Source organism: Typha latifolia, chromosome 5 (assembly GCF_019914945.1).
Source record: "Typha latifolia isolate L0001 chromosome 5, TyphaL0001v2, whole genome shotgun sequence".
NCBI classification, from domain to species: Eukaryota; Viridiplantae; Streptophyta; class Magnoliopsida; order Poales; family Typhaceae; genus Typha; species Typha latifolia.
This window is the reverse complement of record NC_133090.1, coordinates 7,628,682-7,700,770: the sequence shown is the minus strand read 5'-3', so window position 1 is coordinate 7,700,770 and position 72,089 is coordinate 7,628,682. Positions and strand designations below refer to the sequence as shown.

The window sequence follows — 72,089 nt, the reverse complement described above, 5'->3', positions numbered from 1 at the left end:
TTACTGCATAGAGTTGATGCAATACAAAATGGTCATAATACTTTAAAGTAATATGTCATGAACTGATTGGCTTCGTTATCTCCTAGACGAAGATTGGTGTCTCAAGAAGGACCAATGGTGGGACCACACCGAATCGATACCCCACAGGTCCAGGTGCGGCATATTAGTGTTAATGATCCTCTTTTACCCATGCCTACACATCATCCCCTACCTACGATACAAAACACAACACCGACGGTGGTGGAACCCGAGAGGCGTGCGACACCGTTGCGCTTCATCGATGAGGAGAATTGGCACTTTGAGGATGAGGTTGATCCCTTCGGAGATGGTGATGGGCATGCTCGAGGATTTAGAGAAGGAGATTGATAAGGCAACGGAACAATTCCCTTAAGATCAGAATTAATTGTAGGAAGCAGTCCATGCAACCGAGGGAAAATATTCACCAAATATTCTACCGTAGTCAGACAATTACGAAACAAAGTGGAATCGATCCGTAACTCCCTGGTCTACTATTATGCTCTTCACAGATTCGAACTGTAACTATGACGAAAACATAATATAATGCGGATGATGGTGGTGCTGACGGGTGGAGTGGAAGTTAGGGTTATGGATGAAAATGGAGATGAGGGCGGATGGGTTATGTTGTTTAAGGGATAAAGATGAATGAGAAGAAGTGGTCGAGATCCTAAAGAAGAGGGGAGAATCGATAAATGACGGAGATTAGAAGTTTGAAGAGACCTTACAAACGGTAGAGGTGCTACGTTGGTGAAGAGGGAGGAGGGAGATTAGGGTAGAGAAAAGATAAAGAGGCAAGAAATCAATATTCTAATAGCATAATGGATTTGGCTGCCACCCACATATTTATAGAGCCTAGCCAACATGTCCTAATAACAATAAGTAACCCTAATTCTAAAGGATTCCCGTCAATCGCGTTCAAAAGTGCAAAATGCATTCTCTCTATGTGCGAACGCGATGCAGGTGTTCGAACGCGCCCCACCGCGTTCGAACGCGCCCCACCGCATTCTCTGTATTTGCGAACCTAATGTAGGCGCTCGCAAGGGTGTTCGAACGCGACCTACAAGAATTTTATTTTAACAAAAATAAATAACTAATGCAATAAGAAAAGACTCTAACAAGGTGTATCAGCCCACCATGCTTCCCCCGCCTTGCCCTCAAGGAATCATCACTCCAGGCACCCCTAACCCTGATGCCTACTCGGGTATCGTCATGCTTTCTATCAACTATCATATCGATCACATTTCATGCTTTCCTTCTAAATGCAGATCACATGTATATATCAAGTAAGATAACGAGTCAATGCATAACAGGAATTTATGTGGTCAGGAAGTCAAGAGAAAAATAATGTAATGCAGTCTCCGACCATATATCTAACACATGCATACCCTTGCTAGTCTGTCACATGCACACTCATACTAGAAGATCATCTTCATATAAAATTACAACAATATAATCATCTCTAATCATCTGTATTTATCATAATCATACTCATATCCAAAGATCAGCCTAATTCTTTGTATGATAAAAAATATGCTCGACTGTAATCATCTCTAGATAAAGTCATATAATCATGCTGGAGGCCAAAACATGCATGTACATAATATATGATATAATATAATTTGAGAAATGCGTCTAGGGGATAAGACTACTCACTGTCTGTTCGGAAGACACAAACCACATATCTCTCACGTCCGTCAGTCACATCTCCTCATCGTCAAGGTCCACAGAGTCTCACATAACGGGGTTTGGGATCTGAAAATATTTAAGTAGTATGATGTTAGCCGTTTATCTAATTAGAATTAATTCAATTAGAATATAAATGTTTATTAGGTTTAGAATCACTTCTTTTTATTTTTTATTACATAACTAGGTCTATATTATAGATACGATTCAAATACTATAATTATATTATTATCATAAAATGTTAGTTATAACGTAAGGAGAAGAGGTATGTTTCCTTTTATATGAGAGTATTTCTAAATATATAATTATAAACTAAAATAAAAGGCTAAATAACTATAAGTATAGACAATGTCTAATTATAGTTAATTTTATAATTCATACACTATCTTGATTAATTAGGGACAATGCAGTTTTTACTCGATAAAATAATAAATAAATAACTAAATAAGCTTAGTATTTTATTTGTTGCAGGATAATCATAAAATTAATAGAAATACTTAATATATATATATGATGAATGTATTAGAATATAAATCTAATAATTATAATTTGCAAATCTATCTATTAATCTAATAGATATATAAATAAATAAATAAATATAAGTATTACCTATATTTATACCTAATTAATCATTAATTATAAAAATTATCATTAATAAAATTATATTGAAGAATATATAATATTATTAAAATAGTTAATGTCTAAATACTCTATTTGCATTAATTAAGAAGAAAAATACCTAAATAAATAACATAAATAAATAAATAAATAATTAATTAAATCTGCCATCAGCGCTGGGCCGAGCAGAGCATTGTGCAGAAAGAAGGAGAAGGAGCTAAGAAAGAAGGAGAAAAAGAAAGAAAGAAAGAAAGAAAGAAGAAGAAGAAGAAGAAGAAGAAGAAAAAGAAGAAGAAGAAAAAGAAGAAGAAGAAGAGGAGAAAAGGAAGAGAAGAAAGAGAGAAGGTGAGGGAGGAGGTTGTGGACCTGGGCCGACAGGGAGGCTCGGCTCCGACAAGCCCGAGCTCGGGCAAGAGAGAAAGAGAGAGAGAGAGAGAGAGAGAGAGAGAGAGAGGAAATAAGGGATCTCACTAGCGGTGGCGGCTTCGGGAATGTGGCGGCGGGTCGACGTCGGCAACGAGCAGTGCGAAAGAGAGTGGAGAGAGAGAGTGGAGTGAGAGAGAGATCGAGAGAGAGATCGAGAGAGAGAGAGATTTAAAGAGAGAGAGGGGGGAGGCGGTGGAGGAGGGTAGCGGCGGCCCTAGGGCCCGTCGCGGCCAGCTGGCCGCAGCTAGTTGGCTGCGGCTGCGGCAGTGGGCGCGTGGTGCCCCCACCACGCAAGTTGCATGAGCGACTTGCATGGGCACGAGGCCGGCCAAAGTGTGGCTGGCCACGTCGTGCCCAAAATTAAATAATTTTTTTTTGGTTTGGATTGTTACATTTTCCTTCCCCCTTTATAAAAATTTCAACCCCGAAATTTAAATCACACTTGTATTGTAAGAAAATTCACATATCTAGTTCCAGTACCTTCTAATCAAATCGACAACTGCATAATCTTACTTTTTCTAATCTATAACTTATACCACCACAAGTAACTCCCTTACAAAATTAAATTTTCTAGATCTAGGTTAGTCAGGTAATCATACTTTGTCTATACACATCAATAATACCACTGGTCTACAAGAAAGAGTACATTCATTCTATTAATTGAATCATATTCTGCTCTAAAATACCTCAAGCTATCCTAATTTATCACTTTTCCTGCTAACTACAACAATACACATCTTAATGCCATAATCACTTATGATAATATGATACAACTTATTTAAGTAAATTATCTCCAATCTATTAAATATATACTCCAATCTCAAACATACTCAATAGATTATCCCTCAATACTATCACTAATACCAAGTAGAATGATAAATACAAGTTATTTCAAGAATATCCGAAAGACTTAACTCATACTTCTCTTTCTAATAAATAATGTCACTAATCTAAACATACTCAGCATCATCCGATATCCTCATAAAATTTAGGCAATAGTACAAAGTCTCTTATTTAAAGTGCACTGCTCATATGCTTAAACCATTATACAAATTACTAGATAAATCAATATAAAAGATCACACCTATCCATATAAGACTATAATATCAACATGTATTTTAATACATTCTTCATAATAACATGCAGTGCATCAACTCTAACCTATCAATGTAAATCCTAATGCAACCTCAAATGAATTTATACACCCGTCTGATTCTCCACATTATCTTCCTTCTTAATGAGCAATATCTGAAAGGTTAAAATTCAAACTATTTCAAGAAACATACATGATAAACTTTATATTAATCTTTCTATCAATCACTTTTATATCCAAACTATTCATTCCTCGATTCACATAATTCCAGTTTGATCATTATCTATTTAAATACTATCACTACTAGTATATCCACCAAAATATCACTTAATGATATGGATATTTAGATTCAAAGACTATCCACGGAGTTCTATTAAGTAATCCGATAATCTCTTCAATATCTCTACAGATATAATATTCAGTTCATAATATTAATCCATTACCACACAAATATATACTAATTCATCATACTTGATCTTTAAAAATACATAAACACATCTTAAACAAATCCACAGAATCATTAAACATGAACTAAAACTACTAAGATTAATCTCCCGAATTGATAATGCTATTATGATCTGCTAATAAACTAACTAACACTAACTGATTCCTATAGGTTAGAAGACATCCAAAAATATATATAACAACCTTCTCGCAATCTTAACTTTGCAATTCATTAAAAGATTAAATTTTTACAAACTATATTAGAACTAATCATGAAATCATTATATCCCAATCAAGTATCTTTATCTTAAGACTTAAATGTAAACATGTAAGTCTTTACAATCATTAAGATCAAACTCATCATTCTAAAAGACTCGCTCAATAACCTCCAGTAATAATCGAACATGTAAGCCAACGGTTAAACAAATGCTAATATAATCACTTCCCTATACATCATTATCCATTTATCATCTAGCAGTATAATAAACATCCATCGATACACTGTATATGAAATATCATAGTCCTCTATATTCTTTTCATTGCCGTCCTATGAAGCAATTAGTTCAACTTCCAAATCATCTATCAGTCATAATAAATAATCATATCTATATGCTCTATGAATAACTCTATCAAGTTATCTCTCCAATTAGTATCATCGAAACAACTAACATGTCAAAACACATAATATCTTAATTTAACATCTATACTAACATATCTCATTTCTAATTAAATCACTTAAACCTCATATTTCTTCAATAGTCCCAACTTGATATTCTATCACATCCTCTATAATTCTATATAAAGTCCCCCACCTATACTGAACAATTTAATCTTTTAGCATTATTAAAGAAAAATCATTCTATAACAACATTAATATCACCTAATAATCATGAAAAATAAGTCTGTATATTTGTAGCAAGACTTCATCACCCAAAACACACGATCGTTATGCTATAATATTATTATCCTCTAAATCAAAACCCAAAACTAAACTAATAATCGACATATATTTTCGCTGTCATACAACATATGTCATGGGACTATCAACTTAATAACTATCATCACCCTATATTATTCAGTTCATTATCATTCTTTTCATCTACTCAAATTCACACAATTAGGAACTTCTAAACTAGACCTACTATCATGTCGTCCAAAATTATATACCTTACGTCCCAACTACTAACATCACTCACAATCCAATAATTGTATCCATGTCATATTTTCTATACCCATTATCCTATTTAGTAGTCAACTCAAAGATTTAAACGAGACGTTAATCCTCTAACAATATTGTTAGACACACATATCCCCACTAAATCACCCATCTTATCGATACAATCAAAATTTCATACCTACTAACACAAGTATCTTGCAAACATAATTTATCATACTAGTCATCCGAAAATTCTTTTCCATATACAATCTACAATCATCTATATCACATCACCTAATAAATTTTTTTTACTATACAAAATCATTGTGTCTTACTCGTCCATCCACAATTCATAATTATAATCCTCATAAAAATCAGAATAGTCTCTCTGTACATATATCATTTTGCATTAATCTCCTAATCTCAAATGTATCCATAATAGATCAAAAATCCAAAAATATGCTATATCTGCTCAAAATAACCTCAAATCTACTAATAATAATCCTTCTGCACAAAATACCTATCTCCACATGTTTACAAATTTCTACACTTTATCACAACATATGAACATGTCGACATCTCCAATATTATGCTTCACTGATTATAACACTTCGACCTCAATAACATCAATGCATGATTTAGTACTATCTCTTCCTATTCATTAGTCGCTAAGATAAATTCTCAATATACCAATATCACAAATTATTTCTATCAATATCGTCAAGTATCAAAACTTAATAATCTCAACATCACAACCTAGATTTCTATGTCAACCAATTAATATCAAACTTATCGAGATCGACTATGAGCGTAACCCTAAACCAAATCGACAACTACTATACTTGATAGTTTGCCAGATCATCCTTAAACCTAGGCTCTGATACCACCTGAATTGTAACGCCCCCGCCTGGCACGGGCATGTGCACGCCCACACACACGCGCGGCGCACGTGACACATCGGGCGGGGCCCAACACGCACAGATACTCTCATGTGCACATATAATCATGACATCATCAAATAAAACCTGCTAACCTATCAATGATCACATAATCCATCACTCGATAAATCATACTATTAACCAAATAAACCTGTTAACATATGAATATTTCAGTCAACAATAATATACATTAAACCACTAGATAATCTGGTAGGACCCACATAGGCCACAACAAACCATCAAGATACAACTAAAATAACTAATACAAGAGTATGCCATGATTCGACTTGTATCATACAGATCATCGTCTAATACAAAAGAGTACAAATATCAAATACTGGTACAACTCAATTTCTATATAAACTATCATCTATACCGTCTCGCATCTATAGCTTACCTCATCTTTGCTCTAAAATATCTCATCAGGGTATCTCAATGCGGTATCACGTACCATAATATCTGTGGGGGTTAAAAAAAAGAAATAAAAAGAGTCATGAGCAAAAGACTCAGTGAATAGACCTCACCCCGAATTAGTGATGTCAAACAGAGAGTAAATCATATACTGAATAATATGAATCAGCAAGAGCATTATGTCGTGAATGAGTATATAAATATATCCTCAATAATATATAAATGAAAAGTAGATAATATGTCGTAACTGATAAAAGTATATAATCATCGATAATGAGTAAACAGATTTCCATGTTATACTATCATCACAACTTTCTCTCAAATATGACACATAATGCATGCCGACCATGACCATGTTATGATATCAAATGCAACCATATATGATGCATATTGATCACTCGATAATCAGGTAACCATATAATAATGAAATCATATGCATTTCTCAACATCACAATCATCACCAACATCTCGGTATAATATCATCATACTAGACCATTGTGCAAAGTCAACACGCGGTACCGGTCTCAACATCATGCCCGGAGGCTTAGAGCATACTTTGCCATCTGTAAGAGTATTTCAAATATAATCATACCACGCCACCCGCTAGGGTATCAACATCCATCCAGACCAAGCACCCACATAGTTGATAGAAACCCCGTGAGGATAACTCGCCACATATGCTCTCGCAAACGGCATGTGTCCGATTGTCTGTGCACATTGACTCAACTAACCTCGGACATGGGCCACGAGATATCGCGTATCAGCGACTATAATCATCACTCCAGGCACCCCTGACCTTGGCGCCTACTCGGGTATCCTCACGCTTTCTATCAACTATCCTATCAATCACATTTCATGCTTTCCTTCTAAATGCCAGATCACATATATATATCCAGAAAGATAACGAGTCAATGCATAACAGGAATTTAGGTGGTAAGAAAGTCAAAAGAATAATAATGTAATGCAGTCTCCGACCATATATCTAACATATGCATACCCCTGCTAGTCTGTCACATGCACACTCATACTAGAAGATCATCTTCATATAAAATCACAACAATATAATCATCTCTAATCATCTGTATTTATCATAATCATACGCATATCCAAAGATCAGCCTAATTCTATGCATGATAAAAAATATGCTCGATTGTAATCATCTCTAGATAAAGTCATATAATCATGCTGGAGGCCAAAACATGCATGTACATAATATATGATATAATATAATTTGAGAAATGCGTCTAGGGGATAAGATTACTCACTGTCTGTTCGGAAGACACAAACCACGTATCTCTCACGTCCGTCAGTCAAACATCTACTCATCGTCAGGGTCCACAGAGTCTCACATAACGGGGTTTGGGATCTGAAAATATTTAAGTAGTATGATGTTAGCCGTTTATCTAATTAGAATTAATTCAATTAGAATATAAATGTTTATTAGGTTTAGAATCACTTCGCTTTATTTTTTATTACATAACTAGATCTATATTATAGATACGATTCAAATACTATAATTATATTATTATCATAAAATGTTAGTTATAACATAAGGAGAAGAGGTCTTTTCCTTTTATATGAGAGTATTTCTAAATATATAATTATAAACTAAAATAAAAGGCTAAATAACTATAAGTATAGACAATGTCTAATTATAGTTAATTTTATTATATTATTTTACTCAATAAAATAATAAATAAATAACTAAATAAGCTTAGTATTTTATTTGTTGTAGAATAATCATAAAATTAATAGAAATACTTAAAATATATATATGATGAAGGTATTAGAATATAAATCTAATAATTATAATTTACAAATCTATCTATTAATCTAATAGATATATAAATAAATAAATAAATATAAGTATTACCTATATTTATACCTAATTAATCATTAATTATAAAAATTATCATTAATAAAATTATATTGAAGAATATATAATATTATTAAAATCGTTAATGTCTAAATACTCTATTTCCATTAATTAAGAAGAAAAATACCTAAATAAATAACATAAATAAAATAAATAATTAAGTAATTAATTAAATATGCCATCGTGCTCGAGCCCCAAGACTATGTAGAAAGAAGGAGAAGGAGCTGAGGAAGGAGAAAAAGAAAGAAAGAAGAAGAAGAAGAAGAAGAAGAAGAAGAGGAGGAGAAGAGGAAGAGAAGAAAGAGAGAAGGTGAGGGAGGAGGTTGCGAACCCGGGCCGGCGGGGAGGGCATCGGTCGCTACTGCCCAGCCAGCGGCCGGCCTCTCACCGGCGGCTCGGCTTCGACGAGCCTGAGCTCGGGAGAGAGAGAGAGAGAGAGAGAGAGAGAGAGAGAGAGAGAGGGAAAGAGAGGGGGAATGAGGGATCTCACCAATGGCGGCGGGTTCGGGAAGGTGGCGACGAGTCGACGTCGGCAACGAGCAGTGCGAAAGAGAGCGGAGTGAGAGAGAGACCGAGAGAGAGAGAGATAGAGAGAGAGATATAGATAGAGAGAGAGAGATTTAAAGAGAGAGAGAGCGGAGGCGGTGGAGGAGGGGTAGCGACGGCATCGGGGCCCGCCGCGGCCAGCTGGCTGCAGCCTGTTAGCTGTAGTTGCGGCAGTGGGCGCGTGGCAACCCCACTATGCAAGCTGTATGAGCAGCTTGCATGGGCACGAGGCCGGCCATGTCGTCACCAAAATTAAATAATTTTTTTTTTGGTTTGGGTTGTTACACTTAATGTGGCAGCAAAATCTTCATATGTCACTGTCCCAAATCTGTGTGTAATCATTCTACAAAAATTAACCCATCCGGTAAATCCACCACCATGAATAACCAATGTATACCAATGCAATGTCATTCTTTGGAGGTTGAAGCTTGCCATCTAGACTTTTTTATCTTCCGCTGTACCTTGATAATCAAAATATTGTTCAACTTGAAACACCCAATCCGTTGGATCACCGCCTTGAAATTTTAGAAAGTCCAAGCATGCGGTTCTCCCCTGAATAGCATTATCGAGTTCGCGAAAGATCCTTGGTTCCGGTCTAAACCTTTGTTCAAGTTGATCACCTTCTCTAAATCCTCGAGCACGTCTATCACCATCTCCATAAGAATCAACCTCATCCTCATAGTGACAATCCTCCTTATCGTCGAAGCGCACCGATGTTGTATGCCTCTCGGGTTTCACCACCGCCGGTCTTGGGTTTTGCAACGGAGGTGGGAAATGATGTGAGGGCATAGGTAAGAGAGGATCATTGACACTTGCATGATGCACTTGGACCTGTGGGGTATCGGTTCGATGAGGTCCTATCGCTAGTCCTTCTTGAAACTCTGATCATCGTCGAGGAGATAATGAATCAAATCGGTTCATGACATATTCCTTAGATCGTTGTGTTCCTTTTGAATTGAGTTAACTCTATGCATCAATGTATGGAACATGCCCCTAAGTTCATCCATATTTGCACTCATGGAAGTTGGTTGACTCGGTCCTGCTGTGGTCGCTCGAAAGGAATCCACCTCACGGTTAGAGTTATCCTGGATTAAGTCTTCCCTTATCGGTGTGCTCTCCATTGGTCCCCTTGTTGATGTCATCTTCCTTGTTTCAACCATTAATGGAGGTCTGAAGTTCGTCTGCTCTGATACCAATTGTTAAGCTGTGATACCACTTATTAAGTTGTAATACCACTTGTTAAGCTCTGATACCACTTGTTAAGCTCTGATACCAAATTGATAAGCTCTGATACCACTTGATAAGATCTGGAACCAAAGATAGGCTACGCAACGATTCCTTCAAGATCTGGATGTATTATAGAAATCAGTCCGCGCAACCGTGGGAAAATATTTGTCAAATATTATCTGATAGTTTGAAAATTATGAAACCAATTGGATTAGATCCGTAACTTCCTGATCTACAACTTTCAAATTTAAGCCCTTTGCAGATTAGAAATTTAGCAAGGACGAAAACACAGAATAACGTTGGTGATGGTGGTGGTGACGGGTGAAGTGGATGTTAGGGTTATGGATCGATATGGAGATGAAGGTGGATTATGGATGTGATTTAGGGATATAGACAAAGGGAACGAAGTGGTTGAGATCCCAAAGAAGAGGGGTGGCTCGACAGTTAAGGGAGATTAGAAGTTAGAGGAAACCTTGCCAACGGTAGAGGTAGAAGGTTGGTGAAGAGGGAGGAGGGAGATTAGCGTAGATAGATGATAAAGAGGCAAATCAATATTCCAATAGCATAATGAAGTTGGTTGCCATCCACATATTTATTATAGTGGCTAGCCAACAAGTCCTAAACCAATATGAAACCCTAATTCTAGAACTTTTTCGTCGATCGCGTTCGAACGTGCCCGATCACGTTCGAACACACCAAAAGACATTCTCTGTATGTGCGAACGCGATGCAGGCGTTCCAACTCGCCCGACCGTGTTCAAACGCGCAATATGCGTTCTTTGTATTTGCGAACCTGATGCAGGCGTTTGTAAGAGCGTTTGAATGCGACCCCTCCTGCATTCGAACACAACCTACAAGAATTTTATTTTAATAAAAATAAATACCTAATGTAGTAAAAAATGATCCTAACTAACTATATCAAAGAGCTATTAGAAAAGTACGAAACTTCAAAGAATAGCATGCAACATCAATATATCCATATCTCTAAGGAGGATGATGCTCATGTTGAGATCAGCGAAGACCCACAATACAATATGAGGAGAGGGTGTAGAAGATGGCGCAGAAGATGAAATAGGAGGAGATGCAGATGAATAAGGTACAGGGAGAACCCGATGAGAGTACACTTGAGTGATAGGACAAGAAGGGAGCAAATCACTAAGACATCTAATAAAAGGCTCATTAGGAGAATATAGAATGGGTACAATCTCAAGAGGAGGCTAAGGAGAAGATGTTGAAGATAGAGGTTCAAGAAATGTGAGGTCCTGAGACTCTTGAGATTAATAAGGAATATCCTCTAGAAAATAGATATGATGAGAAATTCGCATCGGACGAGTGAAAGGATCATAACATCAATAGCCTTTGTGTTTAGAACTGTATCCAAGAAGAACACATCACATAGATCGAGCTGACAGCTTGTCACACTCATGAGCAGGGAGCAGAACGTACATCCAAAATACAAAGATGATTGTTATTTGGTTTAACAGATAAAAGAACCTCATGAGGAGAGTGATCTTGTAGAAGAGGAGAAGGCATAAGGTTGATAAGGTTAACAGAGGTCAAAAGATTTTCTGCCCAAAAGAAACGAGGACAATATTTTCGTTCTGTTACACCACTTTCCTCATGAGTGTAAAGACAAGACTATTGAAAAATGGTGCCATGAGAATGGAGAATGGAATGCATAGTAGTAGAGGTGTACTCTCGAGCACAATTATACCTAAAACCTTAATGTGTTTGTGAAACTGAGTATGAATCATAGATGTAAAAATTGATAAACATGAGGAATCTCAAAACAAGGACAAATGAGATAAACCCAAATATATCTAAAAAAGTCATCAATGAAACTCACATAAAATAAATATCGACACCTAGAAGATAAAGGTGTAGGTCTCTAAATATCAAAATGAACAAGCTCAAAAGATAATGCTTTTACTATTACTTGAAGAAAAAGGAAGGGCTAATTGAGGGGGCAACTTACAACCCACACAAACCAACATAGAACTAGTCAAAAGAATCTCGTCCTACAGCTCCAGAATGGAAAAGACCTTCAAGACAAGATTTGGACATATGACCTAATCTGCAATGTCACAACTAAGTAGGAGAGAGAGCAACACTAACAAAATGAGATATAGGAGAGACAGGTAGATGAAGAAAAGAGAGTACACCTAAAGGCCGCCAGCTTGACGACCAACTCCAACTGTTAAATTCATAATTGTAATATTTATTATGCCCAAATTATTAAATATTAATATTTTATTTTAACTAATTAATGTATTTTAGTTATATGTAGACCTTTGATCAATTGAATCTCATTTAATCACTAAAAATGATCAAATTTAGGCTCAAACCAGAATTAGGCTTAGTCACTACTAACCAACTGAATCTACCTCTCATCTTTCAAGTCATGCTTAAGTCAAACCATGATCTACTAATCACTTTCTTCCTTATCTAAATCAAAATGAGTCAAAATTTCTTCTTCTTTTTATCAAGCAACAGATTTTCAGCTATCAAATCTCTATCAAGTTGCTGAATTTTAGCAAAAAATCTTCAACTAATACAGCAGATTTTCATCTCCAATTCAGGCAAAAATTTCAGCAATAATTGCAACAGTAAACAAATTTTAAATTCATATTTGAGCAACAATTCCAGCCAAGCAAATTACCTACCTAATGCGGCAGATTTATAACATATTTCATGCAAATTTTTATCAAATTTCATGCACATATTAAGCAGATTTCAAACACAATCACAGCAGCTTTTCAATCGATTTGGAGCAGATTTTCATGCTTCAAGAAGTCTATAAATAGAGAGGTTGAGAGATAGAGAAAAATGTCTTTTCTTGTGTATTTTATGTTAAGTTTTTCTTTTGAGGAGTTGTAGTTTAAAATTCAGCATTCAAACTTGCAATTGTTTCAATTCAATTGGCAACAATAGAGCACATTCAAAAAAATTTTAATCTTTGTAAGTCAGCAAAGTTCATATTCTAATCTTCTTTTAGCGTAATCTCTTATTTTTGGATTTGGATTTTGTTTTTGAAAGAAGTATTCTACAACTCTCTAGTGCTAAATCTCATGTTTATTTTTATTCAAGTTGTATTATTAACTACTAAACTGAATTTCTAATTTTCTTAAGGTTGAGGATGAAGCTTGTTAAGAACATATTTCTTTTATTCTAAATCTCTTATTAACACGGGCGATGAGTAAGAGCTATGACTTGGTAGTATGAGGCCTTGCTTCAATATCTCGGCCACTATCTTGGAGATAACTTCCTTCTGCACATGTGGATACTGATATGGTCTCACATTTGCTGGTGCAGCCCCGGGTACAATCTCTATGTGATGGTCTGCCGTTCGCCTTGGCGGTAACTCCTTTGGCTCCTCAAATAGTCCAGCATATTTATCAAATAAATTAGACAAATCAATTATAGTACCTGGACTCATTTGAAGCTCATCTCCTGCTAGTCCTAACTGAAGAAGATAGTTCCAATCACTCGCACAAGGCAGCTCTACCATCGGCTGCATCGCGAGAATTGGCGGGGATCGAACACCATCAAGCCGCACATCTTTGTTTCCTTGCTTAAATTTTATCCACATACTCCGGAAATCAAATGTGTTACAACCCATCTTGATCAAATTCGTAGCAGTTCTAACTTAGGTCTACAAGGGATTTGGGATCCGTGGGTTGATGGTGGAGGCCGAGTAGTTGATGGAGGTGGCTCAGCAATAAATGATGGTGGTGGTGGGTTGTGGATGCGGATGCGATAGATGGTTGAAGACTATGATTGTGCTACAACTGTGGTAAAAATCATACGGGAGGTAGAAACGGTTAAGATAAAGAGACGAAAGGGGAGAAGTAGGTCTGCCCTACGAGACTAGGGAGATCGGCAGTAGAGGGAGATTAGAGGTTAGGAGAGACATTGCTAACGATAGAGGTGGTAGGTTGGTGAAGAGGGAGAAGGGAGATTTTGGCTGCCATCCACACCTTTATAAAGGCTATCTAACAAACTAAAATAATAATTATTAACCCTAATTCTAGTGGACTCTCGTTGATCGCATTCGAACACACAAAAGGCATTCATTATCGATGTGAACCTGATGTAGACGTTCGAACACAGCATTCGAACGCAGCGTTCGAACCCCTTTCCGCGTTCGAACACGACCTACAAAAAATTAATTTTAACTAATGCAATAAAAAAAGACTCTAACAAGGTGTATCAGCCCACCACGCTTCCCCCACCTTGCCCTCAAGTGTAAAGTCGGAGAAACGCTCCAAGATGTCCATCTCTAACTCCCATGTCGCCTCATCGGATGGCTTGCCAAGCCACTCGACTAGAACCTCCATCTCTAACATGGTACCATGACGTCGTCGGCGCCTAGCAAGTACACGAACTGATTCTACAATCTCTATCTCCTCCAATGGCTCCAGTAGAACTGATCCAACGACCTGATGATCATCAATCCGTTCCCTCAACAATGAAACATGGAAGACAGGATGTACTCTCGACCCCTCAGGCAGCTCCAAACGATATGCAACTGGACCGATATGCTCTAACACTCGAAACGGACCAAAGTAGTGATGTGCTAACTTTTGGTTTAGCATCGGATGCAAGGTCATCTATCGATACAGTTGTACCCTCACAAACACCCAACTATCGATGTCGAACTCCTGCTCCCAATGGCTACGATCATAAACTTGCTTTATATGGTTTTGAGCAAGTTTAAGATAGGCACGCAACCTCCTCAATGTGGCATCTCTACCTATCAAAGCTAAGTCCACCTCTATCCGATCTACAAATGCCATTGGGTCATAAGCGCGTAATGTCAGAGTCGTGTGCCCATATACCACCTCGAATGAAATCATGCCAATGCTGCTGTGGTGGGTAGTGTTGTAAGTCCACTCCGCCCACGATAAGAACTCCAACCATCGTCTAAGAATCTCTCCAGTAAAGCACCACAAGTCTTGCTCAATGCCTCGATTGACCACCTCGGTTTGGCCGTCCGACTGTAGATGGTAGGCTGAACTAAAGTTCAATCGAGTCCCTTATAATCTAAAAAACTCCATCCAATAGTCGTTCATAAATACACGATCACGATTGGAGACAATCATGCGTGGCATGCCATGCAACCGAGCAACATCTCTAACAAAAATTTCAGCCACTGATTTGGCTGAAAATGGATGTGACAATGTAGAAAAGTGCGCATACTTGCTCAATCTGTCAACCACCACAAAAATAATGAAATAACAATGTACCTGTGGAAGACCTTCTATGAAATCCATAGAAATGTCTTCCCAAACACGGTCCGGTATCGGTGGAGGCTGAAGTAATCTGATAGGTTTCAATGTGGTTGTCTTAGCCTTTTGACAGACTTTACAAGCATGGACAAAATTCCTCACATCCCACCTCAGTCCTGACCATGTGTAGCTCTGTGATATCCTCCTATAAGTCCTCAAGACACCCTCATAACCAGCTTCTAGAGTTTGATGAAAGTGCTCTAATAATTTCTACTGCAATCCATCATTTGCGGGCACCCGAATGCACCCGCATTCCAGCAGCAAACCGCCTCGATTCTCCAACTCTGGATGGTGATTCGGATCATCCAATACCTCCAATAACAATCTTATAACATTTGAATCTTCGTGCTTGTTGATCTCCTTCTCTAAATCCTCGAGCACATCCATCACCATCTCCGAAGGGATCAACTTTATCCTCAAAGTGTCAATCCTCTTCATCGACGAAGTGCACTCATGCCGCACACCTCTCGGGTTCCACCACCGTCAGTCTTGGGTTGTGTATCGGAGATGGGGGATGATGTGTAGGCATAGGTAAAAGAGAATCATTAACATTAACATGTCATACCTGGACCTGTGGTGTATCGGTTCGGTGTGATCCCATCGCTGGTCTTCTTGAGGCATCGATCTTCATTGAGGAGATGACGAAGCCGATCAGTTCATGACATATTCCTTTAAAGCATTACGATCATTCTGCATTGCGTCCACCCTATGCAGCAATGTTTGGAGCATGCTCCTAAGTTCATTTTCTAAGCCCATATTCACACCCATGGACGTTGGTTGACTCGGTCCTACCGTGGCCGCCTTAAGGGAATCAGCCTCCCGGTTAGGGTTATCGTGGATTGAGTCTTCCCTTGTCTGTTTTTCTCCATTGATCTCCTTGTTGATGCCATCTTCCTTATTTCTACTATTAATGGAGGTCTAAGGTTCGCCTGGCTCTAACACTAATGATATGCTATGAAACGATCCCTTCAAGGTCTGGATTGATTGTAGATAATAGTCCACGCAATCGAGGGAAAATATTAACCAAATATTCTTCCGTAGTCAAAAAATTATGAAACTATGTTGGATCTATTCGTAACTTCCTGATCTACATTTTTTATATTTAGATCCTTCTTAAATTTGAACTATAATTAGGATGAAAACATGATAAAGTGCGGATGATAATGGTGGCGACGGGTGGAGTGGATGTTAGGGTCATGGATGATAATTTTCGCCGATGTAGCCCCGGGTACAATCTCTATGCGATGATCTGTCATTCACCTTGGCGGCAACTCCTTTAGCTCCTCAAATAGTCTAGCAAATTTATCTAATAAATTAGACAAATCAATTATAGTACCTGGACTCATTTGAAGCTCATCTCCTGCTGGTTCTAACTGAAGAAGATAGGCCCAATCACTCGCACAAGGTAGCCCCACCATCGGCTGCGTCGCTGAAATTGGCAGCGACCGAATGCCATCAAGTCGCACCTCTTTGTTTCCTTGCTTAAATTTCATCCACATATTCTGGAAATCAAATGTGATGGGTCCCAAGCTCTGCAACCACTAAATGCCAAGGACAATGTCCGCTCCTCGTAGCGCCAAATACAAGTCCACAATGATGTTGTGTCCTTACACCCGTATACCGACCCGGCGCTACAAGCTCTCCGCCCAAAGCTTCGTGCCGTCTCCAATAGCGACCTCAAACCCCACGGTCGATTCAGCATCCAAGCCCATCTTCCTCACCAATCTCTTGTCTAGAAAGTTGTGTATACTCCGGGAATCAATAAGGATATGCACACAATACTTTCTAATGAGTCCGTCCACCTGAAATGTCTTTGGCGCATAAGTACCTGAATATGCATGCATAGATATCTCAGCTTGGATATCTTTCTCCGCGCCCTCCTCCACGTCCTCCTCATGGATCTCCTCTGTATACTCTCCATCACCAACAACCTCATCGTACCCCTCGAGACCGTCGATGAGCATCACACTCCCAAATCTGCGTGTAATCCTCGTACAAAATTCTGCCCAACAGGTAAATCATCCACCTCGAATGACCGATCGATACCAATGCAACACCATTCCTTGGAGGTGAAAGCTTGCCATCGGTACCTTTGCGTCCTCCGCTGTCCCTTGAAAATCAAAGTATAGCTCCACTTGAAACACCCAATCCGTTGGATCCCCACCTTAGAATTTTGGAAAGTCCAAGCGTGTAGTTCTCCCCCGAATAGCATTGTCGGGCTCACGAAAGATCTTTGGTTCAGGTCTGAACCGCTGTGCTTATTGCTCTCCTTCTTTGAATCCTTGAACACGCCCAGCACCATCTCCGAAGGGATCGACATCATCATCAAAAGTGCCAATTTTTTCATCGACGAAGCGCATCAGTGCCGTGCGCCTCTCGGGTTCCACCGCCGCCGGCCTTAGGTTGTGTATTAGAGGTGGGGAATGATGTGTAGGAATAGAGGTAAAAGAGGATCATTGACATTAACATGTCGTACCTAGACTTGTGGGGCATCGGTTCGGTGTGGTTCCACCACTAGTCCTTCTTACAACATCGATCTTCGTCGAGGAGATGACAAAGTCGGTCAATTCATGATATATTCCTTCAAGGCATTATGGTCATTCTACATTGCATCTACCCAATGTAGCAATATTTAGAACATGTCCCTATGTTCATCCCCAAAACCCATATTCACACCCTTGGACGTTGGTTGACTCAGTCCTACTATAGCCGCACTAAGGAAATCGGCCTCTCGTTTAGGATTTTCGTGGGTTGAGTCTTCCCTTGTCGGTGTGCCCTCCATTGATCTCCTTGATGATGCCATCTTCCTTGTCTCCACCATTAATGGAGGTCTAAGGTTCGTTGGGCTCTGATACTAATGATATGTTACGAAATGTCCTCTTCAATATCTGGATTGATTGTAGGAAGTAGTCCGCGCAACCGAGGAAAAATATCCACCAAATATTCTCCAATAATTAGAAAATTACGAAACAAAGGGTGGTCGATCCGTAGCTTCCTAATTCAATGTTTTGGTATGCCTTCATAGATTTAGACTATAACTGGGACAAAAATACGCTAGAGTGGGGTGATGGCGGTGGTGATGGGTGGAGGATGATAGGGTTATGGATGATAATGGAGATGAGGGTGGATGGTTGATATAGTTCAAAAATAAGGATGAAAGAAGTGGTGAAGAGAAAGGAGGGAGATTAGGGTAGAGAGACTAGAAAGAGGATAATGATTTTTGCTGCCATCCACACCTTTTAAGAGGCTAGCCAACAAGCCAAAATAACAATTATTAACCTTAATACTAATGGACTCTCGCCGATCGTGTTCGAACAGGGTCAACCGCATTCGAACGTACAAAATACGTTCTTTGTGGATGCGAACTGATACAACCGTTCGCACGCTGGCATTCGAACGCACATTTTGTGTTTTCTATTTTTGCGAAATGATGTTGGTGTTTACAAATCTTTCTATAAAAAAATGGATAGGGCAATCCTAGTATGTTCATAAGCAAAGCAAAGAAAGCAGGGCAGTGCATGGTGCCCGTCAACCCCGGAATACAATACTTTTTCTAAACTAAAGGAATAAGCCAGTGAGGCCCGACCAGCTACTCACCATAATAGGGGTCAAGCAGTAGAGGCAGTAGGACAATGATTCAGAGATCTCGTTCTGGTACTAAAAAGGTTTCTCCGCGGGGTTCACTCTAATCTAAGCCTTAAGCCTTCCTCTTTGTCGATGATTATGGATCGCTCCTGCGCCCCCTTCCACATTTGAACACAACCTATAGAAACTTTATTTTCTTGAAAATAAATAACTAATACAATAAGAAAAGACTCTAGCAAGGTGTATCAGAAACGCGCTTCTCTGTCCCAAGCAGAGCGCGTTACTGTCATTAACTTGGTCCTCAACACCATGCCAGACTACTTTATGTCTTCCTCTTGGACTCCCCTCACAGTCATTGATAGGATAACCAAGCTTTCTAGGAAATTCTTGTGGGATAAATCAAGTCACAACCGTGGCCTCAACCTTGTTGGCTGGGACAAAGTTCCCAGCCAAAAAATAATGGGGGGCTGGCCATTAAAGATCTTCGCACTGTTCGTCTGTCTCTCGTTGCTAAGAAGGTTTTATCGGTGCTTAACCTTGAGCATTCTCCTTGGGTATGCTTGGTTACTACCAAATATGGCCCTTTACATCCTTGGGCTATATCTAGACCCCAACAACTCTACTTGGAGCTGGCAAATTGTCTGGGATACCATGAATGCTATTCGTACTGGTTTGCTTAAAATCATTAGTAATGGCGGGCTGACGAGTGTTACCTAGGACCCCTGGCTCTCGCCCATCGCCTTGAGTCATTGTCCTACCTTCTTCAATGTTAGGGAGATCGACTCGGTTTCCCTTGTCACTGATCTTATTGCCCATGGGAGCTGGGATGATGACCAAATTGTTAACATCTTTGGGCCCACTCTAAGTGAGATAATTTTTGCTATTCACCTTCCCATCATGGAAACCAATTATTACTGGGTTTGGACTGCTCATCCCACTAGGGTAGGCCACTGCCAAAAGTGTTTACTCTTTCTTGACCAAACTGCTTGTTGTTGATCCCTCTTTGGAGGGGATGGAAGAAACTCTAGTCCATTAGCATCCCGACCAAAATCAAAGTGTTTCTGTGGAAAATCTGCTAGGGCCATCTTCCAACCTTTGATCTGCTCTATTCTATGAATACTAGTCTTGCCTCTCTGTGTCCAAATTGTGGCCTGCCTAATGAATCAATTGATCATTTATTCTACACCTGCAATTTTGCCTTTGAGATCTAGTCTTATGTCAAGACAGAATTCCATCTTAACCTCGACCTCACAAATCTTCAATCCTAGGACTATGGCCAATGGATTCACGTTACTAAGGCTATGGTGGGTACCCTAAGAGATCTCCTCACCATTATTGTGGTCGTGGCTCATTGGAAACGTCACAATGAGGTTTGGCTCAACAGCATATCAGAATCGGCTATAAAGGTTTGGGAATGTATATTTATATTATCCAACGAGTATTTCGCTCAGAAAGTCGTTAGGCCAACAAAACCCGATGCCACCACTCCACATCGATCTGATGGGAGCCTCTGCCTCCAAGTTGGATTAAAATCAACTCTGATGGCTCATTCATAGGACCTATGGAATATGGAGGCACGGGATTTGTAGCTCGGCAAGCTAATGGTGGGCCTATCCTTACAGGTAATTGATGTGGCAAATTTACCTCGACACTTGCAGTTGAAGCCTCAGCAATGTTAGATGCTCTATGGGCTCTCTCCTCAACCTCTATAGATCGACTATGGCTTGAATCGGACTCCCTACTTCTCGTCAACATGCTGAATGGTCGGATCACTCCTCCCTAGTCTACTAAAACCATTACGGCAGACATCACCATGCTATTAAAAAAATACCAGCAATTCAAAATTTCTCATGTTTATCGTGAAGCCTATAAGGTATCTGATTGGCTAGAGAACTTAGGTCGCATCCAAGGTTTTAGCTGTACTTGGGTAGGAACCTTTCCCTATTTTCTTTTACAATTTTGTGCCTCTAACCTTTTTGTAACTGTGGAAGCCAACCGTTTGAAATAAACTTTATCTTTTTAAATATATATATATACACATTAACAGCCCTATTTGATTATTCTTTGTTTCCAGGTCCTTACCTTCTTTCTTTATAAAGTTTTGATATCGACCCTGCCAACAAAATCTGTCACTTCATGTTCACTAACAACTTATTTATCATTATGAGGGCCGCTAGTAGTAACTGGTTGTCAATGATATCGATCACAAGTAGGGCTGTCAAAATAATTGAGTCGGCTTGTGCTCAACTCGAAAATAGGTTGAGCTGTCCTTGATCTTGAAACTACGCTCGAAATTAAATTAAAGCCAAGCTTGATCCTAAGTCGGCGCTTATTGTTTTCTGACTCAGTTATCTTTGTTGCTTGTGATTTATATTTTCATTGCTTGTAGTTTCTAACACAATTATCTTATTGCTTGTAATTTATATTTTGGTAATATTTATATCTTTATAATTGAATTAAGTTTTATTTCAAGTTTGCTCAGGCTCAAAATAGCTTGAATTGATAAGGCTTAAAATTGCTAATTGAGCAGCTCGTTTAAGCTTGAGCTCGGCTCAAGTTCGAAATAAGCTCAAAATTAGTTTGAATTGAAATTATTTTAATTCAAGCTTGATCATAGAGCCAGGCTCGAAACTAATTTTAATCCGAGCTTATCACAGCCAAGCTCAATCAAGCCCGGCTTGTTTACTCACAATTATGCTGCAATCACCAATTCTAAGATTAATCCTTCCAAATCCTCCTTTTTATGTTTCTTCTTGGACCTCGGATGGTACGCACCATTGAACAAAACTTCTAAAACATTAACACGATTGTTTCCACTTGCTCATACTTTGGGAGTTAAAAATTAGCAATAGGAAGCCCCAGGTTGGGCTGCGACGACGTTGTGGGCATGGCTAATGCTAGACTGGCCGAGTGGAAGCGTGCCGTTTCACCATGCAAATCTTCTAGTTCGAATGCTATCCATATTTGTAACCTCTTATATTAAAGAGCTTCCTAAGTTGCTGTTGAACAAAAATTTAACATACTTCGACACTATAGTGGGTAAGGATATGGAAGAGTCGTGAACTTTTTAACTCCAATTTATACTTTCCATCTCTTGCCAAATTATGATTTCATAGCCTTTTAATACTTCTGAGGGGGTCAATTCCTAGAATTCCTAAGAGAGCTGATTATATTTTTTTTTAAATTCCAGGTGATCAGTGAGATCAGTTTGATCAGCTTCCTTGATGTTCCTCTTCAGTCTTCCTCAAGAGCATTTTATAGATATTTCTGACTTCAAATTCAAGGGGATAAGATGTCATTGGCATAGATTTGCGAGTTTATTATCAATTCTGGAAAAATTCAAGAGGAAAGCGCCAAGGAGTTTTTCTTTCAATGTACTTATGCTTTGGAGATCATATTCTCATAGAGACATGAATTGAACTTTGCAAATGGTTGTCCTAGTAATCAAATTACTGCACGGTTTAGATACAAACATTAACCCAAAGTTCACAAGGCTTGGTAGATGCTTAATAATGATCTGGGGAAAAGATTTATGAAAAGAAAAAGAAGGAAGAAATTTTTTTTAAGGAAGCACTAATTCCCGCAGTATTCTTTAACAAGATTGCAATCATTTGTCCAAGATGGGATGACATGCAATGTGAAAAATATCCTCTAAATAAAAAACATAACTTGTGATTTTCCTCACTGCCCTCAAAAGCTGAATTGCATATCTCAAATGTAGTAAGCTCATAAAAGCAGTATGTATTGGGATGCTGTACTTCTGCAAAGTGAAGGAATTGAAAATTGCTCCACATTTCGCAGCGATGATGGTAAATATTAATCTTCAACAGCCAAATATATTGTAAAATAATAATAATTTGCATGGGATACAGATGTTTCTGACAATTGGGAAAAAGGAAACAACCTGTCACTATGAACATAGGAAATGAACCAAGAAGTCTTTTTTTTTTGTTAAAAGGACAGCTGCAAAGGCAGCTATGGGTTAATTAAAAGGAGGATACAAATGATCGCAGGGGGAAGCGACTATGATGAGAGGTGCCAATTCTTTCCTGTGCTAGGAGGTTTTGCCATCCTATCATAGTATTCAACCATTCAGGCTGTTTGCCCGCCCCCAGTTTAAAAGAAACACCGAGGTTATGAGCAATGAACTCCCATACCTCTATCACAAAATGGCAAGTATAGAAAAGGTGTTCTACCGTCTCAACCCATAGACCACAAATTGGGCGTAGATGAACGGGCCTAATGTGTAAGTTATGGAGAAGCATTTTGGCAGACAATTTTCCCCAAAGGACTTTCTAAATGACAGCTTTCACTCTTATTGACTTTTAGCTTCCATAACATTTTCTATTCAGGCTCTTTTAACTTATTTTTGGGCCTTAAGTAAGAATAAATAGACTTAGCAGTGGCCACCTCCCTTTCAGGTCTGGCCACCAAATCCACTTATCCTCCAAAGGGATAATCCTTAGGTTCAAGACTTCATGGCTTGGCGTGTGGCCAAAGGCATTCTCCGCCAAGGCCACATACCAGAAACCATTGCTTATCAGGTCAGAGACCAAGGCTTGTAAATGGACCAAGAAGACACTATGAAGATGCATGGACATTTTTCTTGAAAAACTAACCAGTAAAATGGATATTAAAATGCACTAATTACATGGATTCTTGGAATAACTTGGACCATACCAATGCGCCAGAAGCAGCAAGAGATACTCCAATGTAGAGAAACGATCCTGTGGTCATCATTCATCATGCTGGTAATCGTTGAAACATATAGATACCCCAAGGAAAAGAAGAAAAGAAGGTAGGTGATGTAATTTGTGAATCCTAGTGAAGTGAATGTTGTGTAAAACTCTTAGTTCGTTGCAATTATTTATGATCAACAGGACGGCCAAGCAGCCTGAATTGTTTTGGGATGATGGAGCATATAGCTTGTTCATTTACACAAAGAAGTTCCCCATCGATGCCGCACCCATTGTGAGTATTTTCAGTTGGCTTAATCTTTGCAGATTTCACCTGCAACAATGGCACATAATTAACATTGGATCAAGGTTAACTAAAGCTAGCAAACATAAGGAGTAATGGATCTATCAGTAATGTAACTGCTTTAAACAAAAATCATGAGGCTGGTGCAAATTGCATATCACCACCGAGATTTGAACACTGAAAAACCCCCTCTGTCATATTTGCAGATTTGATACTTTCAAGCATATTTGAAAAAACAATCTCCTTTTTAGTTCATATCAGTATATCTTTTTGTCACCCCTTTTTCCATTTTGCAAAAGTACCACATGTAGGGCATTTTAGACACAAATAAAAAAATAAAAATATTCCTAATGAATGATTAACAAGTTGAATTTTGCAAATGTACCAGAAAAAAAAAAAGCTGGTTTGCAATATGAATAGGAGGTTTTCTGAAATAAGACCAAAATATAGGTGGTAATATGTCAACAGCCCAAAACAATTGTTCTGCTATAAACAATATGCTCTACGGGGATATTACATATTCACTGGATGAACTTTCACAGGAAGATCAAAAGCAAGAATAACATAGACTACTGTGCATGTATAACTCAATATACATGATTAAGTGTTCACAACTGGGGATAGAATATTTCAACCATCTCAACCGAAAGAGCCAAGGGATGGAAGATTTCCGGAGTCTGAAATGAGGATAGAAGCACAGAGCCTAGCATGAGAGGAAGTTGTGGATTTAAGAATGCTTGCACAAGGACTACAGCACATATATATCTATGTATATGTGGTTGAATATTTACACGTGAGTGGGGGAAAAAAGAAGCTACTATTATTGAGTTTGTACTACTAGGTGTCAGTCTTTCTTATATCCACACAAATAATACAAGATATGAAGATAACCTAAGTCATCAGCTCCCTTGATTTGTTTGCACCAATACAGATAATATGACTATTATATCTTTTAAAACAGGTAGTTAAAAAGTCTGGACCAGTAATGTGAATGTAAAATATGCAGCTTTGAGGAAAATCCAGATCAAGGGCAGGCATAGAGAAAATTTTTACACCAAATAGAGACAAATAAAAGCAATAAAGAAAAGATTTTAGAATTTAGTGGGAATCTTTTTTGTGATTTGCATCACAGTGATTTGGTAATAGGGTTCAATGTCAGATGAATACTCCCACAACTAAGAGCTGGTGGGGACTGATCTGTTGTAAGTTAATGGGATCTGCTAGGCATCAAGTCTTGGCCTTCAAATAGGGCTGTTTCAGATGAACAGTGATTCCGATGTTTTTTCAAGGTTAGAGATTCCTTTTAGCCACATCTGATCAACAGACTGCATAATAGAACAAAAGATGAGGGTGACAAGGCTTTCATGTGGCAGGATCTTGATTACTAAGTCAAGATTGAGATTCGTCCAAGACTTAACAAAATTGTAGAAAAAGAAGAGTGGAAATTAAAAAAGAATGATAAGATTGAATAACTGAACTAAATCCAGAGGGGGCTTATACTCATTGATCAGTATGCTTGTTCTTCTGAGGAATGAGGGACTTTCATGTTGCTGGTTTAAAGTCATTTGTCAATAAGTCCATTGGGTTTTGTGAAACAACTAGAAAAGAGCATTGCCAACTTGAGAATTAGTTTATTGAAACAAAATTGGTTAATTTTAAAAATTAGGGTTAATTGTATTTTACCCTCTTGTAGTTTATTAGCTCAATTTCACAAAATCTCCATATATTTTCAACTTAAACACTTAACCCTCATATGGTGTTAACTAAGTGTAACCAATATAATTTCCATCGTATTTGACTATAATAGAGATCGAATTTGAGAATCCTTATTCGAGATAAAGTTGTAAAAAATTGAATAAACTTTTCAATGTATATGAAATAATCATGGATCCTAGTTTCGGTGGATCCTAATCCCAGGCCAAAACCAATCTTGATCGGATCGGCCGACATCCGATCCATTTTGGGTCGAGATTGGCTGATAGGCCGATCCCGCCCGAGACAGGTACGGATGAGAGAGATAGAAAGGGGTAAGAGAGAGGGAAAGAGAAAAAGAAAGAAAGAGAGATTTAGAGGGAGAAAGAGAGTTTGTGGGAGTCAGTGAGGGAGAGGGAGAGGGAGAGGATAAGGGAGAGTTTTTTTTTAAGAGAGAGTTCATAAGAGAGAGAGTTAGTTGGAGAGAGAAGTAGTAGGGGAGAGAGTTAGATAAGAGAGAGAGTTAGTAGAAGAGAGTTTGATAAAAGAGAGTTAGTGAGAGAGAATTTAATAAGAGAGAATTAGGAGAGAAAGTAAGAATTTTTTTTATTGGGAGAGGACAAAACTGAGAGCGATATAGAGATTGAGAAAATAGTCTTTATTTTTTTAATTTTTAGGCTTTATATATGAATAATTTATATTTATATTTTATTATTATTTTTTCTAAAACTTTTAGAATTTTTCTGTATTTTAAAAATTATTTTAAATTACAGGCCGATACAAACAGCCGATATTGCCAATACCGCCAATATGGTCGATACATATCGTTTTTTCAAATAGTCGATCCCGATCCCAATTCCAATTTCGATACTTAGAACCTAAAAAATAATCCTTATAGGATATGAGATGACAAAGATATAACAAAAATATACTTTATCATTTGATATATTTGTCAGAGCTTTACCATTTGAAATTCGATCAGTATTATTTTAGATGTGTTATAAAGTTTATCCAACTCTCTACAACTTTATCTTTAACGAAGATCTTCAAATTCAATCTCTGATTTGGTCAAATATGATAAAAAAATAATGATTGTAATTTAGTCAAGACCATATGAGGTTACATGCTTTAAGTTTGAAAGTATATTGTAGTTTTGTGAAATTATGTCAAACCACAAGGGGATAAAGTGTAATTTTTCCTAAAAATTGAAATAGCTACAATGAGTAAAAAATATTCTAATTAACCTTAAGGAAAAGTAAGATGCAGTCAATTGGAAAATACATGCAACACAGTCTTAAAGAATATGCATAACATGCATGGTAAAATTCAAGATTCCAATAACTAGGATTGCACTATTGATTGGTTTTGACACCATCTTCAGAATAAAAGAAGAGGAATAAATGGAGAACAAGAAATACCTTAATATATTCAACATAGGGCAGTTGAAGATGTTGACCAAACTGTAAGGAGATAAAAAATCTCAATAATCTCAATCTCCCACTTCCGTGGACCAACAGCAAGTCCAAACTGCTGTCATCATAATTGGCTTCTGGCACAACATGCTGAGAAGTCAAACTTTGCATAGTTCTACAAGAATGGTTGCAGATCAATATGCCAAGAAATTTCCCTTCCTTAACCACCCACTTCTCTTCTAATTTCTCATTCTCAACTGTACCAACTTCAAGGTCATTAGGTTTCTCTAGCAGATGTGCAGGACTTTCAGCCTCCCAGTTTGGCTTGAAATTACAGTATTGTTCAGTATCCAAGTTTGCCTCAGCATTCCACATGAACGCTGTATCCAGGGATACTGATGAGATGTTTTTATCGTCATTTGATACTGCAGTTTCTGAACACCTAAGATCATTTTCATTCACCTGCGAGCTGTATATTGATGGACTACTAGTGGCAACTGACAAGTGATGGTTGGAGCTGACAACTTCTGAATCAGGCCCAGAATTGCTTTTTCCTGACAATAAGTCTTTAGAATGTAGGCCATGAGTGTGTGTGGTAGACTCCCTCCAGCGCCCGGGGTTATTGCTTTGTCTATTTGACTTCATTATACGTGGATGTGTATCTGGCAAACTAAGTTCATGTTTATCTTCTAAAACATTACCTTCTTTTGACTCTTCTGTTGTAAACGGAAGATATTCCAACTTGAAGCTGTACTCAGGTAAGGAGAGAAATTTTAGAAGACCAGCAATGAAATAACGAAGAGGGCCAAACTGCTGCCTATATTTCTCAGAAAGTTCTAGGACTGCAGAAAAACATTAACAGGAAAGAAGATCTGCATTACAGATCAAAGGAATTAATATATAGCATAAATTAACTTTAGATATCATGTACCAAATGTGATTCACATTCAACTGTGGCAGTGCAGGAAGCATAACATATTACTTAGAAAGCCAAAAAAATGGCATAACATATATATTTGACAATTGTTATTACAGTTTTAATCAATTTAAGAAAACAACCAACCGATTTGCAGAGGTCCTCTTTATCTATATTGAAATTAAGAGAATGAAGTGAAGCAACAATGCTGATGCTAATTTTCTTTTTCAAATTCCCTATCTGCTCCTAGTTTTCTCTCTTTAACCTTTCAGTGCCATGACAAAAAAAAAAGAGCATGCCAACAAAAAGAATCCTCTTAATTAAGATCTTCCTTTATTCATCTACTTGGTTTCTGAACAATTTTTAGGCCCTTGTCTGATGTTTACCATAATGTATGCTTGTCAGCAGAATGACCCAAGAATTATATTCTTGACTTTGTTCATAAATCCATGATTTGCATCAACATCATGTTTCTCTCAAGCAAAGTTAGTAGAAGGCATTGCCTAATTGACTAGCTGCTATAAATAAGATTAATCAAGCAGCAACTAAAGTAAAGCTTGTTCATGATACTCCATGTCCCATTATGGCAGTCTAGCGTTGACAACTTTCTAGAACTTGGTATCCAAATAAAAAGCAAAACTTTATTTGATCATTGTCTTAACATCTTCATGTTAAAGCAAAGCTTCTGAACTTTACTTGCCCGAAGATGTAGGATAACTGACTCATAAATCATTATGTTCTATTATCATCTGCTTTTTCTCTCCTGTAATAGCAACCCTATTACCTAGGTTTTCTGACATGAGAGTATGATACTATATTGACCTCCATACTTCATCTGAGACCATCAACCAGTAGCCCAAGGTTTATTATCTTACACAAGATGAAAATCAAAATTGTCATGGAAGGGAATGGGAAATCAAATATCAAAGTTAGAGGCAAAAAAGGGTATTCAATGCTCAGAGTTCCCACAGGGCCTAGAAAGATGAGTAAACATTAAATCACAAGAGAGGTTGTCTCCATGACTCAAACTCAAACCATAATGGGACATGGGGAAACCCTTGACACAGGTCAAATGACATGCAAAAGCAAGATAATAAGTACCTATGTCAGCAAGATTGGGCTGCACAGAAGAAGTAGAAAGCCAAAACCTCATCCGAAACAGGGAACCTTTCCCTCTTTTTCCCTTTATAAATTTCCATATAGTATACTCACTCTCTTTTCTGACACAATACATACTCAAAGACAAAACAAGCACATAAACTCACTCTTAGATGTTGGCTGCCCTTCTTTTGTCATACTCGACAACCCAAATATTTTTATGGTTTGGTATGTTGCTTTCCAGTTCTATAGATATCTCTCTTTCCAGATTTCAGAAAGATATTCTGCTTGATGGATCATGAGGATAGACATCACAACTAATGATCAGAATATAGAGTAGAGACAACTTGCAAGTCAATAAACTTTTCATGAAGTAAGGTCAACAAAATTCAGCACAAGTCAAATTTACATCAATCTTAATATCCTTGGGCAAAGGAAATCTAGTTACCATCACTTAAGAAACCAAAGTATGAAGCAGTCATGCCAAAGTGAGAAATCCCAGCCTGGATCCATTTGACAGCAAAAACATCTATATCTGTACAACCCCCCTACAGAAACCAACACATAGTATAAGTAAACAGAAAAAATCTTGAACACTGACAACTATGATTAAACATAGTTTAAAGCTACTATTTGTGCAAAACTTTTATGCATAAAAATATTATATAAGTATACAACCATATATTTAGTCACACAACTTGTTATGCCTGTGTAATTCCTGGTCATCAACTACATCTAAGAAGAGGAATGCCTGAACTTAAAATTTCCAGAAAAGGAGAATGAGGGCAGGAGATACAATATGATGTTTAAAAGATGCATAAACAATATCTAAAAAAATCCTAACATTGGTTAAGTCCAAAAGCAATGACAGAGAATCATCATAACCTAGTATCAGTAGATGCAAAATATGGTACACTGTGACTGATATTGATCTAGTATTTCTCTATACATGCCTTTATCTCCATGTATGCATACCTATTAGCAATAGCAATTTGCATGGTTACAAATCATAATATTGCCCACTTATATTTGCTATAGGAAATTTTCCGCATCAACATTTAGAATTTATCATGTTATTCAGAGTTGCCTATCAACTTCAATGATAGCTGTCAAGAGATTTTGGTTGCTAAAGAAAAATGCCCAAAAGTCCCCTATCTTCACCTAAGTGCCCAGCATCCCATCCTTACAGGTTTGATGTACTGTACTGGCTGAGAGCCTTAAATTGCACTAGTGACTCCAAAAATCAGAATAGAAATTCAGAAGAATTAAGTCTTAGATATTATTACAGTGAATATTTGTTTGGTAAAAAGCAATTGTATTGCAAAAGAGTTGATACATCATCCTTGAAATGTACTTTGCATGTATTTTGGGAATTTAGATCCACATCATAATTACCTTAACTATAATCTTTGCAGCAGAAACTGGATCTCTGACACCAAGAACACTCCAAACAAGTGAATTGTCAGAACCAGAAGGAATGATACCAATTGGCGGTGAAATTGCTTTCCCCCAAGCATCTCTACTAAGTAAACCATTAAGCACCTGACCAAAAGTATATTATACATATATAGATATATCAAATCAATATCCGAAAAAAACTTCTCATGCTGAAATTCATAAAATACTTCACATATATCATCTCAAACTAACTTGCTTAGATAACTCATCCAAGCAATTTGAAATGACAAAGGAGCTAATAATAGCGATAGAAAGTACTACATTAAGGATCAACTCTCATATATATAAGCAAGAGGACATAAATAATAGATGATGTAATGTATATTGTATAATTTATTAGACTAGATGTAATATGCCTAATGTTATTCCCAATGAGACAAGGGAGGAAGATAAGATCGTTCCTTTTAGGTACTCTACTTAAAGTAGTCTACTGCATTTCTTTGCATGTTATCTCTTGGAAGATTGCTAAAGTTCAGCGGTTTGATTCTCATGGCCAAGCTTCCTCAAAGTACTTACAACTTTATTTACCTCAATGTCAGATTCTAAAGTATAATAGGAAAGACAAGGACCAAGATAAATGAGGAAAGATAACATGATCCACTCTGTCCACCCAGAATTTACCCAAACGGATAAATTTTTGTTTTATCTGCTTCCTCACTACTCTTCTTAGGATCAAAAGCTAAAAAATTTCTCATAGTTAAGAAAGTAAGTCTCATGATTCTTCCCAAAATGTCATTAATTGCACATGCCCTAAGCCGAAAACATGTTACCCGTTTCAAAATAAATGTCATTCTTCAGATATTTTCCAAACAGTTATACCATCAGAAATTTAAAAATAAAACTCAGTAGAGAACAATCTAACCTCATTAACGACCCCATCACCTCCAACACATATAATTCCTGCATGTTCACTGAAAACAATTCAGTAACAAAACAAAACGGCAGGGTGCTATACTTACTGTTTGAGATTTACCATCACTACATGTGCTAAAGTCAATAGTAGAAGCAAGAACTTTTGCGTGCTCAGCAGATGTGGTTTCAATGACTTCCATCTTGAAACCTGCAAGCTGCAATGACGAACAGCATAAATTAACAAGTTGACTGATGAAAACTGTAAACATTAGAAATTTAACAAAAGCTAAATGTATTAGTGGCCTATAACACTATGGTTCAATATTAAAAGTAAAAGGGAAACATGAGCAAGTTGTATCCCGAAAAATAAAAGAATATAAATTTATAATTTTCAGGTAGTGAAAGAACTTTACAACTAAGGAAATTTACAGGCCCCATGTCACAATTAATGAAAAGTCAACACCAGATGACGTGATTTTTCTTCAAAAAGATTTGCTCATAAGCACAACCTAGTGGAAGAAAGTTACATCCATTTTGGCAGTGACAGTTTTGAAACTGAGAGGAAGAGATTCCCTTTTAAATCCTCCAATTCCAAATCAAGAATGCTATTGCTAGAAAAAGTGAAAAAAAAATTTGTCACAAGAAAAGGAGAGTAAAATAAACTTATTTGACTAACTCAAAGTAAAATAAACTTCTTTGACTAACTCATCCTTTTAAATGGAATTTAATCCAGTAAATTGGTACAGGAAAAAGCTTCTATGATAAAATTATCTGGATCAGCAATATTATAATAACCTAGAATAAAAAAAAGAATGATTATTATTGGGCACGCCTACGAACGTCTGCATCGCATTCACAAATCCAAAGAAGTGCAAAAAATGTGCGTTCGGATGCAATCGGGCGTGTTCGAAAACGGTCGACAAAAATGTACAGTTTAGGGTTATTTTTGAATTGTTTGGTTAGCTTCTAAAAGTGTGGATGGCAACCATGGAGTCATTATTGATGAATTGAGTTTTTGCCTTGTCTTCTTTGTCTTCTTCGCTCCCGTTCTCTTGATCCCCGGCGACACTGCTTCTAGCCTCTCTCAATCAGCCAATCACCCTAGTCCCTTAGGGTGGCCCACTCCTCCCCCTTCTTCCAATCTATCCAATAGTTGCCCTAACCCTTCAATCACCCATAACCCTTCCACCACCACTTATTCACCGGTGCCACCCCATTAACGTCAGTCCACCACCATCCACCATCATCTAGGATCTCGTGCTTCCATCCACGGATCCTAAGACAGACCCCCTGACGTTCGTCCACTAATCGAAAGATATCTCGAGATTCCTAAATCCGATTTGTCTGAAACTTGATTTGTTGGAGAGCTCTTTTCTGGGGCTACGACATCTCAAAATCTCACGTCCATCCGACGACGGCATCGTTCAGGATCTATTTTCAAAGTTCTATATCAGATCCTGTCTAAATCTGAAAATCGGAATAGATCGAGCCTTAGCCCAAAAGGGGAGATCGTATCAAGCTGGTATTAGAGCCACCATTCCTCGGACACGTGCTTCCTATGACGACAACCAGAGCCATGGCTGCACGGCGAGATGATGAAGAAGAGATTCTCCCAATAGAGGAGAGGGAAACGATTGCGGGGACTTCCACCTGCAGAACCGCCCAATCAAATCGGAATACAGAAGAACCTAATGTTCAAGCCGTGTTGGGGTCTCTTTTCGAACAAATGGCCATCAACAATCAAATGATGATAGAGATAATGTGAGAATTACGAGCGACAAGGGAAGCCATGGCGAACGGGAATCCACCATCGACCCCACGACGCGAGTCCACCCCCATGAACCCACTGCCACCGATTCAAAATTTGCAACCACAAGAGCCGCTGCTGCCACCACCCTATGGGCAGAGACAAGCAAGGATGGTTCCACCAGGCCCAGTTGCAGGTGAGCTCATCCAACGAGCTAACCACTATGGAGATCACCTTAGAGATCTAGATCCGTGGCCGGGGCAATACGAACCTGAACCATGGCGAGTTAATCAAAATCGAAAGAGGGATCATCAACCATTCATGGTGCATCCTCCTCCGGTTAGACAAGGACTTGGACATGATCCGGATCGAGACAACGGCATCCGTGGGCAAATCGTGCGTCTCGAATTCCCCAAGTTCTCAAGATCCCACCGTCCGATTTTCTTGAAATTAGATTTGTTGGAAAGCCTTTTTCTAGGGCTACAACATATCAAAATTCATGTTGATCCGACGGCTGCATCTTTTAGGATCCATTTTCAAAGTTCCGTACCAGATTCTGTCCAGATCTAAAAACGGGATAGATCAAACCTTATCCTAAGGGGAGATCGTATCAGTAACAGAGATTGAAGGAGAGAGATAGACAAAGAAAGAGATTGGGGAAAAGAAAGAGAGGAAGAAAAGAGATGCTAGAGGGAGAGTAGAGAGAAATGAGAGAAAGGGAGCATTGGTGAGAGACGAAATAAAAAAAATTAGAGAGAGAAGAGAGATGGAGTGAGAAAAGAGGGAGGGAGAGCCCGTATCGAGTGGAATCAACCGATACGGCCAATACCTGGCCGAAACCAGTCACTAGACTAGTTTCGACTATGGATCGACCAATCTCGATCCGTAACTTGGAACCATGGTATATTCCTAAGTCTAAAGAACTTAGGAAATAATTTTTAATAAAGCGCATACTTATGCTTATGATATGCATCCCAGGGGAATAAAAATATATCATAACTTGAAGAAGCAATTTTGGTGGGAAGAAATTAAAAAAAAATATTGGGGAATTTGTTGATGAATGTTTAATTTGTCAACAAGTCAAAATTGAGCATCAAGGGCCTACAAGTACATTGCAAGCTTTAGAAATTCATGAATGGAAGTGCGTAATAGGTTTCCCAAATACACAAAAAGAAAAGAATGCAATTTGGGAGATTATTGATAGATTAACCAACTTAGCTCACTTTTTACCTGTTAGCACTACTGATTCGATTGAAAAGTTAACCACCTTATTTAGAGATGAAATCTTTGCTCACTATGAAGTTCTTGTTGGGAACACTTTAGATAGAGATCCCTGGTTTGTGTCTAAATTCTAAAAACAATTTTATTTGTTTATTGCGATAAAATTGCAAATTGGCATAGCCTACCATCAGTAGACAGATGATCAATCTAAGCATACCATTCAATCATTAGAGGCTTTGTTAAAAGCTTGTATAATTGATTTTAGTTTAGGTTTGGACAGATATTTGCCACTAATAGAATTTGGCTACAACAATAGTAATCATGTTAATATTGGTGTGTCTTCCTATGAAGCCTTGTATGGCAGAAAATGTAGATCGTCAATTCATTAGGAAGAAGTTGGAACACAGAAGATTGAAAACTTAGTGTTGGTGCAAACAATAGTTGAAAAGATTAAAGATCACATGAAGGTGACACAAAGTAAACAGAAGAGCTATGCTGGTACGAGGAGATATGATCTGAAATTTCAAGTTGGAAACAATGTATTCTTAAGGGTTTCAAGTTGGAAGAATGTGCTTCAATTTGGAAAGAAAGAAAAGCAAAGTCTTAGATACATAGAGCCTTATGAGATTCATGAACAGGTTGGGCCTGTAGCTTACAAAGTGGCTTTATTATTCGATTTGGCTCAAATACATAATTTGTTTCATGTTGTTAGGTTTTTATTTGTTGGCAATTGTGTACAAAATATTCCAAGTGTATTTTTTCATGTATATGAGCTTTACACAAGTCTAAAATATCTCTGGTTTGAAGAATTGCAAGATCATTGGAGAAAAGCCGTTGAGTTCAAACTTCGTTCACAAACGCGTTCGAATGCGGAATCTGCGTTCACACAAACAGAGAACCATGTTCACAAACGCGTTCGAACGCGGGTACTATGTTTACACAGATAGAGAGCCGCATTCACAAACGCGTTCGAATGCGGGTACTGCGTTCACACAGACAGAGAGCCGCGTTCACAAACGCGTTCGAACGAGGGTACTGCGTTCACACAGACCGAGAGCTACGTTCACAAACGCGTTCAAACGCAACCTGAAGAATTCAAGTTGTCGCGTTCGAACGCACTCGGGCCCATTCGAACGCACCTGAGATCAAGTCATGCCGTTCGAACGCACCCGGGCCGCGTTCGAATGCACCAATGAAGTTTGATAAAATTGGACTTTCATGAGTATGGATAAGACTTTGATTTGGCTCTATCTTGGAGATCATTTATAAGGATTGTGATGCCCTATCTCTAGGGTGGTTAAAGAAGCATTATTGAAAGAGACTTCTTGAGGCTACATCGGTTCTTCAATTAACAAGGTTCCACTCATCAACAAAAGTTAATCTTTCGTCTTAAGGGCTATCTAGACGAAAGATCAATCTCGAGGGTTACTGAGGTTGGACTTCAATCACGAAAAGCAGTGAATCGTGGGTTCTAGCGAGCAACACTGAAAAGAACAAAGTCGTTTGGATCGACGGGTTGTTTTGTGAGTCAGTCTTGTAACTACTACTATTCTAGTGATTGGTTTTGATCCGAGTTTGGATCCGTGGTTTTTTCCCGTTTGGGTTTTTCCACGTTAAAATCTTGGCGTTCATCTCTGCTTTCGTTCTTAATATTTCTACGGACTTTTACTTAAGCGAACGAGTGATATCATTGCCTAGTATTTAGATACATACTTGTGTCTAGAGGTTTTTCACATGTGTCAGTGTTAAGGAAGTACATACCAGATCCTTCACATTTGATTCATTATGAAACAGTTCAACTTTAGCAAAATCTATCATATAAAGAGCAGCCTACAAAAGTCCTTGTAAAGGTACTTTGAACCTAGGTCATACCTCTAGTAAAATTATTATGGAGAAACCATGTCGTAGAAAAAGCATCTCGAGAACGTGAGGATGTGATCTAATTTAAATTTCCAAATTTGTTTAGGTATGTAAATTTCAGGATCGAAATTTTATAAGAGGTGAAGGACAATGTAATAACCTAGGGTTAGAAGGAAAAAAAAGTGAGTTTTATTGGTAATGATGCACGTGGCCAGCCTCATGTCCAACTGCATGAACAGTGGTCACATGGGAGTGCCACGCACCCCATCACTGACCGCAACCAATTGGTTGTGGCCATCGGGAGATGGAATCAACCAACCAACCACGCACACATCCCCTCCCCCCCACACACACACCCCCTCCACGCTCTCTCTGTCTTTCTATTTCTCTTTTCCTCTCTTTCTACCTACTCCACTAGCTCTCCCCACCTTGGATCCCCATCAGGAAACGCCGTTGCCAAAGCTCCCTTGCCGATGAGCTCTCTTCTCTTCTCTTTTCTTTTCCTCTCTCTCTCTCACTCTTGAGCTCGGGTTTGCCAAAAATTGAGCCGCCAATGATAGATGAGTGGCCATCAGTGGCTAGACACCTCCCCCGCGGCCTAGATCCCCTCTTCTCTTCTCTCTTTTTCTTCTTCCTCTCTGCTTCAACATAGCTGGATCGCCACTATAGCAGTGAGATTTTGTCATTTTTCCTTTTTTTATTAATTATTCCTTTTATTTTTTGTAATTAATTTAAATTAGATTTTGAGCAGTTATTCAAATCATGGTTTCCAGTTTTGGCCGATCCCGAGTGGGATCGGCCGAAACGGATCGGGATCGGCCCTAGCCGATCCCAATTTGTTGGTTTTGGCTGGGGTTTCAGCCGAGACCCAATCCGTTCCCCCACCTGCCTCTCTCTCCCTTTTCTCTTTCTCTTTTCTTTCTTTCTCTCTTTTTTTTCTTTCTCTCTTTCTCACGGGTCTCTTTCTCACTGGCAATTGAGTAAATCTCCAGTGACCTTGACCTCCGGCGACGTTCTCCGACGAAGATTCGACAACCTCGATCTCCGACGACCTTGGGTAAGTTTTTTTTTCAGTTTTTAATATTTTTTTTTCATTATGCAGCAGCTGCACCTACAGCAGGTCCTGCTGCCCACCTCTAGCAGGTACTGCTGCAGCACTGCTGCTTATGCAGTTATGCCTCATAAATTTTAAATTATTTTATATTTTATTTTAATTTTTGTTTATACTTTTTAGTTGCAGAGTTAAAATATCAATGGGTCCAAAAGAGAAGTCTCATTTAATTGGCAAAAAAAAACAGATGTTGGCTCATTTAATTGGCAAAAAGAAGGATAAATAATTTTTGTTTATATTTTTTAGCTGGAATACAAGAAAATGTAGCAGTTTGCACTCAAGTGTCCTTAGAAGTTAGAAAGCAGATGTTGGCTCATTTAATTGGCAAAAAGAAGGATAAATAATCTGCACAACAAAGAGAGTCAATGGTTCGTAAAGAATTGATGTATAATCCTGTACACATTGATGATGATAGCAGTAAGCAAAGTAAGGAGGATAAGGAGGAGAGACAGATAAGAAGGGCAATGAAAAAGAGCATAAATATGCATAGAGAAGAGGAAGAGATGAGAAGAAGCACTGGTGGTAACTTTCAGAGATCTAGATCAGTTAATATATGATGAGAGAAAGAATATGGAGACAGCAGTTCTACCCATAGGACTCCTGGTATTACAGCAAAGTCTGAAAATATTGAACCAATGGATACATATCTTCGAAAAAAAAGGGGTCGTACAACAGACTTTCATCAAGGCAGCTCTCAAAAGAATTAAAAATGCAAAGAAACACATTGGTAGGGTTATCTCTAATTTTTTCTTCTACAACCATATTCCTTTCAATGTAGCTAATAGTCCTTACTATAACACTATAGTGGATGCTATATAATCAGTAAGGTCTGGTGTTCCCCCTCCTAGTTCAAATGATATTGCTACTCAATATCTTGACTCAGAGGTAGATGAACTTTATACTTACATTGAGACATTTAAACGGTATTGGAATGAATTTGGTTGTACATTGATGTGTGATGAGTGAAGTACACAAAACGGAAGAAATATAATTAATTTCTTAGTGTACTCTGGCATGGGAACAATATTTTTGAAGTCTGTGGATGCTATTGCTCATTTCAAAAATACAGATTATATTTGTCAGTTGATGGATGAGGTGGTACAAAAAATCGGTGAAAAAAGAGTAGTCGAAGTGGTTACTGATAATGGGGCAAATTATAAAGCTGTTGAAAATTTACTGATAATAAAAAGACCTCATTTATATTAGACGCCATGTGCTCCACATTGTATTAATCTAATATTAGAGGATATTACAAAAGAGCCTGAAATTGACATGGACATACGTGAAGGTCAGAAGTTAACAAATCATATATAACCATGGTTGGGTTCTTAATTTACTCAAGCAGATGATTGGTGGTAAGGAGATCATCAGACCCGGCATCACTAGATTTGTTATTTACTTTTTAACCTTGGAGAACATCATGCGTTACAAAGATGATATTATGCAGATGTTTACATCATAGGAGTGGTTTATAAAAATTAAGAATATGAAATCTAAAGATAAATCTTTAGGTGAAACTTTGAAAAATATGACTCTTGGAAATGTATTTTGAGATAATATTACAATTGTCACCGCAGTATTTGAGCCTCTTGTCAAAGTATTAAGACTTGTAGACAAGTGATAATAAGTCGACATGGGTTTCTTATATGAGGCAATGAACATAGCAAAAGAATCAATCAAAAAAATGTGAGCCAAAATTATCGAAAGTGGTGGAAGATGATTGATTCTAGATGGAACAAACAACTACATAGAGATATACACGTTGTTGGTAGGCATGCTTTTAAGTTTTAAGTTTTAATTTACTAATTACTTTTATTTATGAATATTTAAAAATTTGAATGCTTACAAATTTTAAATTTCTATAGGGTATTTTCTTAATCCAAGATTTTAATTTTCTAAAAATGTCAATAATGATAGTGAAGTCTTGTTGGGGGTTAAGAAGGTAATCAGCAAGCTTGAGCCCGATATTCATAAACAAATCCCTTGCGATAAAGAAGTGAGTTATGATCCAATTAAATAATTTTATTATTATTTGTTTCAAGTTTTAACTTTCAATATAATCAGTATGCAATAAGCTAATAATATATTTCTGATTCAGATAGAGAGATATAGATTGAGAGCTGGGCAATTTAGTTCCTGCTAAAGTTGTTGCAGTTATATCTCATAACACTCCAGCTGAATGGTGGTCTATATATGGATGAGAGGAGGCACCAAATTTGACGCCAATAGTAAAGAAGATTTTAAGTCAAACTGTGTCTTCATCACAATGTAAAAGAAATTAGACTACTTTCTCTTTAATCCACACAAAAACACGTAACTGATTGACAATGGAAGATCGGAGAACTTAGTTTTTTATCATTATAATATAAGATTGAGGGAGAGAAATTTAAGAAGAAAGGCAGAAAATGAACAACTGATTGATTTAAATCATGTTTTTGATGAAAAAGGCCGCCTAATTCCATGGATCAGAGAAATAGAAGACAGGTTATTAGATGACAGAGATAACCCATGGTTAGATGAGATATTGGGAGAGACCACGACTAGGGCAGAGGTTGATACGAATCGTTCAACAGTAAGAGATAGTATACCTACTAGTACTAGTCATAGTCCTGATGATACATATGGTGGTGAGATCGTTCCATCTACATTTTATGGAAAGTCAAGGAGGCATAAAGATTGAAGACAGAGAAACTGAGGATGTATATACATATCAGCAACGTTATCATGAGAATGTTGCTTCCTATGATTATGGTACATCGAGTTTTTATTATTTGGAGCCATCACAAGATCCATATGCTAGTTATTATCCTCAATATCCTCAGTATTCTCAGGCACAAGATCCAAATGCTAGTTATTATCCTCCTCAGACGCAAGTCACACAACAAGATCCATACAATATGACTAGTATGATGGAATCACTTTTTGGAGCATCAGGTCCCAGACATCAATATTTACAAACTTATGGTGATTATGATGATGAAGATTATAGAAATTTACGAGAACCAGCTCGGTATTCATCAAAGTTTTAAATTTTGAGTAAGTTAATACATTTTTTAAGTTTTTAGACTTCATATGTGAGTAATTTTTGTTTTATTATTTTTTTATCATTTTTTCTGCATTTTTAAATAATATTTAGATTTTTATATAATTAAAAAGTAGTCTGATCCGATACGAACGGCCGATACGTATCGTTTTTCTGAACGGCCGATACCGATCCCGATACTGAGAACCTTGATTCTAATATGCATATATATGTGATTATACATGTAATAATGGTGTGCTCTTGATAATATGTCGTAACCTGTGTAGGTCTTGTCAGGATTACTAATAAAATATTACAGTTTTACTTTGATACGAGTAATGATATTCATAGTTTAGATAATCGTAGATAAATTATAATATTAATATATGATGTATTTGATTGTCGGCAACCAACCAAGTTATCGTGAGTGTCGCACGTGACATGTGGGCTCGTGGCATGCACGTGACCAGAGAATGGGTGTTACAAATATGCTCTTTCCAGATGGAGTAAAGACCACTATATCTTTAGTCTTTTTTTTCTAAACCAAGGTATCTTCTTTTCTCATTCGCAGAATGCTACAGTTACTAGTGCATTGTATCTTTGGTTTGTTCAATTTGAAACATGGCCCCATCATGATTCATGAGTCTTCTAGCCCAACTCTATCACTAGAAACAACTTCTAGACATTTCAAGCATAAGCACCACCATCAGCTAGCTTTTGCATGACAATTTTAGTTGATTCTTCAAGACATGTCCAAACCTGTAGCATTTTATCCCCATCTTATCCGGATTCTACTGCTTTATGTTTGATGCTATTTGAGTAACATGAGACTAGCAGTTGAAGAATATAATATCATGCATGCAAGGCAGAGCTAAAAAATTGATCAGAGATTGTTCCTATTGGTACAAGGAAGCATATAAAAGTGGCAAAAGGAATGTATTAAGTTCTATAAAAGAAATTTAGTATTGTGGAGCACTGAGGACACCCTATTTTATTTGGATTTTCTTTCACAATTTTGGAGTGATAAACACTCTCTTTTGTGAGATGTATGGAGCACTAAAAATAATTATGGCATTACATAAACACATGCATTTGTGCATGTGCCCACGTGTGTAATGCCATCATTATCTTCATTTCTCCAAACATCTTTAAAATCACATAAGAGTATTTATCACTCCAAAATAGTGAAAGGAAATCCAAATAAAAAAGGGGTAAATCTAACATCATAGATGGTCTGTGTCGGTCCACATAGGGCTGGTGTCGGCGGCCGTCATGCACAGTGCCAATGACAAGAGAATCCTTGCTAATATTAATAAGCATGATTAACTGATTTTTTTAAGAAGAGAAATGCTAATGAACCCCTAAAAACAAATACAAGAACTTCCGCAATTGGAAAGAAGCATCACATGATAAGTAGGAACAAAGCACCACAAGGAGTGAAGACCACTGATCAAAGTTTTGTGCTTCTATCCTAAATAAGAAATGCTTGCAGAACTTTGTTCAGAGATATGTTAATTCACCTTAAACATTGGTTCCACTTGTCGGTGGAAAACTTCAGATGAACAACCATGTCCAGAATGAGGATTAATAATCACAAGCAGTTCTTTAGGATTCCCAAATTTGCTATGTGATTGATCATGCAGATCATTTGGAAAGAAGTTGGAAACGTGCCTGTTAGTAGACCTAACTAGAGAACGGAAAGAACCTGCAAAACCCTTCCTGTCTCTTGAGACACTAGCCCACTTGTTGGCTTTGCCTGAGGTAGAAGTCAAAACACAGAAATCTTTTCTTCCTTGTGACTTCAAAATGCGAGCAACACCACGAAACCTTCTTCCTGAAAGACATGAATCGAAAGTAGAATGTCTAGAACCAGCACCATAGGACACCTGCAACAATATTATATAATAAATATCAGCACCTGGATGGCTTAACGTGGGTACCAAGTTTTCTCATAAATAGCTTCTGCCAAAATACATCAGATCAAACATTGTATCAGATAATAAACTCAAAAATTAGAATAAAGAAGTAGATCCAAAATCTAAAGACGAAAGCGAGAAAAATATGCTACTATGCTAGAACACTATAATATTGAAGGAAAAAAAAAATAAGATGCTATATCATTTCTTTCTCTAATAGGTTGAGTGAATAATAGAGTAAACGGAGAAAAGTATCTGTGAAACAAGATTAAAGGCAAATCTGTAATTGGACAATAAAATTACTCCAACTAACACAGTATCTATTGGTCTGGCAAATTGCCGCCCAGATAACTTTCTAGCCTAACCCTGCCAATTAGAACAAATCCTTTGCCTCTCCCAAAAGCCTCTGCCATTTCTGTGACCACCCCAACCTTTGTTCCTCCGAGATGTCCACTCTCATGGCATTAAATATTTTACTCTTACATGTCTCGGGAGGTTTTGAGAGAAATCTACCCCACCAAACTGCTTCCTAAAATATTGAAAGTACTTAAATCCTGTAAGAATCCGTTCTTCTCTTATGACCGCTAGGAGAGAAAATGAACTACTATATAAAGAGAAATCAGAAACAAAATCAATCAACTTCTACCATCAGCTTCCTTTGTACAGTCATCTCATAACGAGAACTTTCAATCACTATTCTCATCATTGTTAAAAATATCATGATTTAATTACTAAAAGTTCACTCATATCAATGAGAAAGTAGAAATATCAAGATTAGATGGAATTTAGATTTTATAATATCTTTCCTTCAGTTTTGACTTTCCATATTTTACTTGATCCAGTAGAACTAGGTTCCTATCTCTCCAGAGATTTCAATTTATTCTATTTTGAGATGTGTGCATGACTGATCTTTCTATTTTGCATGAATTAGATTTGGAATCATGACAAGAGATAAAGAAAACTATCATCATTTATGAGACTGCTTATACATATAATTATGAATCTGAGCCTTGTTACACCATGTATCACCTGTAGATTATTCTGTCGTTAGAAGTACTTGTGCTCTTGTACTGTAGTGAGACTAGTTCAGTGCCTAGACTATTAATATTTTACAAGAATGCAAGAGGCCTATTAGAGAAATATGAGCATCAACCCTTTAATTATATTGATTTATTCTATTTTGAGATGTATGCATGACTTATTTCTATTCTGCATGCATCAGACTTTAGAATCGCAGCAAGAGAAAAGGAAACTACGTATTTTACGAAACTGCTTATACATATGATTATGAATCTATTCCTCGTCACACCACACATCACTTGTAGATTCTATCATTAGACATGCTTGTAGTAGGGTGAGATTTGCTGTCTTGCCAGGTGTCTAGCTCTTTAAATACCATTATTTTACAGGAATGAAATAGGCAAATTACTGATGATTCTAAAGACAAAGTACACATCCGTTGCATCATAGTCCACATAGGATTTGATATTTAGAAAGGGCTGCATGATGTTTTTAGGTTATATCCTCGGAATTCACAGTCATCAAAATCCCAAAATTGGGGTGTGATATGTTTTGGTGGTTCTTGCAATGCCACTGGTCCTTTACTCTTCTAGAAATTTTGTAAGACTTGATGACCTCCAGCTAATGGAAGTACTATAATCTATTGAAACTACAATAAATGCCAAATAAGAAATTCAAGAGGCTAGTTGAAAAAAAAGAAAAACCTATATTTGGAACTTTGGATAGGGAGGTTATAGAATGCAGTTTGGACCTTTTACTAATGTAGTAAGAAATGGTCTCTATAACCAAATTGACATAATCAATGTAAATAAATTTACTTAGTAAAGCTCGTACTTCAGTGAAAATTCCACACTAGTGTTTAAGAAAATAACTAGAATAGATCCTAAAACTAGGTGTGAGAAGATAAACAAAAAAGAAACCAATGATGGCCATGCCACAAGCATGGACCGTGCCGACCACTCTTACGGCACGACACATGCCGCGGCACTTGCCGACCGTGCCGTAAGAGGAGAGAAAAAGGTAAGAAATACTCACCTTCGCCTTTGCAGTTGCCGTCGCCATCGCTCGCCGATCGCCACCCGCCGCTCGCCATCGCCATCGCTTCGTTGGATGCCCTAGCCCGAGAGAGAAGAGATCGAGAGATCGAAAGATCGAGAGAGAGAGAGAGAGAGAGGGAGGGTTAAAACTTAAATTGCGGATCCGGATTTGGATGAGGCAATGGGTAACTCGACAACGAGGTCGATGGTGAGCGGCGACACTATTAGGAGGGGTGCCATGCGGCACCCCTTGTGCCACGTGCTAGTACGCCGCCAGCACGGCCATCCATGAAAGAAACACTTGTGATCAAGCTTATAACTCGAGGAAAAGGAACCAATTCAAGGTATTGACATCATACGATGCTTTTGATGCAAAAAGGATGTGTTGTTAATTTAATTAATAACCAAAACTCAATAAAAGATCAAGATCAAGAATTAAACAAATGAAAATGTCAATATTTGTGTTGAAGTAATTAGTTATAATTAGCTGTCATTGGTTGTAAATTGGTAGGATTAGAATCCCTTAAATCAAGGGATTAGATTAAATAGCAAGAAGTTTATAGGAATGATTTAGTTTCCATAGATATCTCATGTTAAACTAGTATATATTCAGGTTGTAGCCCTCACAGAAAGATATAGAAAATTATTCCTTTCACTTTCTTTCTTAACATGGTTTCAGAGCTGTAGGGTTTCTTTCCGAAGACTATATTCTCTCTGTTTAAGCCTTCATCGCTGCCCATCTTTCTAAAAGCAGCTTTCATTGCTGCTAAACCTAATTATCTAGCCTTCATTGCGCGCACTTAGACAGCCTTCATTGCCTTCATCATGTCTACAACAAACTCTTCTATTTCCAACAAATCTTATGAAGAATATAATGTTATTCAGAAGATTGGAGACCTGCAAAACGTTCGAGCCTCTAATAGGCTCAATGGAAAAAAAAACTACCTCAAATGGTCCCAGATGGTTCGTACCTATCTCAAAGGCAAAGGAAAACATAATCAATTGCTTGGAAAAGGGCCAAACACAACAGATCAAGCCTTTGTGGCTTGGGATGAAGAAGATTTGGTGCAAAACATGGTGGAGAAAAAGATATGGAAGAAAAAATAAAGGGAGGAAAGAAATGGGGTTTCACACCTCCATCCTAAAAATGATCTCACACCAATTTTTTCAAAGGAGTAAAGTCAAATACTCTTCATTAACCTCAAAAGAATATACAGTGGGTCTATATATAGACCTACAATGAAAATAAACAGAAGACACCATAAATAGAAAATAAATAAAAGACACCCTCAATAAATAAAAAATATAAAATCGATCAATAACCAACTGCATTCGCATCACATATTCATGACTTACATAAAAATTCAGTACTAGAATTGCTCAAAATAATGTCAATTATAAAATTCGAGCTGATCTATGGAGATTCAAAGAATTTAATATTGGAGACTATGTGATGGTTCGGTTACGTCCGGAACAGTTCTCTCTTGGAAATGTTAAACAGTTGCATGCACGAAGTGCTGAACCTTTTAAAATTCTCAAGAAAAACAATAATAATGCTTATGTTTTAAATCTACCAAATAATTTCGACATCAGTTCTATTTTTAATATTGAGGATCTAGTAGCTTATAAAGGTCCAAATTTTACCCCAGATAACCCACTAACTAGTGAGCCTACCAATGAGCCTATTTATGAAAGACCCTCTTTACCTCCACTTTCCAACATTTCACCTAACACAATAGACGAATTTGATAAAATTTTAGACGATGAGATTATTTCAATTAGAAAAGGTGGAACCTAATAGTATCTAGTATGTTGGAAAGAATGACCTACATATGATGACACGTGGCTTGATCGCAATGATTTAGAGAGACATCACCCTGATATTTTAAAGCAGTATAAGAGCAACAGAGCAGCACATTCAACAGGGTCGAGTTCTCTTCCACCTGGGGAGAATGATGCGGACATCACTGATAGAACTCGATGGCGTGTGTACCAACGTAAGAGACGCCGACAGTTAATGATCTCCCCTATAGGGATTTGGTTGTGATCAATTTTTTGTTTTTTATTTGTTTATGGTGTCTTTTATTTATTTTATATTTAGGGTGTCTTTTGCTTAATTCTATTATAGGTCTATATATAGACACGTTATATTTTCGTTTGAGATTAATGAAGATTATTTGATTTTACTCCTTTGAGAAAATTGGTGTGAAATCATTTTTAGGGTGGAGGTGTGAAACCACATTCCTTTCTTCCCTTTGTTTTTTACTCCATCTCTTTTTCTCCACCATGTTTTGCATCAAGTCCATGATCATGTCATGGCTGTGGGACTCAATGGAGCCCAATATCAGTGATATTACATGTTAAACACAGCAAAGGAGATCTGGACATTCATCCACAATACATATTCAAAGGCTCATGATGATGCTCAAGTGTATGAGATCAAAGTCAAAACTGAAGCCACTAAGTAAGGAGATAAGAATGTCATGGAATATGCAAACATTCTACAAAATCTGTGGCAAGAGTTGGATCACTATAGGGTGATTGATAATGAAGTGTCATGAAGATGCCGCCACATTGAGGAACTTCATTGAGAAGGACAAAATTTATGACTTCTTAATAGGATTGAACCTTGAGTTTGACCAAGTTAGGGTTCAAATTATTAGGAAAGAGAACACATTATCTCTTGAAGGGACCATCTCTAGAATCAGAGGAGAAGAGAGCAGGAGTGTCATGCTTGAATGCTCAACAGTGGCACATTCAGCCCTGATTGTGAAAACAAATCACCTGGAGAAACTAAGAGTTGATCTACCAAAGGTTTCTGCCAGAGAGCCACAAGTGAGGGAGAAAAAGGATCATCTGGTGTGCTCTTATTATAGAAACCAAGACACACCCGGGAGACATGTTGGAAACTACATGGTAAACCACCAAGTAGGAAATGGGGAGGTCGTGGGATGCAACAGAGACCCCAGGTACATGTGGCAGAGCAGTTCAAGACAGAAGATGATTTAGCATTGAGAAGTTCAGCAAGGAGGAAATGGAGAAGTTAAGGAATCTATTGGGATCACTTGAGAAACCTTCAGGATCCTGCAATCAGCTCTAACAGGTGATCACCCTCTCTCTGTGCATGAATGCTTCTAAAATTGTTCCTATAAATTTTTGGATAATGGATTCAGGAGCCACAGACCACATGACCCCAGTATCTTAGTTTTTTCACACTTATACTCCATGTCGCAGTAGCAGAATGATTATTGTAGCCAATGGATCCATGGTAATTGTTGCAGGAACAGGAGATATATATCTCTCTCTCCTACTATGATCTTTAAGAATGTCTTGCATGTGCCCAAACTTTCAGCTAGCCTCATTTCCATTAAAAATGCTAACACGTGATCTGAAATGTTATGCCAAATTTTCTTCCTCTGTTTGTGTGTTTCAGGAACAAGACTCGGGGAGGATGATTGGACTTGCTAAGGAAAGGGCTGACCTATACTACTTTGAGCCAATTCAGAAAACTAAAAAGTAATCTGCCAGTTCTTTTCTTAGTTCTTCAAATAAGGATGCCATTTGGCTCCATCATTTGCATCGGGGACATTTATCCTTTAGAGTTTTAGAAGTCATGTTTTCTCAGTTGTTTCAAGGGTTAGATGGTACTGAATTTCAAAGTGATATTTGTCAATTGGCTAAACACACTCGTGTACCTTATCCTATCAGTAATAAAAGAAGTTCTCATCCCTTTCACATAATTCACTCTAATATATGGGGTCTTTCTCCCGTGTCTAACATTTCTGGTGCTCGTTGGTTTGTAACTTTGATTGATGATTGTACTCGAGTAACTTGGCTTTTCCTTCTTAAACACAAATCTGATATCAGTACTGTTATTCCTAATTTTCACTCCATGATCCAAACTCGTTTTGGGGTTAAAATCAAAGGCTTGAGAACTGATAATGCTAGGGATTACTTTAATCAAGTGTTATCTCCTTTCTTCCAGTCACAGGGTATAATTCATGATTCCTCTTGTACCAATACATCTCAGCAAAATGGGGTTGCTGAGAGAAAAAATAGGCATCTCTTAAATGCAACTCATGCTCTATTGTTTCAAGGAAATGTCCCAAAATCTTATTAAGGGAAAGCTGTTCTTAATGCCACACATGATCAATAGAATTCCTTCACAAGTGTTAGGAAATAAAAGTCCAGTCGAAATTCTGAACAATTTTTATCCTCACTTCAAAACTCAAATGGTCTCATCCCTAAAATGTTTGGGTGTACTGCTTTTGTTCACATTCATGGTCCAAACAGAAACAAACTAGATCCTAGAGCTACCAAGTGTGTCTTCCTAGGGTATTCCCCAACTCAAAAGGGGTATAAATGCTATCATCCATGATGCAGAATAACGTCTTGATTGTAGAGTTGAGAAGAAAAAGTAGGGAGAAATAATCAAACCCGAGGAATCCACCAATCGGGGTGTCGGAATCCACCGACGTTGGAATCCACCAACAAACACTCAATAGGCAAAAGCTCTTAAAATATTCATTAACCCATAAAAGATGATTACAAGCCTTTATATAGGTCAAATAAAGTAAAAGATAAAAGACGAAAATAGCCCTAGAAGGTGACTAAAAGACAAGATGAAAAAAATAGCCCTAGAAGATGACTAGTCACAACCCTCGTTAAGCCAAAGGGCCATGGGTGCAGCCCTTTTGTGCTTACGAGAATAAACGTGACAAAAAGTGGTGTCCCCACCAACTCTCCCGGGGTGGAAGAAACTCGACCCAGTCGAGTGGCTCTGATAGTACTCCAAAATGTCAGGGTCAAGCTGCTGTAACTCCTCGCGAGTGATCCACGTACAATCAAACTCTGGTCGCCCGTGCCATCGAATGAGAAAACGGTGAACCCCTCCTTCTGCAGTAGATGTTATTTGATCATCTAAAATAGCGTCTATCTTTTCTTGTGATGTGGATGGGAAAGGAGAAGTGGTAGGTGGCACAAAGAGGGATGTCGGAAGGGTAGTAGATGTAGCATAGGGTTCGGTGGGGATGTGCATAGGTGGATGGTAGGCTGCTAGATCCTCAATATTAAAAGTACAACTAATGCCATAATCAGGGGGAATATCAATGACATAAGCATTAGCACCAACACGTTTTAGAACTTGGAAAAGTCCTGCACTACGAGCATGCAACTTCCGAACAGCTCCCGAAGGGAATCGTTCGGGTCTGAGACGAATCATAACATGATCTCCAACATCGAACTCCTTGGCACGTTTGTGCAAGTCGGCATGTAATTTATACTGGTGATTACTCGCCTCAATTCGCTTAGTGATCTCTTGATGTAAAGAATGAACATGATGTGCAAATGTTTCGGCAGACTCAGAGACTCTAGAATGAGATGACATAGGCAACAGATCTAGAGGTTTGCGTGCTTTAAAACCATGAACAACTTCAAATGGGCTCATGCCAATAGACCTATTAATAGAGTTATTATATGCAAATTGGGCTATAGGAAGAATAGCATCCCAGTTTTTGTTATGATTACCCACGAGACAGCGCAAAAGATTTCTAAGACTACGATTAACAACCTCGGTTTGACCATCGGTTTGAGGATGATAGGCAGTAGAAAATTTTAATTTTGTGCCAACCATGTGCCATAAGGTTTTCCAAAAATAGCTCATAAAGCGAACATCCCGGTCGGAAACAATAGTTTGTGGAAGACCATATAACTTGACAATATGGGCAAAGTACAATTTGGCAACTTGTGACGCATCAGAGGTTTTAGTACAAGGAATAAAATGGGCCATCTTAGAGAAGCGATCCATAACCACGAGGATTGAATCATGTTTTATAAATGTGCGAGGCAAGCCCAGGACAAAATCCATACTAACGTCCCCGCCACGGGTGATCGAGCACAGTAACGGAGTGTAAAGTCCAAGTGTTTTGTTTTCTGTGCTTTGCTAACTGACAAGTCCTACATTGACCAACTAATTTTGCGACGTCACGTTTGAAACTTGGCCAGTAGAATTGGCGCTCCACTTCCTCAATAGTCTTATCACGTCCAAAATGACCCGATAGGCCGCCGGCATGGATCTCCCAAACAAGGAAGTCACGCACGGACGTACGGAGAACACAAAGTTTGTTAGCCTTAAACAGGTAACCGTCTTGGAGGGAATAACTGTCCAAAGCTAAGTTCGGATCAGTCAGCAAAGTGAGAACGATTTCGCCAAAGTCCGGACAAGTTGTATAATCTTCCTTCATTTTGTCAAACCCAAAGTGACTTTGATGCTAATGGTAGACGTAAGGTAAACCCTTGGCTAAGCACATCGCCCGCCTTATTCTCAACCCCGCTCTATGTTTGAGTACAAAAGTATACTCCCGTAAGAACTCGATCCAACGAGCATGTCTCGAATTTAGTTTCTTCTGAGAATTTAGGAATCGAAGAGCTTCGTGGTCGGAATAAAGCACAAATTCATGCGGAAGTAAATAATGGCGCCAATAGTGTAAAGCTTGAATAACCGCATAAAATTCCTTATCGTAAGTGGAGTACTTTTTCTTAGCCTCATTTAGTTTTTCGCTGAAATAGGCAACAGGATGGCCTTCCTGGCTAAGGACACCGCCGATCCCGATGCCTGAGGCATCACATTCCACCTCGAAAGGTTTAGAAAAGTCAGGAAGACGCATTACAGGCGCTATGGTCATTTTCTTCTTAATCTCTTCAAAAGCTTTATCTGTTGTCTTACTCCAATGAAAATCTCCTTTCTTCAAGCAAGCAGTGATCGGTGACATGATAGTACTAAACCCTCGAATGAAGTGGCGATAAAAAGTAGCAAGGCCATGAAAGCTACGCACATCATGAATATTTCGAGGTTTCGGCCAATCAACAATTGCCTTGACCTTCTCGTGGTCGGCGCGGACTCTTCTTCGAAGTAACCACAAATCCTAAGAAGATGACTTGATCAACAAGAAAAGAACACTTCTTCCTATTGCCATAGAGTTGAGCAGCACGAAGCGCTAGACAGACTTGACGCAAATGGTCCAAATGAAGCTCTTTTGATCGACTATAAATCAAAATGTCATCAAAATACACCATAAGAAATTTGCCCATGAATGGGCGAAGCACTTGTGTCATAACACGCATGAAAGTGCTTGGGGCATTTGATAAACTGAAAGGCATTACCAACCATTCATACAACCCGTCTTTCGTCTTAAAAGCAGTTTTCCATTCATCGCCTGGGCGAATTCGGATTTGGTGATAACCACTTTTAAGATCGATCTTAGAGAAAATTGAAGCTCCCGCCATCATATCGAGCATGTCATCAAGTCGTGGAATGGGAAAACGATATTTGACTGTTATTCTATTGATGGCTCGACTATCGACACACATACGCCAGGACCCATCCTTCTTTGGCGTGAGCAAAGCGGGTGCACAAAGACAACAAGGGCTTAGGCTCTCGCGGATGAAACCCTTCATAAGAAGTTCATTTACTTGATGTTGCAGTTCAGCATGTTCTTTGGGGCTCATTCGATAGTGTGGCAAGTTTGGGAGGGACGCTTCAGGGACAAAGTCAATTGCATGTTGGATATTGCGTAAAGGAGGCAATTGGTCCGGCAGATCATCCGGAAACACATCTTGAAACTCATTTAGTATAGGAGCAGATTCGTCGGATGATGGAGTGAGGGCAGTGCTCCCAACTTCACGAGCCACCAAGGCAAACACAATAGAGCCTTGGTTTGCTTCCTTTTCAAATTCTTTAGAATTTATTATGTGTAAACCCTTTTTACTTGGAGCATTTTTCTTGATATCTTTATTAATTATTTTAAGGCGCATAGGATTTACCTTAATATTTTTGCCTTCAAAATTGAAAGAGCACGAGTTGGAACACCCAAAAATAGTTACATCATGATCAAATAACCAAGGGCGGCCTAAAATAATATGCCCTACATCCATCGGCACAATGTCACACCACACATCTTTCTTTTAAGAAAGGAAAGTGATAGGAACGAGGCATCTCTCATTTATAGCAATGGAAGAATCATTTACCCAAGATACCTTATAAGGATTCAGGTGAGGTGTAGACTTTAACGCCAGGCGAGATATAATGTTAGAAGAGACGGTGTTAATACAACTCCCACTGTCGATGATGACTTTACAATCTTTAGTCCCACATTTAATGTAAGTGTGGAATATTGCATTCCTTCGCCAATCATCGATCTCCCGGGGTTGCGTCAAAGCGCAACGAACAACACCAACAGTATGGTCTCCATAATCACGATCTTCATCACTATCTTGGACATCATCGTGGTCGAGTTCATAAACTTGTTCATCGAGCTCATTTTCCCGATAATGTCATCCTCGTTCCCCAAGATAAAGGGCATTTTGAGGACAGTTTGAGGCTACATGACCAACTTGGCGGTATTTGTAACATTGACGGGGGTCATTAACAGGTGTAGTTTCATGGAGGGGCCCCTTCCCTTTGTCAGATTGGACAGGTGCGGCAGTTTGGGTAGTTCTAGTAGGTACCAATGGTGGTGGAGCTTTTACGCGAAGTGCGTAATCCAGGAGGGTGCGCCCAATTGGTCGCCTAGGCAATTGTTGCCTATTAACCATCTTGTAGTTCAACGCAAGAGTGTAAGCTTGGTCCAAGGAGGTAACCTCCCGAAAAACTAACTCTCTTCGAATGTCGTCGTTAAGGCCACGCCTAAAACGACTCAGTGTCATCCTCTCATCCTCCACAACATTACACCTCAAAGATATATTCCTCAAATGGGAGACATAATCGCTCATGTGCCTATTCCCTTGTTTAAAATTATTCCATTGATCCAAAAGGTCACCAAGATAAGAATGTGGCAAATATTTTTCTTTTAATTTTTCTTTCATTTCATGCCAATGAATTATGGGAGGTTGGTTTCGTCTCACTAGTAGCGGCGGCCGCGGCAAGGGCTGCAGGGGCAGCGATGGTGGTGAAGATAGTGGCACGGCAGAGCAAGGGCCGTGGAAATCGACGGTGGCGTCGTCTGTGGAGGTCGGCGGCAACGTCGGCGAACAGAGGAAGATGGGATGATGGATGTGAGTGACGGCTGGGGCTAAAGAGGAGGAAGATGACGATGGGTTTGGATTGGGTTGGTTGGGATTAAGTTAGGGAAGTAGATAAGATAGGTATTTATCTTAATATTAAGGAACTAATTTTCAAAAATTATGGAAACTAATCCCTAAAATTATGGAAACTAATCTCTAAAATTATGGAAACTAATCCCTAAAATTATGGAAACTAATCTCTAAAATTATGGAAACTAATCCCTAAAATTTTGGAAACTAATCCCTAAAATTATGGAAACTAATCCCTAAAATTATGGAAACTAATCCCCAAAATTATGGAAATTAATCCCAAAATTATAGAAACTAATTTCCTAAAATTAAGGAAAGGTAAATAAGAAAAAGAAGAAAAAAAAAATATCTTCTAAAATTAATTTCGAAATTTTCGAAATCTAAAATTAAAGATAAAGATGAAACAAACTGAATTTCAGATTTTTTTTTTCTCTCTTTTTTTTTTTTCTTCAAAGAGCTCTTTCTTTCTTTTTTTTTTCTTTTTTTTTTTTAAAAAAAATCTAAAACGGGGAAGAAAATCTATTGAATAAAGCTTACTTGTGATTATCTCGTTGTGATGGTAATGGTTTATTGTTTTCCTCCTTGAGGGTGATCTCCTCGCGTAACTCGGATCCGAATCCTAATGTTATCAGGCGACGGATCTCGTAGCGATCTGGTGTTCGTGGAGCGATTGATCTGACGAAGAAAAGATAAGGCGCTGCGTAGAATCCAGGCGGTGGAGCGTCCATAAACTAGGAAACGATCGCTCTGATACCAAAGCTGATGCAGAACAACGTCTTGATTGTAGAGTTGAGAAGAAAAAGTAGGGAGAAATAATCAAACCCGAGGAATCCACCAATCGGGGTGTCGGAATCCACTGACGTTGGAATCCACCAACAAACACTCAATAGGCAAAAGCTCTCAAAATATTCATTAACCCATAAAAGATGATTACAAGCCTTTATATAGGCCAAATAAAGTAAAAGATAAAAAACGAAAATAGCCCTAGAAGGTGACTAAAAGACAAGATGAAAAAATAGCCCTAGAAGGTGACTAGTCACAACCCTCGTTAAGCCAAAGGGCCACGAGTGCAGCCCTTTTGTGCTTACGAGAATAAACGTGACAAAAAGTGGTGTCCCCACCAATCCATCTTCTAGAAAATATTACATCTCAACTGATGTTACATTTACAGAACATAAACCCTTCTTCTCTAAGTCCTATCTTCAGGGGGAGAGTTTATCAAGGGAAGATAGTCCATTTGAGACTTGTGAGGACTTTGAATCATTTAGACCTAGTGACCTTCCTCAGGGACTCTTGAACCAACTCAAACTGTAGAACCAACCACTCCTAAATTATCACAGCCCACTTCTGAACCCATACTACCTCATTCTTCTTTACAAAGATTTTCTCAGGTATACTCCAGAAGAAAGGTTGCCCCAAACCTGACACAGGTCCAAGATTCCAACTCAGGTTCTGGACTTGATGCCAATTCAGATTCTTGAAATGATACCATGGTAAGCTCTCAATTATCTCCACACACACACAGTCAGTTAATATATCTACTGAATCAGTAGAGGATTTGGATCTCCCTATAGCTGTTAGAAAGGATTCTAGGGAATGTATTAGACGCCCAGTGTACCCCTTGACAAATTATGTCTCTCTTAATCAACTCACAGCTGCTCACAGAAGATTTATTGTGAGTTTGAATACTATTACTGTCCCTAATACTATGTCTGAGGCTTTATCAAAAAGAGAATGGAAGGGAGCTATGAGGAAGGAGATGAATGCTTTGGAGAAGAATCAGACTTCGGAGATTGTTGACAGACCAAGTGAGAAAAATGTGGTTGACTGCAAGTAGATTTTTACAGTGATGTACTAGGCTGATGGCTCTCTTGAAAGATATAAAGCAGGATTGGTGGCAAAAAGGTATACCCAAACCTATGGGATTGATTATCAAGAGAACTTTGCTCCAGTTGCAAAGATGAATACAGGAAGGATTCTATTATCCTTATCAGCACATCTTGATTGGCAGCTACTCCAATATGATGTCAAGAATGCATTTCTTGATGATGATCTAAATGAAGAAATATATATGAGGATTCCACCAGAATTTGAGGGGAGCTCAAACAATCAAGTGTGCAAACTCAGAAAGGCTATTCATGGATTAAAGCAATCTCCTAGAGCATGGTTTGGAAGGTTTGCCAAGGTAATGGAGTCTGGGATCAAGTTTCGAAACTCGGCATTGGAATCGGCTGTCCGATAAAACGATACGTATCAACCGTATTGGGCATATCGGCCGTGTCGGCCGCCCGTATCGGATCGGACCATTTTTTAATTAAATAAAATTATAAATATTATTTAAAAATATTGATGAATTTTTAAAAATTTAGAAAAAATTATAAGAAAATAACAATTATTCATATATAAAGCCAATTTATATTGCATTATCCTAGAGAGTGATAAGCCAATTTATGCATGATCCTAGAGAGTGCCATCTTCAAGCAGCCTACAGAGTATTGCATTACTTGAAGGGCAATCCAAGGAAAGGAATTTTGTATAAGAGAAACAAGCCTCTATCTTTGGAAGCTTATATTGATGTTGATTATGCAGGTTCTTTTGACAAAAGATCAACTATAGAATACTGTACATTTCTTGGAGGTAATCTGATAACTTGGCGAAGCAAGAAACTTAATGTAGTAGCAAGATCTTCTGCAGAATCTGAATTCAGGGCTATAACTCAAGGAATCTGTGAACTTCTCTGGGTAAAGATCATCCTAAATGATCTAAGGATTAAGTGGGAAGGTCCTATGAAACTTTATTGTGACAACAAATCTGCTATCAACATTGCTCATAATTCTGTACAGCATGACGGGACAAAGCACATAGAAGTTGATAGGCATTTCATCAAAGAAAAGTTGGAGGAAGGGTTGGTGTGTCTATCTTATGTTCCTTCAGGAAGACAATTGACTGATGTTCTAACCAAGGGTCTGAACATTACTAATTTCCATGATCTTATATCCAAGCTGGGAACGGACAACATCTATTCCTCGGCTTGAGGGGGAGTGTCGAATTATTTATCTATAATTAGTTGTCATTGGCTATAAATTGGTAGGATTAGAATCCCTTAAATCAAGGGATTAGATTAATAGCAAGCTGTTTATACGAATGATTTAGTTTCCATAGATATCTCATGTAAAACTAGTATATATTCAGGCTGTAGTCCTCACAGAAAGATATAGAAATTTATTTATTTTTCACTTTCTTTCTTAACAATTTGGATGAAAAGTGAAAAGTTGTTTCTAACTATAGATTAGCATACAACATACATGCAAAGGATAATATATTTTAGGATTACCTCAGTCACAATCCTTAGGATCGATCTTCTATTATTGTTATGAGTCTCATAGCTACGCACGAACCTCCAATCTTGCTTCCTTATACACTTCCAATTCCATCAACAACAAAAAAAGGCTACTAGAGTCCCTTCTCGTGTATCAACGTTCTCAAATCCAAGGTTATGGTGATAGACCAAGCAAAGGTGCCAAGAAGTAGGAAAGAGAAAGAGAGATCTTTCATATGTAGTTCTCTAACACCAATTAGAGATATTTAAAGTATTGGAGATAATAACTACCTCCTCATCATGAGGGAACGCATGTTCCTCTCCACTATAAGATTACCAATCAGGAGTTATCATAACCAACCAACTGGGTTGGGATCCATTTGCCCATATGGTGGATCACAGTTCTGATCTAATCTGACCCGATAGAGTTATTATTAGGGTTGTAACTTCACTTCTAAGTATAATCACATTTTTTATAAGATAAATATAGTAGGTTGTAACACTAAGGATGATGACCACACAGTATGAGAGTTCCCACTTTCACAGGACAAGCAGCTTGCATCTCAGAGGGGAGCTAATCCCTTGAACCAGCTGCGTCATACATAGTGGTTCAGTAGCTTGCTTTCATCTTAAAGGTATAGAATGCAGGTTCCTATTTTAGTGAGAACCAGCATGCCAATCATGGCTGCTCCAGCTAGTGCTGACTTGGTTGGTCCACAGTCTGCACATATTGGTGGGCACATTTCAACTAGGCCTAAACATTCGATATTCATTCTATTTTTTTCTTCCTAGCACATGCATGGCATGTACCTATACAAGGGCCTTATGTGTTTATTTAACTAGGTTGGCCCACTACTCTTAAGTGCTAAAGAACTAGGGTACAGCTATGGACTAGCTCATTTGCAACTTGGCAATGAAGCTCGTTCACCCATTACTGTTCATCTTTGACTTCCAAACTAGAAAGAGCCTCTTTTAACTGCAATATTCAAATCCACAACTTTCTCATGGGACATCCAAATAATGGATATGATATATTGTTGGAAAGCTACTGAAAAGAGAAATCAAATAAATAAGTTTTGTGATTAAAATTTACAATTATGAGAAAACCAAAATGGGAAAATATTAATATGACAGAGTTAGGATTTCAATTTTCTCTTAATTTATAACTCCCAAATCCTAATCCAATAAAACTTTTCAAATAATACTAAGTTCACAAGGGCTACAACATAGCAGAAATCATGGTGATTTTGGTCAGGAAAAGGGGATATCTACATGGTGTTATTAGTGAATGAATAACAAAAGGGCTCTGAGACCAAGGTAGATTAATAAACAATATACACAGTGATAATAGGATATAGGATTACCTTAATTGCAATCTAAATGATGGATCTTATATTGTTGTTACAAGCCTCACTGCCAAGCATGAACCTCCACCTTGCTTCCTTGTACACATCCAATCCCATCAGCAGGAGAGGCTACTAGAGTCCTTTTTTAGTACTAGAGTCCTTTTTTGAGTATCCAATTCTCAAATCTAAGATCATGGTGGTAGACTAAGAGAGTGCCAAAAAATAGAGAAGTAGAGAGAGGACGTTATCTTTTCATATATCTAACACAGTTAAGAGATATTTAAAATACTTAGGAGATTACTACCTCCTCATTGTGAGGAAATCTTGTTCATTCCTCTCTGCTACCAGATAATATCTTAGTCAACAAATTAGATTGGGATCCACTTACCTATGTGGGCAGATAACAATTTGAAACTAATCCGACCTAATAATTAACATCTCCAACTTGTACATAGGGCAAGCATATCTAATATCTCTCTAGTTATTTCTTTTACTCATCTCTTCATACAAGAAATGGAGGTGCGACAAGTGAGAAATGTGTTCATAAAAAGCATTGTTACCACCAACTAACTTTTGAAGTTATAGATTGAGCAAAAATCGAAACCCTAACTTTGTCATACGAAGACTTCCAAATTTGGTTTTTCTCTTAATGCTAACTTTTATCCATGAAATTTATACTGTTAGATTCATCGTTTCAATAGCTTTCTAATCATACATGTTACTTGGATGCTTTGTTTGAAAATTTTCAATTTAAAATTGAGGTTCAAAGAGACTCTTTTCGAGTCTGGAGGTATCTGGAGGTTGAACATTAACGAGATTGAATGACCCAATATACAGTTGTAAATGGGTCAGCCCATTACTAAGCCATACTCTTTGGCATATGGCACAATAGGCCAACCCCAATGAAAGAGACCTAGGAGGCATTTGTGCTAATACGTGTCATGCATGTACTAGGCCCAATCCAGATAAGCCCAATGATCTATGGATACCGCTGGTCAACCCAATAAACACTAGTTGGAGCAACCACAATTGTCTTGTTGGGCATAAAATAAAATATTATTTTTATTACATTGCATAGAGAGAAGAAAAAACTACTACATTGAATCTAGAACTAGTGGTATATACTTTTTGCCCCATAGTGTTGCTCATAGAATTGCGGTCTATACTTAAGGAGTGAAGTTATAGCGACAATAATAACTTAGTGTATTAAAAGGCAGTCGCGGGTGACAAGCGGTCACCCCACTGGCTAGCGCCTAAACAGAAAGTGGGCACCAAGACGATCTAACATTTTTAATATATAAAAAATTAAAAATAATCATATATTATATCTAATATATTACAAATAGATTTGCTAGTGTTTCTTCTTTTCTTAAACAAGTAGTAGCTAAGGGCCAATTATAAATTTCTACATTAGAGTTCCTATCCAATTGGGTCGAAAGAAGACCAAAGCCCAACTTAAATTTTGTACCTGGTAGAATAAGAGAAGGAATTTTAAAACACCTTCTCCTTCTCCTTCTCCAATTCATTTCACGATCTACGGTTTTTCCTTCTCCGATCTATAGTCTAAGAGCTTTCTCTTATTCTCTTCTCGGATGGACGACTAGGCTAAAGCCAAGGGCTACGCTGCCTTCTCCGTCGGCCGCTTCAACGAGGCCATCACTCACTTGTTCGACACCATCGCCTTCACCCCTTCCAATCATGTCCTCTTCTCCAAGACTCCAACCAATTCGCTACATAGGCCTCTCTTCACTGCTACGCAGATGCCATCACTAACGCCAAAAAGACCGTCAAGCTTAAGCCTAATTGAGCCAAGGGATAGTCCCACCTTGGCGGCACCCACCTCAGCCTTGGCGGCGCCAGCTCGCCCAAAACGGCCAGCCTAGCACTTTTCATCACTGAGGCAGCCCGACACGGTGGGTAACTACCTTTTTTTTAAGCCTTCTAGCTTAGCGATCGCCATAAACTTCATGCTAATTATCGGGTCATGGTAGATTCATACCATATTTGACCACATGGGCAAGCAAATCTCAACATGAATGGTCGGTTTCGGCATGTCCTAGTATTTTGAGATACTATCACTTAATGGAAAGGAATATCAGAAGTTTACTCATGATGAGGTAGTTATCTCCTAAATATTATAAATCGAGGATTGCCGTGTCGATCAGCACAGGGTGTGCTATTGCCTTACCGACACCTGGCATAAGGTTTGCCAAAGGTGCTCCCTACGACGAGGCGTGTCAATCCATGTTGAGCCCTAAATCGCCTGTGTTGAGCAATACGAGTATAGTATCAAGCGGCACCCATTATATGCCACCTAAAATCCCATTAACTTGTGGCAAGACCTTTCCCAAACAGAAAGTAGGAGGAAGGGAAGTGGAGGAAAAAAAGAGAAGATCTAAAAGGAATTCCATAAGGTATAATTTCCTTTCATTCTCTTAGTTATTTCCTTTGTTTTATACTTTCGAAACCAATTTGGGGTGTACAATGATAGATTTAGGCATCTAGCATAATTTTTCTATCATGTGTAAGTCATTCTACATAAATACTCTTCAAAATGTGGGAATCAAAGGAGAAATTGATTTCCCTAAATTTTTCCCTAAATTTTAAAAAATCTCAAATAATATGTCAAATATAGTCAAACTGGATTAAAATTAATGTAGGACTTATTAGATTAACTCCATATAAGTCCTTAATCCTCCCTGCCATTCTACATTCAACTAAATATTTACTCTAGTTTTGAATTTTAATTACTAAACTATCATCAATTAATGAATGTGTTTAATCATATTATTTGTCAACTTATATTTCTACTTGACTATTGTTATATTTTTAACAAAATATATCATTTACAATATTATCTAGGGCTAAAAGACCCTAATATAGCTTTGATATATATAGCAGAACCTAAATATGTATAGAGACCTTTAAAACCGTATTGGAGGCACACAACATGCTGGTAGCACACTGGGCATGCTGACAAGGTATCAACACTGCAATCCTTCTTATAAATATATATGGTCGGTGTTAGAAATTTATATATGAAAATATCTTTCTACTTCACTTTCATACTTCTTGGCATTATCTCTTAATTTATCAATGTGACCTTCGATTTACAGATGTGATGCAAATCTAGTATGAATGCAATGTTTTGAAGAACAATCGACCCAAACAAGTAACTAAAGTAAAATATAGTAAGCAATAACTGATAAGAAGTTAATTGATTAAAAGGATCACTACTAGATGGAAGGAGCGAAAACCACTCAGATAAGGCAGTAGCTTTCTCAACTCTCAAATAAATACGTTGATAGTAGAAAGGCTTAAAATATGGTGTAAGGAAAGACTTTAGAGTTTAGGTTTACCAATAAATGGAATAGTAGTGTTTTACTTTGAAACCAAGTCCTCATCTTCACGTCCGGGCACCCAAAGGTCCTCTTTCACTACTGGAGTCTTCTGGACAGCAGCAGTAACCAACAAAAAAATAGAGATTGAAGAAGAAGAGAGGTTTAGAGAGGAAGTAGAAGAGATTAGAGAAGAATCTTAAGACAGAGTAGAAGAAAGGGAGAGAAAGAAAGAGAGAGAGAAGAAGAAGACCGCAGGAAAGAAATGAGATATTTCAAATAATTCTTATTCCAACTTGTCTTTGTTTTTCATGCAATAACCCTTAAATAGGTTAACAACTTTAATTCTAGCTAATTCTAATAGAAACTTATTTCCTAATAGGACTCTAATTGATCATCTTACCTAAATTGATTGATCCAATTTAGGTAATAAATCAATGTGGACATCCCCCACATATGCTTACCAAAATTATCAATTGAGATTCTAATAGAAATTCATTTCCTAATAGGATCCTAATTGATTAAACCTTACCTAAATTGACTAACCCAATTTAGGTAATAACTCAATACGGACATCCCCCGCATATAGGCAACCATATCTGTCAATTGACTAATTCAATTGATTATTTGAATTAAAAATCAGCAATTAGACCAAAATTGGACTCAAGTAATTCTATTTTGGTCAAATTGAAGATGATGCGCACATCAAGATGTGGATATTCTAGAAGGGACTCTAGCACTCTCTCTTTTTTCTACAGGATTGGACATGTATAAATAAGCCGGATTGGACTTTTGTGTTTGGCAGTGAGGCTTGTAACAATACAGGAAGATCCATCCTTTGGATTAGGAATCCTAAAACCTATTGTCTGCTGTGCGTATTTGTGTGTTAATCTTCACTAAACAGAACTTATCAAGGGAACAAGCTAATTGATGTATTTCTGACCTTTCTGCAGAAACCATAAGGGTAGCCCATGGCCCTCAGGAGAAAATCTTGATTTTAGTTTAGAGTCTTCAATTGTCGAGCATGGAACAAGAATATCCTTTAAAAATGTCGTAAGGATCAGACATCTTCTTCATGCATGAGTTGTCAAAATCATGTTCGCATTCCTATAGTACCATAAGAAACTTCTCCTTATTGTCGAGCTTTACTGCAAAGCTCTCAAATTTGAGGTTGCCCTTTTCTCTTAGCTAGATCTCAAGTAAGGATTTACCATTAAACCCATGCTATTGCATATAAAGAGTCGAATAAATCTCAAAAATATATTCTCAGAAAAACGTTTGGAACTATCCCGTCATTGGTTCACCCAATTCCAATCTTTAAGTTCAGACTAAGAGTTTGAGTTGGTTGCTTTCTTATCAAGATATCACCAAGAAAGAAATGACTGAAATGTAGCAGAAGTTCAACCCATCTGGCATTTCAAACATTTCCATACTCGATTGGAACAAGAATCTCTAAAAACACGGAGAGAGCTGAGACTCACCGAGTCGAGCAAACCGAGAGTACCCATACGAGGAGCAACTTTCATCCCCCTCGGGTTTCAATTCAAGGACCGCAGCGGAACTATGGAGAGCAGAGTAGAAGAGTCTCCTCCTATCCCCTTTTCTTGTGCCAGAAACTAATATAGGTGATTTGGGAGGAGTGACGAGCCTGATACGACTCTCGGCCTAACCCGAAGGCGGAGCGACCGACCGAGATCGATCGAGCTCGATCAGGCTCGGATTGAAGTTGATTCCAGAGCTTAAGGTTACAAATCAAGATTGGTGGAGGTTTAATTGGAAATTGAAGCTTAGTTTTGATCCTATCTACGTCGAGATGAACAGGAACCTTAATTTTGGCTGCAACGAATCGTAAATGCAAAGCTGAGTGTAGTGTAGTGCGCAAAGGGATTCAATTAATCAAGCTTTATTACCAAGCATATACAATATATATATATATATATTCTAATTTTACACAGCCAAATTTTATTGTCCTGAAGTCAAATCAAGCTCAAGCAACCAGATTATTTTTAGGGTTAATTATATTTAGACCTCTAAACTATCACTCATTTCTACAATAACCCCTTTTGAACTTTTTTTGTAATAGAGAGACCCCTAGGACTATAGAAAACGCCTTAAACACTCCGATTAGAGTTTCATTTTTCTCGGCATATGCAAGTCACCTAGAAGACATGATTATCCTTATGTTTTGGAGGGAAGATATAACATAAAAAAATAAAAATAAAAATTAAAAAAAAAATTGGGGGCTTAAGGGTGTGCACGTGCACCCTTTTCCTCCCTTCTTGTCCGCGGCTGCCGTTAGCCACCTTTGGGATGTTGTTGCACCAGATCACCGTCGAGCTCACCAACCCAAGGATCGAAGCGCGGGAGCTCCTCCCTCATCAGGTATGTTTAATTTTAAAATGTGTTAATAATTTGGGATTTTTCTCCTGAAGTTTCCTTCTCTCAGTCTCGCCATGATCTAGCCGATCGGTAGCCTCATGCCTTGCTGCGCCGGTCCAGTGAGCATCCTCTCCTCCCGTGGATTCCCTCGATGGCTTCCTTCGATGCCCTCATGGCAGCTGAGTTTGTCGGCGGCCGGGTTCACTGGTAGCACCCCCTCCCCTTGATTAGGTTCTTGCTCGTTGGTGGGTGGTCGTTGTCTTTTCGCCGGGCTAGGTCGGCACTGTGAGTGCCTTCCTCCACTAGAGGGGCATCGGTTGGCCTGTTGGCCCCAGCTGCCAGTGGCGGTGGCCGCCGACAGCCATCACTCGTTCCTTTTTCTTGGTTGGGATGAGGAAGGATGGAGGGTGGTGGGCTGCGCGGAGTGCAGCCCAACACATCTTGGGCTCGTGCTAGGTGCACCTTAGCCCGTGGTTTGGGCTTGGATTGAGTGCAGCCCAGCACATGGTTTTAGCTTGGGCTGAGTGCAGCCCAACCCAACCTGGGCTCGGGCTGAGTGCAACCCAGCCCATGGTTTGGGCTTGGGCTCGGGCTGAGTGCCACCCAACCCATCTTGGGCTCAAGCTAGGTGCAGTGGTCTAGGCTTAGGCTGAGTGCAACCCAACCTAGCTTGGGCTCAGGCTAGATGCAGCCCAGCCCATGGTCTGGGGCCTAGGCTGATTACAGCCTAGCCCAACCCACGGTTTCGGGGTTGGGCTGCTCTCACCTGCATGGTCTTGCGGGTTAGGTTGTGGCCCAGCCCAAGTGGCTTTAGGCTTAATGTTATTGGTTTTATAGTGGTCTTTGGGTTGGTTGTAGCCCAGCCTATTGCTTTGGGCTTTGGACTGACCCAAATAATTTAATTATATCTTTTTTAATTTATTTACCTTTTTGTTTCTTAGTTAATTATTGTCAAACTTCAGCATTAATTAATCATTCTAGAGGATAGCCTTGTTAGCTATATTAATTAATAAATTAATTTTAATATTTTAGCTTGTGGCCTGATAGTGCCATAACTAATTGCTCCTAATTTAGATTTAGCTCTAATTGGAGTTTAACATGGTTGAGTATCTTTTTTGCTCAATTAATTTTAGTAAATGAGTCGGTGATCTGAGTATAGCTGTATTAATTTCTTTTGTTGGAGAATTAATACAAATTTCTAAGGAAAATTGTATTAAGCAAGCTGCATTATTTATCGAAGCTTATTAATTAAATGTTGTCTATGCGATCTTCTGTAAATTTGATAATGGCGATATAGGCGATAATTTGAGAAAAATATTTTTAATTATATTTAATAATGTGTTAGGCCTTAGTACAGCTATGCCAGTCCTACTTGACTAAATAAATAGAAGAAATCTTAAATAGACCGACCCAAGCCTATAGTGGACGATAGTAGGATTATTTAATTAATTAATTGTAGACAATTGTGCTTATGCTTATTATTATTATTTTCCTTATCGAGGTGGACTCTATAACCTATGAGGATGATCCTATGGCGTAGTTTCAGCTAGTATTAGGAAAATGACGTCAGACAAGTGAAACTTTTATAATCTAGAAGTAATGTAAAGAATGCAATGTCCTACCTTATGACATCATCGCATCCATATCATGCATGTGCGTACGTCTTCTTACTGTTAGTAATACATGTTGTGCATAATAATTTTATTTGATGTTTAGTAAAATTATATGTATTATGATTTTTATGCATATCTGTTAGGCATAATTATGTTTGATAGCACGTAATATATGATAATGATGTGTGTTCTATTATGCTTGTTATGTTGTATAATATCATGCTATTTGTACATATGCATGATCATAAGGGGGTGACTTCTGCGTCTTGACAATACCCCACACCTCTCTAGTCAGGTCTAGGTGCAGGGGATATATTATACTTATATATTAAGACCCATGCTTGAGGTCTCAGTTTGTTGATCACAAACAATCAAGCGGCCGTTTTACCGGACAATGGGCAATTTACTATCAATTGATAAGAGTCATACTATTTAGGATATTTAAGATAGAGAGAGAGAGTGAATGTTAGGATGACATAAACCTAGCGGTGCTTGATGATGCAGGGTGAGGGCATCTGTGAGCGATGGCTTATGATTTTCATACGGTGGTGCGATGATGTAGAGTTGAGGGCTCGAATGATAGTATCGATGTGCGATATTGACCTATGTAATGGTCTTATGATAAGGTCCTTAGTCTGCGATGGTGAACAATCTGTCATGCTGTTCGTCGGGTGATGAGCAATTGATTCTACCGCTAGGGTCTACCCTCCCTTGGAGGTATGTGTGTGGTCGGGTGTGAGTGATGATGTAGCCTACGGGCATAGCTCAGCATGAGCCTATATTACAAACTTGGTAGTTTAAGATGATGCATATCATGTGGTGTAACGTTGACATGACCTATAGGTAGAGCTCAGTTTGAACTTGAGTTTGAGGACATGTTAGTCCGGATTAGTGCATTTCATGTTACTGTTTGCTAATGCATGTGCGCATTGGATGAGCATGATGAGTATATAGTACTAATGCATTCTATTTGATTTTGATGTGTATATTCATATTTACCTATTATTGTATCCTTGTTTATACTACTTATAAACTGTATAGATACTTGCTAGGTTTTATGCTCACCACCTTTTGGTAGAATTATTTTTCATATAGTAAATGACTCCGAGCTCGTGGAGGATCTAGCGAAGATTAGTTTATAGTTTTCTTTTTCTTATTTATTCTATTCATGTAAATTAAGCTAGATGACATGTAGCTCCTGCATGAGCATTGATTTATATTTTTATGGATGTATATTTTGAGGCTTGTTGTGGCCTTAGGTATTAATGTATTATCGGATTTTTTTTGTCTATATTATTTATGGAAATATATATTTTCTCTTGTATATTGTGTTGAAACATTGACCAGCAGGTTACGTAGTGATCACGTAGGTTCTATCCACGTGAGGGGCATGTGTTTGGTGGCGAGTGTTACAAATTCATAATTTCATTTTAAACCAGAAATTATTCGTTCTGCCATAGATAAATTTCTAATCTAAAAAATATTCTATATACAAAAATTATTGATCATGATGTTATCGATTTTCTTCTACTTCGTATTCTTTTCCTACCTTTTTATGCTACTTCTTCTTCTTCTTCTTCTTCTTCTATCTCTTAATTATTTTTTTCTATACAAATCTCTTTAATCGTTCTTTAATTAATACAGAAGAGACTGATCAGATATAGTGGTGAGATAATTAGGATAAATTAAATAAATAAAAACTATTTAATCAATATTTTCAAAAAGAGAACTTAATCTATGTTGCAAATAAATTATAGTATCTATTTAAAAAACTTATGAATTATAGTTAGAATTTCGTACTTAAACATAAAATTTCATACTTAAACTAAAAATTAGTCATGCTGTCGTAGATAGATTCCTAATCTGAAAAAACTCTCAATACAAAAATTGTAGATCATGATGTTAGCAATATTATCGAATTAGTTTTGTAATATTTGGACGTTATATGATTATCTTCATAATATTTTTCCAAAACTGCACTAAATGAAAATTTTGTGGTTTAAGTACAAAACTATATGACTCATACCCTTTTTTTTTTCTTATTCTTATGTTTTTTTTGGTCCAAAAACCTTCAGATAGATTAGATCTAAAGAAGCTCTAAATAGTAAAATTCTAGATTCATATTATTTAGACGTCAAACGAATATCTTCTAAATATTTTTTCAAAACTATGAAGAATTAGAATTTGATTGTTTAAGTATGAAATTCATAGTTTAAGTACAAATGTCGTACTTAAACTATAAAATTTTAATTCTACATAATTTTAAAAAAATATTCAAAAGATAACCATCTAATGTCAAAAGATTATGAAACTAATTGGATAAAATCCATGACATCATGATGTAGAAATTTGTATTCAAAATTTCTTTAGATTCAAAATTTATTTGTAGTGTAATGAATAATTCATAGTTTAAGTATAAAATTATGATAGTAATTTATAGTTTTTTTAGTGGCTATTGTAATTTATTTCCAGCATAGATCTTCTATGTTTGAAACATTGATTAAAAAGTTTTTATTTATTTAAACTATCTCTAATTAGCCTCTTAATATATTAATTAAAGAGCGATTAGAGAGACCTACGTAGAAAAAAAAAGAGAAGATTAAGAGATAGAATAAAAATGGCAGGAACAAAAAAAAGAAAAAGAAACAACAACAAAAAAGAAGAAGAAGAAGAAGAAGAGGGTATAAATCATTTCTATCTTATATTGTCTCATCAGCATTTAATGAGCACTAAATAGTAGAAAGACAAACTTGAAAAAAATAAAGGAAAAAAAGTCTCATCTACAATGGGAATCGAAAATAGGCTTGACTTAGAAAAACAAAAACCAAGTGGCTTTTTTGTGCAAGAAATCCTAAGATGAAATGTTATATATTTTACCTAAGATGGGTGTACTTATATACATATTATCATATTAGCGATAGTGTTATTTGATGAGCGTTAGGCACATCTATATTTCACACATGTTGCAAATTAATTGTTGTCATGACGAAAGCTTTTATAGAGTTTACCTTAGGGATGTAAACGAGTCAAGCCTAAGCGAGCTGGCTCTAGCTCAAGCTCGGCTCAAAATTAATTTTGAGCCCTCTAAAGATGCTTAGGCTCAGCTTAGCTCAACTCGAGCTGAGCTCCAACCGAGCTAGATTGAGCCCGAGCTTGATTAGAAGAGGAGGAGGTGGAGGAGACGGCGAGACGATGATTTGCCGAAGGAATAGGAGGAGGCGGCAGCTTGTCGAGGCTGGAGGAGGAGGAAGAGGTCGATAGAGAGGAGAAGGTGGCGGCGGCTTGTCGATAGAGGACAATGAGGCCCGATGAGGTGGTGAAGGAAGAAGAGGAGGAGGAGATGGCGGGGCAGCAGCTTGCCGAAGGAAGAGATCGATGGAGGAGGAGGCCAAAGGAAGAGGAGGAGGCCGCGGCTTGCCAATGCCGGAGGAGGATGAGTAGGCCGGAGAAGGAGGAGGCCAACTGAGAGGAGAAGATGGCAGCGACTTGTTGATGGAGGATGAGGAGGCCGGATGAGGAGGTCAAAGAGGAGGAGGACGAGGAGGTGAGGGAGGAGGAAGATGAGGAGGTCGATGCCGGGGCCAACGATGATGAAGGAGGAGGCCAACACCGAGGTCAAGGTCAGGTCGATGGAGGAGAAGGCCGACACTGAGGTCAAGGTTGAGCTGATGGAGGAGGAGGCCGTGGAAGAGGTCGGATGAGCTGATCAATGGAGGAGGAGGAGGAAGAGGAAATGAGGAGATTGGGCGTTGGGTTTGTTGGGAGTTTTTTTATATTATATTTAGGGTTACAATTAGATAGAGATAGGATAATAATAACCATTGGATCAAAGATCTAATAGTTATAAATAATATTTATATATAATATATATTAATATAAATAATATTAATAAATATTATATTTAAACCGAGCCTATTGAGGTGAGCCTGAGCGAGCTGGCTCCAACTTAGGCTTGGCTCAAAATACAAATTGAGCCTTAAAATAAAGCTCAAGCTAAATCGAGTCAAGCCCGAGCTTCAGCGGAGTTGAGCCCAAGCTGCTCGTTTATTTTGACACCCCTAGTTTACCTAGTATGGTGTTATGACTTTTTTAACTTTTATGGTGTAATACTATTATAAGGGGCATGTTCTTTCCTATTATTGTATCTTATTTTTTAGCATATGCTCTTATATTTAGATACTATACCCGTTTTTTGCACTATTTATAAACTTGTTGTGGCATGCGACTCTTCTATTATTTCTCTATTTTGGTCTTATTTGGTTATGATTATATGTTCCTAGTCCTTCTGGCCTCTACGTGGACCTCACATAAGGGCAACATCACGTGGCAGTTTGGGGACGTTTCAAGGAGGTGATAGCATGAATGTCATTCAACATGTAGGCATACAAGTATATATTTGGAATCTCATAAACATATATAGCAAAAGTTAGACAAAGAGAAATAGATTATATTTGTAACAAGACTAGGGGCCAACTATGTAATAACCCAGCCCTAAAAAAGGCTAAACAAATAAATTCATGGCATGATGTGGCTGACCTCGTGCCATGTAGGGAGGGAGTGCGTGGGGGCGCCACCGGCCTAGGCTAGCTAGCTACATTGGGGGCACTGCGGGACCCCCCTTTCTTTACCGCCTCTCTCTCCCCTCGGATTCCTGACACCGTCCCTGGAACCCCACCACCACCGAGCATCTACATGTGAGCCTTTTTCTCTTCTCCTTTCTTTTCTCTTCTTTCCTCTCTTTTTTTTCTCCTCTTTCCCTTGGGCTCGGGTTCATCGGAATCAAGCCACCAACGATTAGCCCCCTCCTCGCTGGCCTAGCTCCCCATCCCTCTTCTTCTCCTTCTTCTTCTCCTTCTTCTTCTTCTTCTTCTTCTTCTTCTTCTTCTTCTTCTTCTTCTTCTTCTTCTTCTTCTTCTTCGGTCTCTCTTCTCCTTTGCTACAACAGTGTTAGGCTCAGCCCAATATTGTAGCAAACAGTGCTGGATCGAGCCTAGCATTGTAGCATAGGGATTTTGTTCCCTTTTCTTCAATTTATTTATTTTGTTAATGTAAATTATATTTAATTGCAGAGTTAATCAGTTTAATAATGTATACCCACTAACCCAATTATTAGCTAAGTATAATTAGTACAATTACTAATTAATTATGATTATAAATAATTACATATAAGTAGATCTATAGTTTAGTTATTATTATTAGATTAATACATATAGTTCTTTTTTTATTATTAATATTCAAATTCATATACATTTATATTCTTGTTTATATATATATATATATAATGTATTTCTAGCACCTTATTATTATATACTATTTTCGTATAAAATGAAATACTAAGCTTTGATATTTATTTACATGACCGGATAACGACTATTTTATGTATAATTATTGATTAATTATGAGTAGTAATCACAAAATAATTAAATTATAATTAGATATTGTATGTACTTGTTTTTTAAATTATATTATTGTACAATTAGTCTTTTATTTTATGTTTTATATCAAAAGATATTAATTATTATATGCTTGATATATAATTAGAAAATTAGGGTCTTTAATAAATAAATATAATTTATAGTAATAGCATATTAATGTTATCATATATATATATTATACGAATGGATTCTAATTTAAATAAATAACTAACTTTATACTATCTAAATATTTTCAGATCTTGAACTTTTTTTTGGAACGCCATGGATAATATTAGCGATGAGTTGACATTTGAATGACAAACATAAGAAAGTGTGTTTCGTATATTATAATCAAACTGTGAGTAGTTTTACCCTAAGATATTTTTCTATATTAAAATATATTATATAGGTTTAATTACAGTAACACCTCCTGTACTATATGGTAGTATCAAAGTGACTTCCTGACATTTAAAACGCTACAATCAGGACCCCGAACTAATCGTGCATTGCAATGTTGCCCTTCCGTATAACCGGTGTCCAAAATTTTGAATCAAAATAGTCAGGTGCAGTTCACGTGACTGATTTGTAACAAATATGCCCTTAAAATATTTAACTCTTTTATATTAGGACAAAATTACCCTTCTGCTACCTAAAAATATAACTTATTCTTCTTCATTTCTTTTCTTCCTCCTCCACCCCATTCGAAATCTGTCTATATTCTTTTTACTCCTCCAACACTTCTTCTTTTTCCTCCAGCCCCTTTCTAAACCCAAACTTCTTCTTACTCCTCCAACACTTAAGCCTAAGCTTTTCTTCATCAACCCAATCCAAATCAAATATCAAACCGTTCTTTTACAATGACTTCTAGTAATAGCAGTATCAATAGCTACCAAACTCATCCTATGACAGATGTTAGATGCCATTGTGGAATCAAAGCTGC

The 72,089-nt window shown here is 37.8% G+C and overlaps 1 protein-coding gene across 3 annotated transcripts; it reads right to left on the bottom strand.

The window, feature by feature from the left end:
• Window positions 1–24,022: 24,022 nt before the first annotated feature.
• LOC140789936 (sphingoid long-chain bases kinase 1-like) lies at window positions 24,023–63,360 on the bottom strand. 3 transcript variants are annotated; one of them, XM_073139854.1, is made up of 8 exons: window positions 63,225–63,360; window positions 42,198–42,563; window positions 31,838–31,931; window positions 31,727–31,764; window positions 30,802–30,948; window positions 29,855–29,954; window positions 27,399–28,234; window positions 24,023–24,318 (listed from the first exon to the last, which is right to left on the bottom strand). In XM_073139854.1, the coding sequence occupies exons 1-8, from the start codon at window positions 63,267–63,269 to the stop codon at window positions 24,172–24,174; spliced, it is 1,773 nt and encodes a 590-aa protein (XP_072995955.1). In that variant the 5' UTR covers window positions 63,270–63,360; the 3' UTR covers window positions 24,023–24,171. The 3 variants fall into 3 exon arrangements, with proteins under 3 accessions (XP_072995955.1, XP_072995957.1, XP_072995956.1); XM_073139856.1 differs by having other exon boundaries at window positions 31,838–31,924; window positions 42,383–42,563; XM_073139855.1 differs by lacking the exon at window positions 63,225–63,360 and adding an exon at window positions 61,765–61,885.
• Between the last annotated feature and the right edge of the window lie 8,729 nt (window positions 63,361–72,089).

What these genes read in the sequence shown, in the direction of transcription:
- LOC140789936 (XM_073139854.1), bottom strand. Translation starts at nt 63,269, where the DNA reads ATGAAAGTTGCTCCTCGTATGGGTACTCTCGGTTTGCTCGACTCG. An exon ending in GTGATGGGGTCGTTAATGAG is followed by an intron (nt 30,949 to 31,726) that starts GTTAGATTGTTC and finishes ACTTTTGGTCAG; the next exon opens with GTGCTTAATGGTTTACTTAG. An exon ending in CTGCAAAGATTATAGTTAAG is followed by an intron (nt 29,955 to 30,801) that starts GTAATTATGATG and finishes TGGTTTCTGTAG; the next exon opens with GGGGGTTGTACAGATATAGA.